General features: G+C 38.6%; 1 protein-coding gene across 1 annotated transcript; it reads right to left on the minus strand.

The window, feature by feature from the left end:
* Window positions 1-13,470: 13,470 nt before the first annotated feature.
* On the minus strand, window positions 13,471-32,984 carry LOC109030176 (uncharacterized). The gene is made up of 3 exons (XM_019041008.2): window positions 32,376-32,984; window positions 28,112-28,489; window positions 13,471-14,573 (listed from the first exon to the last, which is right to left on the minus strand). The coding sequence occupies exons 1-2, from the start codon at window positions 32,839-32,841 to the stop codon at window positions 28,134-28,136; spliced, it is 822 nt and encodes a 273-aa protein (XP_018896553.1). The 5' UTR covers window positions 32,842-32,984; the 3' UTR covers window positions 13,471-14,573; window positions 28,112-28,133.
* Between the last annotated feature and the right edge of the window lie 39,105 nt (window positions 32,985-72,089).

Consider the following 72,089-nt stretch of genomic DNA (forward strand, 5'->3'; position numbering starts at 1 on the left):
ATAAAAATCTTTTCTCGACCGTTCAAATAATGCTTGGCGAGCTTACCTATTTTAATCACTTTATTCTTTACATAAAAGTGATCGTTAGTTCTGGATGTGTAATTCCAATTTAAATATATATTTTTTTAATAAATCGCCCGGAAAAGAATTTAAGCCTTCCAGTATAGACGGTAACTCTATGAATATGTACGTAGAACACAAATCATAGTTAGTCAGTTAGTTATTATAATTTTGAGACATTCAGCGACTCAGGCTATTAACGTCTTTACAGGTAATTTTGAAAATAGGAGTATAAACGAAAATTTAGATTTCTAAATTAAGAGAGGTGAAGAGTTTCAGAATTTTGGTGGCAGTATAAGGTTCATCGCATGTAAGCATGGATATTTAAATATCCGTTTATATATGAGTATTATGGTTTTCTGTGTACTCAAACCTCTTGCTTATATAAATCGAAATTTACTTATGGCAAATTGGTTACTGAATTAATTTTGGTATGCTTTGAGATACTGTATTTTTTTCCAGCGTGCTAAATCTTTCTTGATCATTTCAGAGCTAGGTTTATTAAATGAGACAGGCTATTTACCTTAAACCAATCTTTGGTTAATTACCTGAAGTTTAAAGTTAGTTAGTAACGAGGTAGATTAAAGTCAATGATGGGGTTTTCATTTTCGGAAATATTTAATTAACTGCTTTGCACTGTTAGTTGTAAAAGCTAATTCTTCAGTTAATGAGTTAATTGAAGCAAAGTTAATCTGAAATATTTAACGTGCCTAACGTTTTCTATGGGTGTTCATAGATGACGAAATACGCTGCAGCTACAGTGGCGTGGCGTGCTTTGCGATATATCGATTGATCTGCCATTTAAACCTATGCAAAAGGATCGATGAACAGGGTGCTCGCAGCGAACACCTTAATAATCGATTCTTTGCCATAGATTCAAATGAGGAAATACCGATGATCGATCATTCACTCCTCGCCACTGTGCAGCTAGTGCTTTTTTTGGACCCTGTCGACCAAATGGTATTTATTACGTCTGAGGAAAGCTCCATAACTTTGACAGTGCTACTGTGCATTATTAGTCTGCTCGAGAGAAAGACAATCATAGCAGTCAAATATATTGTCGCCGGTGGAGTGTTTCAAAATGGAGGTGAAGAGTATGGACACCAATCAATTCATTATAATTTGCTCTTTTATTTTGGGATTTATGCAGCTGTATACAAGACAAATTTAAAAGGCAGCTATGGAAGTAAATGACTTGAACAGATAAAGTCGTCGGTTTATTTACTTTTTGCGTCTTTAATTTTCTCAAAGTACAAATTTAGATGTACTTACTTGGATTTTAACCAGTTTTGATTCGAAAAAAAAACCAATTTCAAAAATTAAACCTCTGCACGGCCGGATTCACCTACCGTGGCCGCCTGAGCCGCCTGTATTTTGCCGCCCCCTTCTCATTCGTTTTGAAACTCGATAAAAACCATCAAATGAACGTGTCAGCGGGGTAGAGGCGCATAAGACGCATTTACTCGTGTTGAACACATTTTTTGGAAAAACCCTGTCAACACTACTAGCAAAAGTTCGCGGAACTTTGCGCGAGAGTTAAGTTCCGTAAACCTATCTCTGTGTGGACAAGGCCTTCCATTCATAAGAAATGAACGAATAAATTAAGAAAGAACAAACATAAATGTGGATCAATGATTTCAACTTCCGCCGCCGCGCCGCGCAGACCGCACCTTATTTGGTGCAATGCGTGAAGTATTCCGAAAGTCTTGTAGGCGCTATGCGTTTCTCGCCGATCGCTGCTGAACGCACTGTGTTGGACGCAACGCGTGAAGTATTCACGCAGTCTTGTAGGCGCTATCCGTTTCAAGCATAGAGTACATAGAGTCGTAATGTAATTGGGAGAGCTGACGCCACTTTTAAGCATTTTCCATGTCCCGAATTCCGAGACTCCTGTGTGACGCCGGGTCACTTTTTCGATACATAATCGATTGTTTGCGATACACGGGTACCCGGCCATCCGATGACAGCAACAACAACAACAACAACGGAGATAAGAATTACCACGTATTCCGCACCGCCATTTTGGATCGAAAATGTATCGAAAAAGCGACCCGAACTCGGCGCACACCGGGCTCGGAATTCGTCGAGCAGAACATGGCGCCAGCTCTCCCATTTACATTACGACTCTATGTACTCTATGGTTTCAAGCTGACCGCAATGACCGCACTGTGTTTGATGCAACGCGTTAAGTATTTGTGCAGTCTTGTAGGCGCTAATATGTGTTACATGCCGATCGCCGCGCCGAGGGCTTCTCATTTTCATCTCAAGTCATCGTTATCATTTCTCTCTAAGTCGCGCCGCGCCGTTTCAGGTCAAATTGCGTGTCTGGTCTCTCTCTTAACTCGACTTATCGAAGGTGAGGTCTCTTGTATCACTAAGAGATGACAAAATTAGAAATTACTATACTCTCGGGAAATGAGAGATTTCGTCGCCTTTTCTCGTTTGTAATTTTGTTTTCATAAATCCGATTTTTTTTTATACCTACACTTTTAAAAATTGCAAATTTTTGCCGCCCCTTAGATTTGCCGCCATGGGCCGCGGCCCATGTGGCCACCCTCTTAATCCGGCCCTAAACCTCTGACAGAACAAGGTTGGCAACGCCCGCAGCACGTGGTGACCGTCAGAAGTTGCCAACAACCCTCTACCGTCCAAATTCCTCGCCATTTTTGAAAGTCATTTAGAATCTCCAGGAATCTCCAATTTTACATTTTTATTATAAAAGTTCTCTGGAGGTGGCTATTGATGACATTTCTTTTCGCACCTCAGATGGAACGATGCGAGTTGCTGTTTTTCCATAACCTCTCACATTCTACGGGTGGATTCAATCATCCCGATCCAGAATGATTCTTCAACGCTTCCTCAGGTGATAGAATTTCTCGTTAGTAAAGGCAACACGGATAGAAGCTATTTTGAATTTTAAACCTTTATACAGCATTGATTCTTCAAATCACTAACGGAAGTTGCTGATACTTCCATCAATGGCAATTGTCGATGACATCCTATTGACCCTCGATTCTTTTCAACAAAGCATCTATATATCTAACTCGCTCTCATTTGACCCTTAGATTACGCTATTTTTCCATGAGACTCAACTTTAAGAATCACGATGTGTATTGCAGAGTATTTTTATTAATACGCATTTGTAAAATTGCTCAAAAAATTCATACATATGACAGATAAAGAGTGGGAGAATACTCAGAATACTTGAAATATGTAACATTTGTAGATTCAAAAACATTTTAACAGAATTATTTTTCTGACACCGAGATTTAATTTATTCGGAACAAAGCACCTTAAACGGAGTAAATTACTCGCAGGAACTTTTACTAGATTCCAGTGGCGTGACGTGAATGATCGATTATCGATATTTCCCCTTTGAAACTATGGTGAAGAATCGATTATTCAGGTGTTCGATGCAAATATCTTAAGATTCGCTAGGAAGATGTGCTTTACGTGATTTTTGAGCCACTTGAGGGACCAGAATCCGTCATTCCACCGATACTTCCGGACAATTCGTTTTGTGACATTTAAATCGCACAATACGTTTTGTGACTTTTAAATCGCACAATTCGTTTTGTGACTTTAAAACAACTCTATACTAGGACGATGTGCTTTACGTGATTTTGAAGCTTCCAAAGGGCGCAAAATCGGTCATTCGGCTGATCGTTTCGCACAATTTGTTTTGTGACTTTAAAACGACTCCACGCTAGGAAGATGTGGTTTACGTCATTTTGGAGCATCCTAGGAGCCCAGGATCGGTCATTCGGCAGATCGTTTCGCACAATCCATTATGTTACTTTAAAACGGCTCCACGCTGGGAGGATGTGCTTTACGTGGCTTTGGAGCCTCTTAAGGGCCCAGAATCAGTCATTCCGCCGATCGTTCAGCACAATGCGTAATGTAACTTTTAAATAGCACAACTCGTTTTGTGACTTTTAAATCGCACAATTCGTTTTGTGACTTTAAAATGACTCCATGCTAGGAAGATGCGCTTAAAGTGATTTTGGAGCTTCCAAAGGACGCAGAATCGGTCATTCCGCCGATCGTTCCGCACAATTCGTTTTGTGACTTTTAAATCGCACAATTCGTTTTGTGACTTTAAAACGACTTCATGCTGGAAAAATGTGCTTTACGTGATTTTTGAGCTTCCAAAGGGCGCAGAAATGATCATTCGGCCGATCTTATCGCTCAAATCGTTTTGTTACTTTAAAACGGCTCCACGCTGGGAAGATGTGCTTTACGTGACTTTGGAACCTCCTGAGGGCCCAGAATTCGTCATTCCGCCAATCCTTCCGCACAGTTCGTTTTGTGACTTTTAAATCGCACAACTCGTTTTGTGACTTTAAAATGACTCCACACTAGGAAGATCTGGCTTACGTCATTTTGGAGCATCCTAAGATCCTACAGAATCGTTCATTCGGCCGATCGTTTCGCACAATTCGTTTTGTGACATTAAAACTACTCTACGCTGCGAAGATGTGTTTTACGTCATTTTGGAGCCTAGCTCCTAAGGGCCCAGAATCCGTCATTCCGCCGATCTTTTTGCAGAATTCGTTTTGTGAGTTTAAAACGACTCCATGCCAGGAAAATGTGCATTACGTGATTTTGGAGCTTCTAAGGGCCCAGAATCGTCATTCCGCCGATCCCCGCACATTCGTTTTGTGACTTTAATGCACAATTCGTTTTGTGACTTTCAAACGACTCCATGCTCAGGAAGATGTGCTTTACGTGATTTTGGAGCTTCCAAAGGACGCAGAATCAGTCATTCGGCCGACCGTGCCGCATACAGCGTTTTGTGACTTTTAAATCGCACAACTCGTTTTGTGACTTTAAAACGGCTCCATGCTAGGATGATGTGTATTCCGTGATTTTGGAGCCTAGCTCCTAAGGGCCCAGAATCGTCATTCCGCCGATCTTTTTGCAGAATTCGTTTTGTGAGTTTAAAACGACTCCATGCCAGGAAAATGTGCTATTACGTGATTTTGGAGCCTTCTAAGGGCCCAGAATCAGTCATTCCGCCGATCCCTCCGCACAATTCGTTTTGTGACTTTTAAATTGCACAATTCTTTTTGTGACTTTCAAACGACTCCATGCTAGGAAGATGTGCTTTACGTGATTTTGGAGCTTCCAAAGGACGCAGAAGCGGTCATTCGGCCGACCGTGCCGCATACAGCGTTTTGTGACTTTTAAATCGCACAACTCGTTTGTGACTTTAAAACGGCTCCATGCTAGGATGATGTGTATTCCGTGATTTTGGAGCCTCCTAAGGGCCCAGAATCAGGCATTCCGCCGATCGTTCCGCACAATTCGTTTTGTGACTTTTAAATCACACAGCTCGTTCTGTGACTTTAAAACGACTCCATGCTGGGAGTATGTGCTTAATGTGGTTTTGGAGCTTCGAGAGGACGCAGAATCGGTCATTTGGCCGATCCTTTTGCTCAAATCGTTTTGTTACTTTAAAACGGCTCTACGCTAGGAAGATGTGCATTACATAATTTTGGAGCCTCCTAAGGACCCAGAATCAGTATATTTTACCTCTAATTTTTCAGAGAAGTTTGTTCGTGCGAATTGGTCTCTTAACTAGCTGAAACCTTGAGAGAATAGAAACACGCTACACTTCCCTCAAAAAATTAATTTTTTGAGGAACATTTGGCAACATTCAAGCAACATGCATATCAATTAGTCATAAGGACTAAAATAAACCTAAGGTTATGAAAACTTGAAAGTGACCTTTATGTTTCTAGCTTTGCGTTAAAGTTTCCTTGGAAGGACCCCTTCATTCTGCCCATTTCCACACGCCACACGCAAATCAATGAGGCATGAACTAAAAGAAGCCTAGGGAAATGAAAACTTGAACTAGACCTCTATGTTTCTTATGATTCAAATATTAATATCAAATCCAACGTCTCTTGAAGAAATCGACACAGTTTATGCCCTTTTTCATGACGAATGTTAAATTGCCCTGGAGGAAAATACCTCTGATAAAGGAGCTCCGTTTGACAGGAAAGCTTCAAAGTGTCTGCAATACTTTAAAGAGAATACTCCGGAATAACATAGCAAACGTAGTTAAAAGGCAATAGTAATGCACATAGCGAGATGTTTTGACATAATAGTTTGGTTAGTACTTGAAGTAAAACACAAAAGAACCCTAGCTTTGGGTTGATATTTTCAAGAAAAAATGCCTGCTAGTTTTCTTGAGGAGGTTGAATAAAAACAAGTGGTAAATACCAATGTCGCGATCGGAGGAATGCTTTTTCCCAGTCTCTTCATTGTGTTCTGCACTATATTTACCACAAACTGTACCAAAATCAACACAAACTTTGTGTTGTTTTGATTTCACTTCCTATTTTAAGCAAAAGTAACGTAAGAACACAATTATTTTTATCAGTGTGCTAGGGGTGACGTAACGATCCAAATAAAAAGGGAAAAAACGATTCTTTTGTACGGGGAGGAACAATCATTTTGGCCAAATTAACAAACTCGCTAATCGTCTGTTATACAGAAATTAATGAAATGAGGGTCACTGCTGACAGGGAACAGTTTTACCGCGCCATCAAATCAACCTTGGTTTCATACATTTAATTTAATAAGTCTTTATTTCACTTTACAATTTTACAGAATCTTCCGCGTTTGACAATGAAATCTGGTAAAAAAAATTAATCAATTGTTTAAATATACCGTTTCTATTTTCATCTATGTAGTTTTAAGACTAAGAATTTGCCTTTAAAGATCGTAATACCAACCAAAGCATGCCTTACGTGAATAGGAAGTTGCTGTTCCTTGAATTGAAGGATAATTTTATGCCGCGTTACTGTCCTAACTGTGTAATAGACATATGTTGTGAGTGTTGTATCTCGAAGAATAGCAGGAGAACTAATTCCCTTTTAACATTTGCTATTTTCAAACTTTACAACTTGGAATGTCGTCTGCACACTGATAAAAGGCCGCCGTTAATGGGCGACATTTACGGTAAAATTAATGTTACTTTTTGTCAGAAAAGAAAGAAAAAGAGGTAAATAGGTAAGTGCTACACAGAAATCAAGAGAAATTCTCTTATAATAACGTTCCATTACTTTCAAGAAACTGCATTGTAGCATTGTAATATATTTAGAGGGAGTTGTATAAAGTGTTTCATAATGATCTTGTTCAAGTAAGCACTAAAGCTTTTTAAGATAATGATTATTTTTTCTCCTAATATCTGGCTGTTTTTGGTGTTGAATTAGATATTTTCTACACGCTAAAAAAATACAGGCACAAAATATGTATATAATGCGGCCAAGATCTTAGCACTTCCTTGGAACATCCTTGATTTTAAATATCTTCAAAATTGATAGGTGTGTTGAATTAGTGTACATGAAGATTGTTGTGCAAAAATGAAGCTCTGAAGAGGGTTTTTATGTGAAGTTGGTTTCAATGTGTGTCAGAAGATGCCGGTGTTAATTTTTGTCTGGCCGAAGTATAAAAACTAGTGGGATAAAACTTCTAAATCAACAGATCTGTTGTACACCCAAGGAAAAATTGTTACACACATTAAAATATTGTTAGTAATTCCAATTGATGCAATTGATTGTTGACGATTTCTGTTGTCACTTTTTGATTAACCTCACATTTTATTTCTCACTGCCTTGCCATTCCTTTTAGATTGAATTAATGTTTTACTTGTAAAACCTGCCTAGCTTCCAACTGCTTTCAATAATTGTATTAACACATGTAGCATGCATCTGCAGTTAGATTTCTTTGCTTGTCTGCTTATAAGTAAAGTGCCCTTGAAGATGGTTGTGGGTTGTGCACAGCTGGTTGGTTCAAATAACTTTCAACGTTTTTTAGACTTTTTGTATCCTACCATAGACCCTGAGCAAACACTTAAATTCAAGGAAAATGAAGTTTTAAATTTTCATGACCTTGATGTGCTGTCATAACTCACTAGGCCAAATTATATGCATGATGTATGCAATTTAACCGATTAATGTGAGTGTATTATGTTTATCCACACCGTATAAGATCTCCTTCTTTTATCTTAATATAATCTAATGCTAGCATCCCAGCATCTTCCAAAATTTTAACATTGGATTTTCTTCCTAAATTTGAATGAAATAATATACGAAAAAAAAAATAAATAATGAATACCTTTAATGAACTGACCGTTCAAACATAAATACAACTACAAGGAGAGTAACAACAACCAATTCTCGTTTTGCTTTCCTCCGCTCCGGATACATTTAATGTATAGTCGGCCACTCAAAACGCCTTCAAATATGTTGCATGCAATTTTACTTTACTGATCCAAGAGGAAGCGAAATGGGCCGTATATTGTCGTTCCTTAAGCTGCTTTTTTCCTCAGCGGTTCCCTGGTGAAATTCTCAGAGAGCTAATTTCGGCCAGTGCCGATACAGACTTCCTGTCATATTTCATTCTCCAAATACAGAACTACTCATCTTCAATTCTTAAAAAATTCCGTGATTTTTTTTCTCTTTACGAGGTATTTTCTGAAAAGGAAAACACACATACCGGGTTTAGGAGTTTCATCATGAATTTAGTTTTCCATTGTGATTCGAGGAAGGTAACCTTGTCATAGCAGCATAAAAATGTATCTCAGTGAAATGCGACGGTGTATTCCTTGCGACAAATTATAATAAGTTTCTCACAAAGAACTACTTACTCTCGCAAAAAGTTAAACATTTTAAAGAAAATATATTACCAGCTCTGAACATTTTAAGGTAAATTTGCACCTTCCGTAGAGTCTGCCAAAATCTTAGAATTTTTTATCTCATACAACGCTCTCATTCATTCTTTACAGTGATCTATTTTTGAATTTCTTTCGTTAAATTTTACTCAAGGCTCCTTGAAATTGTCCTAATTATGATGCTAAATTCAGGATTCCCTTCAACTTCCCTTAATCACAATGTTAACCATATCGAAGGTGAAAATACCAGACCACGTATCTCGTTTGCTTAATAATCTCCGCTCATATTATATTAGTTTTTGAGGAGAACAAATTAATAGCATTTCTTGAAATTTTCACAGAGTTTCCTTCACATAAAAAAAAGCACGGACATTTTCAAGAATTGACGTCGAGTAGTTTTCCATTTAAAAAATAATGTATAACAGGAGGTCTTCAATGTCGCAAACTGAGATACGTGGTTCTGTAGTTTCACAGTCGATATGAAACTTTTAAGGTAAGAAGTCAGACTTTAAAGAACGATAATGCATGAGGCTCATTTTGTTCCTTCTTAGTGTTAAATCAACACATTCTGAACGATAACTATTCGTACTTCAAAGTGAGTAAAATTGCGTGCAACCTATTTGAAGGCGATTTGAGTTACCAATTCTACGTCTGAATTAATCCGCCGGACTCGCTAGAGGGACAAAACGAACAAAGCGTTTCCTGTTTTCTAGTCTAAGTCATGTCTTAAAGTCCAATTCTTCATAGTAAGTCATCTACTCTGCATTTCTTTTATGATGATGTGATACTGTGTTAAGCACTGCTAAGCCTCCTTTAGTAATATTGGTAGCAAAATTTGGCCAAGAAAAGAAGCTGTTTAAGGAATACCAACATGCATACGGCCCAATGTCAGTGGCGTTGCGTGCTTTGCGATATATCGATTGATCGGTCATTTAAATCGATGGAAAGTATCGATAAACAGAGTGCTCGTAGCGGACACCTTAATAATCGATTATTTACCACAGCTTCAAATGGGGAAATATCGATGGATCGAAAAGCACGCCACGCTACTGCCCGATGTGAAATGAATCCGACTCGATGTTAGAGAATTGCAGTGTGTTTTTGAAAGTACCATTGTAGAACGGTGATGTATAATTTACATAGATGCAAATACCGAGGGATACCTTCCTGTGGAGAGGAGTAGTTTAATCGTCAAAATTGTTTGGCAAATTCAATACTAATCCATCAGAAGAGCATTTTCCACCGCAAGTCTTAATTTTAATATTTTATTAACAACTGTCTGTTTCTTTTTCGTTGGAAAACTAATCGTTCAGATGTATTGCGAGGCTATTTCCTGTTATGATAAACTTGATTCCTATTTAGAATGTAGTGAAAACTGAACTGACGAGTATTACTTAGGCTTCTAAAAAATTTGGTGATTTTTCTAAATGCAGCGGATTTTATCTATAATACTACGGTACTGGGGATCTTGAAGTGTCACTCAACTTGAGCGGGAAAATCAATTTTTTTCAAAAAGTAAAATAGATTCAAAGCAAAATTCTTGCGTATATACAAGTGACAGAATCAGATTTACTTTGAAAATCGTCGTGCATAATTTCAATGATACCTCGCTCGAGCACCCGAGTTCGATTATATTATGACGCCTGGAGGTAAACAATGTTTATCTCTATTGCAAAAAAAAAAATCCAATTATTTTATATCATTTTTCTTTTTTTCAAAAAAACCAACCAAGATAACTCCTTGGAATTCTTCTGCAAATATTGAAGAAGCAACAACAAAAATGTAAAAACCTTGTAATACTTTTTTTTTTTAAAAAAAAAGCATATAAATACATCTCACATGCGTGGAATTTCGCATTGTTGCAATCGGAGACTTGCGTTTTCTGATTTTCAGGCACAAATATCTTTGTTCTCTTCATCCTGATCTTATCTTGCACCAAGTGCAATGTTAACTACACTGGAAAAAAAAAAAAAAAAAAACACATTGGATCTAGAGTCCAGACTCTTAAAAACATCGACAAGAAAAAATACTCTTGATTCAATCAGATTTAAGCTTAAATCAAGAACCAAGCCTCTTAATTTTAGCGAATTTCCGTTTGATTTAAGCTTAAATCTTATTGAATCAAGAGTCCTTTTTCTTGTCAATGTTTTCAAGAGTCTGGACTCAAGATCCTACGTGTTTTTTTTCCAGTGTAATCACCTTACACACGTTGACGTCATATAAATATTGCTAAAGTCGTGGTGGCGTGGCGGTTAGTTACGGTTTTGGGAAGGATCTTGATTCATAGTACAGGAAGGATCACACGGTAAGAAAGAAACAACTATGTGTAAAAATGCAGTGTATTTGTGCAGAAATAAATAAGTTAGTATTAACACTTAGGTACTCGTATTCGTATATATTTGATCAGCAAGGAACCCTCCGGGAGTTTTCGGATGTGAATTTTCAGACGAAATCCATGGACGATTGCGATTGTACGCAAGCAATTTTTAAAAAAATGAACACAAAAACAAGCCGTGAGAGGAATGTCAACTAAAACTTATTCTAGATGTTTCAAAGTTTCGAGGAATAGTTTGTGACTTATAAACGTCTCATTGTCAGTTTCAGTTTTGTGGCGCATCACTCCGTGTGCACTGAAAGTACTTGAAGTTAAGGTAAAGTCGTTGAGTTCTCACGTAACGTCGTTAATATCATCAGTTCGTAGCCCGTCTGCTCAATTAGTCCTTGCGGGGTTTAGTGCACTCTGGTTTTAAGTCGAGTCGTAAAAAGTCCAAAGTCTACGTAATTTAGTAGAATGTCTAATGAGTAACTCAACTTTACATCATTTAAGATGAATTAAAAACGTAAGATTATGGTCAGTTTGTGGCAAATATGACCCGGGGAGGGGAAAGAGTCTGGCGTTACCTATGCCAATGTCATAGGTATTATGTCAGTGCATTGATCAATACTTGACGATCATTGAATCATGATTGACTCAAAACAAACTCTCTTCGAAATAGTCTCAAAATAAATTCTGGAATTGAAAAAAAAAATTGTTAAAAGTTATTTTTGAAGTTGTGTGTTTACATCTATTTTCCATGTGTTCATCTAAGAGGTCAAGTTAAATAAATAAAGTTACATCAAGTTACGTCAGTCTTGATAGTTAGTGTTCACTCTGTTTTCGTTCATAACTCCCTCAGTTTATTAAATAACTTACAAAATAAGTTCATAATCTCGAAAATGTTGCATAATGTGTAAGTTAGAATTTTGTAACAAGTAGTAGTCCTCATGAGTTGCGTAATGTGGTCTTGTTATTGTCTTTGAGGTCATTTTTCATACCCTGTGTTAAAATAGTATTATTGACCGTCAATTTTCATACTTAGTCCATTGGGAAACAGTGACTCATACATTTTTATCTTCAAAAGTTGTATTAGTTCATTGTAGAATTGTCATTAGTAATAAGTCTGTGAGGATAAACCTGTAATTTATGACAGGTGGTTAGCTAATGTTATCAGTTTGTAGCCAGTAACGAAATAAAAGCAGTTGCGTTATTGCAATATTGAACAAATTATCAAAATATGCTTTTGCATATCCGCTCGAACCTGAACATGCATGCACAAGTCGTGAATGGGTCTCGTCTCATTTGTTAGGTGTACGTAAAATGTTGAAAATCGTTGTAAAGTTCATTGGTAAGTGATAAAACATTTTCTCCTGTGACGGAGGTAAATATTGCAAGTAAGAGAACTCAAAAGACGAGTGGCAGTTAGGAGTTTGTCAATAGTTTCAGAAATATGTGTACATGAAACCTAGTGTCTTGTACGATACATTGTTAAAGTACCATGGAAAGAGCACAGGGCCAGTCAAGAGTTAGGGTTATGTCAAACTCAATTTGAGTGTTTTTTTTTTGGAAGTATTAGCCACAAAAGAAAATTATAATTAATAAAAGAGGTCAGTAATTGGCAACGATAGTATTTGTCAGTGGGGTCAGATGGTACGTCGGATGAACATTTATTCAATTTGTATGTTGGCTGAAACTTTCTCTCAATTCGTCATTTTTTTATTATGAAAAAGTAAAGGGGGCTGTCATCTACGCCCTCAATGTTGCGTCAATTTTATGTTTTTTGGCGACTGTCCCGTCTGTTTTTTGTCTCCCGTAAGTCTCCCGTCTCCTAGTTAAAAATATGTTTTACCTAATATCAGTCATTCTACTCAAATTATGGTGATTCACCGTACAGTAAGATAAATAAATAAATAAATACATACAATGATTAATGTAAATTTAAATGCCTAAGTACGCACAGGAGGCATTGAGCAATGAAAACTAGGAAATAATCAAGAATAAAGACTTGATGAATATCAAGAGGATAAATAAAGACGCATCTTAATAAATTAATAATTCAGATTGCTTGATATGCAAGCTTATGGATTTATATTTTTGGCACTTCTGTAATATCATAAACACACCCACATGGCGTTTCTAAGTTTGATTTAAATTAAGATATTATCGACGACTGATTTTGTTAAAAAATACGCTGGAATCAGTAATGTGGTCATTTGTACTGATGTAGTGTCAATTTAGAGTGAAATAATGTAAGGGTGGCGTTTTGTAAAGTCATGAAGTGAAGTTATTGGCAGATGCGTCGAGTTTGTCGAATTTTTCAAACGTACCTATGCTGGATCGATATCAACTGTCCACGTTTAGTCGTATGGATAGTTCGTCAAAGTAAGTGAGGTAAAATGAGTCAAGTCAGTTTGAGGTAGGTAAATTTTAATTTATTGATCATTGTCAGTCAAACGTATAAGATGTATTCTTCCTTTCTAAGGAGAACAAAATTGTTCATATGAGTCCGGTCATAATAAAAAAGTTGTTCAAGTGGTAGAATCTTAATGAATTAACACAACTTAAATCTAAACAAAATCAAGTATCAACAAAAATGCAGTTTCTATTTTTCGTCGTTTTTTACAAATTACCACAGGATACAAGAAAGGGACATTGACTTTTATCAATGCCCTTTCTTCACTTGAGGGATGTAATTCTTAACATTAATCGAATCAGGAGTGGTTAGTATGTACAAAGTACGTCGTCAAAAGTAAGTCAGTCAGTCAATCGTCAAAGTAACAGTGGACTAGGTTAACAACTTATTTAATAATACTGCAAGTCACTTAGAAAGTAAATCTACATTAATCTATCATTTATTAATTCGTTTATCTTTGGTATGTCTCTTTTTTTAAAAAAAGAATAGAAGAATTCTGATTCATTATTCACAGTTGTGCATGATAAGATTCCTGATTTAGTTCTTGCATAAAATACCACATGGGGTACATAGTTACTAAAAGTATTGCAACAAGTAGGTATGGTTCAATCTCCAATATGAGATCATGTGTTGAAGATTTTCTGAGCAAATTTGAAAAGATAGATTTTCATAACAACTTTAAACATTTGAACTAATTTTATCATTAATTTTCTAATTTATCGATGCTGAAATTTTAGATGAAAGCTTTTCGCTAGCTAAGGAATGACTAATTAAAGTGGTTTTACTTCTACAGGCTGTGAATAATGGCCTCATCGGTTTTATCCAATTTGGCAATTCTATGAGCATTACATCACGAACATTCAGTTTTTTCTTAAAGATATTTACAACCATATAAAAAATTTGAGCTGAAAATTGAACATTGAACTTAATGTGAAATCAATCATAGTAACAATAAATTATTTAATAAATTAGGTAAATTAATAATAAATAGGCAAATGAATAAATAAATAAATTAAAAACGTTATTACTAGTTGTTTGACCGTATGAACATTATGTACAGAGGAGTCGTTTTAAATCAGTTGAATGATGGTGAATGTGATCTGCAACAAAAAAATCGAATACATTTTGTTAGATATTTTCGAAACGAACTATATTAAAGCAGATCATGACGCGCATAGAGAGGACTATTTCAAACGGGTGGAAATCAATGAATTCGTTGAAAGAGAAAGAAAAACAGAAAAAAATCCGATAGTAATATCTTTATTCAAACTTTTGAAGTTTTGCGTTTGCACCTAAGCATAACTTTTCAAAGCAAGGAGAAATTAATTGGAGCAGAAAGATTCCGGAATTTCAAAGATATTCCGGCCGAAAATTCAACAGTTCAACTTTTTTGAACTGTATACTTTTGCTAATGTCCATCCAGAGCATCAGCGTTAAATTCACACGGGCCAGTTTTGCCTTTTAATTTCAACTCATGAATAAAAAAGTGTTTTACAAATATCAGTAAAATCCCCAATGAAAAGGGAAGTGGCGAATGGAGTGTGTTAGCTTGCAAAATGTGGAACGAACTATCCATAAGCGGGGACCGGCGAGATCGCAACCAGGATTCTGGGCATAACATTTGTTCCGAGTGATTAGAAAAGAGAAACTCGATATCAGGAAGTGATGTCGTAAAGCACCACGAAAACTGCTACTTGAAAGTTCGTTGCGGTAGCCAGGACTAAATCAAAGTATTTGCGCGGTCAGAGCGTGGGGCATGGGGGCATATAAAAGACGTCGAGTGTGAAAAGAACTCGTAAAATTTCGAAATTTAATGACCGCGGCCCCTCCTCGGAGTAACTATGATCAACGTGCTGGCATTATTACTAGTGTGCGAGTACACGGGTTTATGGCTGATGGCCGGGCTCTTCGGACGAAAGCGCGTAACTCTTTTCTTCACGTGAGCCTCGCTGGGCAACTAGTGATATGGACGATAGGGCTCATCATAAACAATTAGCCGCTTCCTTTGGCAGCAAAGCAAAGACGTGGCGGACGAATCGAGCGTCCTTTAATCTGTGTGACGCTCTCACCGACGAAATTAGGCCACTTGTGCGCTTTGTGCCTCACTAACCGTGCTATCTGATTTTTCGTCCTGTTTTTCGCAAAGGCAAAACTAAAATTCCGAAATTTTAAAATCTTAAAATCCAAGAAGTGGTCATAAGGGGTCACTATACACTGGAAAAAAAGACACATTGGATCTAGAGTCTAGATTCTTAAAACCATCGACAAGAAAAAATACTCTTGATTCAATCAGATTTAAGCTTAAATCAGCCTCTTAATTTGAGCGGATTTCCTTTTGATTTAAGTTTAAATCTGCTTGAATCAAGAGTCCTTTTTCTTGTTAATGTTTTCAAGAGTCTGAACTCTAGATCCAATGTGGTTTTTTTCCAGCAGTGTAAAATTGTCGAAACGGAAAAATGTTTAACACTATTTTGTATCGTTGGACAATGAAAGGGCTGAAAAAACCTATCCTGATCACCTCCATTTTGCATCATTTCTCTCTCCTGGCAATGTAACGTTACCCTCTTGACATACTTCTAGGACTCATCAAAGTGCAGTGGAGATTCTGCAAGTTGGCAACATTGCTTTTTCTCCATTTAAAGAATCGATTTCGGTTCACCAAGAATCGACTCTTTTACATACTTTTAAATGTATGAAAATCAGTGTTGCTAATTTTCAAGAATCTCCTCTGTCAAAGTGTAGTTATGCTCTTTACTCAGTCGAGCGACAAATCGACGGAATGTTTAAAGTAAGAGGATGGGAAAACAGGACCCGGTGTAAATGTCAAAACTGACATTCAGCCGTTCAAGATGGATAATCCGTATAGCTTTTAAATGCTCGACACAACTCAAGCATCATCTTCAAAGAAAGTTAAATGGTACCGCCTACGATAAATTTTTTAATCGCCTAATATAATATTTGCGTTACCCATTGAAATTACTTAAATGGCAAATGATAAGCTTCGGAAGCGCTTTTTCTGTGGATCAGGTAATAAATTGCCAGGTTCCTATACTGCCGTGGTTAGAAAAAACGCCGTTTGAATACTCAAGAGTTGCCAAATTTCCACGAATAAAACACGTAGTTTTGAGAAATGTTATGCATATTTTTCCTTGAAAATGTCAGATGTTTCAGATTAAATTGCAAACAAAATTAAATGAAAATTTTAAGGAGAAAAATTCACTTTTTTTCAGTAGATTCGCTTTTTATTGAAGGAAATATGGCAAAGCCTAAATACCCATGCGGCTCTCTTCCTAAGCACGACAGTGTATCAGTGATACGTATCTTCTCTATAGGGTTTAAATCCTATTGAGCTTTCTAAAGGTCGCCTCGAAGGTGGAAAATTCAAACAAAAAAGAGACATGGGCGGAGGAGGGGGGAGGGCAGCAAGAAGCCGGTTTTGAATAGCCTTAAAGTCGTATTGAGTGGTATAGAACAATGTCGATTGATTCGAAGATGCTGCCGCGAAGACTATTGTGTGCTAAGCGTCGGCTAGATATCTGATGAAGAGTGAAAGATAGGTGACTAATAACCCCTGGGACCAGACCAGGGAGCGCCAGACGAACTTGACCCGCCTTGACCTACATTGTGCCTCACTCTCGACTTGACGCCGCCGGGCTCAGCTCTGAGTAATTGAAATCGAATTGAGCCAAGAAACAGGTTGCTCGTGAGCCTGTGTGAGTGTTGGCTCCCCAATCAAATGTAAGTGAAACCACTTGCTACGGTACCACGAACCCTCGGAGATAAAGTATTGTCAGGGCCTCGCATGGCCTATTAGAGTGATACTAACGGGTTGGACAAGGAAACTTTGGTGATAAAACCCTAAAAATAGATGTTACATGAAAAACATGCGTAAGTACATTTCATTGAAAAAAAGAGGGATTTCACGTTTTCTTATGAGCAACATTTCTTATTTTCTTATAGTAGTGACTGATAATATTCACAAATGCCGCTTTTTTGGGGATGGCGGGGGTGTCTCACCAAGGGTGGTGTCAAAAATGAGTTCGCTCATCCCCAATCAATCCGAGCCTGAAACCCACCCCACAGCGAGGGAAGAGAGAAACGAATGCCACGCAATTTAATCAAACTGAGTTATTTACTAAACAGATTTTGGCCGAGCAGTCCATGTAGTGGCATTATTTGGCAAAGAAAGGAAATACCCCTAAAAGGATAAAAAGATATTTTTGAGAGTCTCTCAGTGAGGGATTCTGAAGAGGATTGGAAATTTTTCATGAAAATCAACTCCCAAGGGCTCTTAAAAATTACCAAGTCTGGCAATTTACGCAAATTTAAATAGCAAATGCATTTAATTTTAAAACAGGAGTCCGTTCTACAGATCATGGACAATTATTTAAATGAGAAATTAAAGAAGAAAGTATACATAAACTCCTCTCACTCTCGCACTTAACTGGGCGTGCGTGATTGTTGAACATGCGGTATAAACTTTTTAATGAAATAAAAAGTTTCGATGGCTATGACTGTAAGAACGTATGATTTCCAAGGAAAAACTCATGAAACGAATCCAAAACTATTGTTCCTTGCGAGAGGAGTGGCTATTTACTCAGGGAGCGAGTCGTTTGGAACTGATACTTATCAATTAATTAAAAACTTTTCCTACTTTCAATGCAGGCTCAGCCTAATTAATTGTGGTCGTTTGCAATTAGTTCCAAAGTTGGAACACCATTTTACCGTGTTCTGTCTAGTGGACACTGTCACTTTTCCAAGTGGGGATTCCGACTACCGAAACCATCTTCATAATTTTCATGGGTTGTTGAAAATACAGAATTCACGTACTTAAAATCCCAAACTCTGCGTTTAGCTAAATAAAAGATAGCGTTTAGCCTGCATGATTGAACATCGTTTAGTTGAGATGATCGTTGTTGGACCGAGTTCATCAGAAAGGAACCAACCCACATTAAGTTGGAACTGAGAAAAAAGGTTTCAAGTTTTATTCCTGTATAAGGCTCCATGTAAAAAATAAACTTCAACCCCTTTTTTCACAAAAATTTTTTTGTTCTTGGACTTTCAATTTTTGGCAAGAGAAAATATACAGCTAGTGAAACTCAAAACATTCTTAACTCAATTTTTTCGAATATGTGGGTTGGTTGCTTTCTGATTAACGCGGCCCATATGTATCCTGCGCTTTTCTCTTTACAACTGGACACCGTTTATACGGTTGAGTACACTGATTATAATTTCGGAACTGAATAACAATTTTAGAATTTCGAAAAAAATCACGAAAAAACTAGTTTGCCGACAAAGCTTTCACTCGGACAGAGGCCGAAGCTAATCCGCACCCAAGATTGGGAATAAATAAAACTTGACCCCCAGTCCCGAATTTTTTGCTCATCATTGAGCATGCGGTCGCATAAATCAAAATCATTTAAGGAAACACACCGGGCCGCGATCCGAAATCGATGAGAAAAAAAGAGAAAGTACGGGCGAGCGGAATTCAAATTCTCTCTAATTCTCATCTTCGAGTGTGTCCGATTCCGGGACTCGGAGAAGCGGAGATTAATCTATTTCTTCCTAGGGTCCCCGTATTTAAATCGCCGGGTCGAAAAAGGAGGGCAAGCCTTGTTTTCGGAGTGACTCAATTAATAACTCGAGGGGTCGGTCACAGAATTTGGCCGGGGGCCCGATAGAGCCGACCGATTAGACGCATTCGGAAGAGCCAGCGGCCGAACTGGTCAAACCAGTCGCGCCAACCTTAAACTCTCTCGAAAAAGAAAAAAAGAAGCTGACAGCTGCAATTTTATTTCCGAGAGGTTATGGATAACGCCCGGGACCCGAACATACCTCCGTTCCGTATCGATGTCCATTTTGTAGGTCAAGCTGTGCCCATTCATTTTTTTCTCCTTTTTTCAAGGGCCGGGGCATTCCGGATAGCGCGGGCCGCCGCTGCCAAGGTGATTAAAAACCGCCGCGTTTTCGTGCGGGAAATTATGTAAAGGAGCTGAGTTTTGTTGTGGTCCGGCGCGGCCGGCGCACGGTGGATCCAGTCAATACGGACAAAATCTGGAAACTTTTGAAAGCTTATTTTTTCGAAAATATGAGACAAAAAAGGTTAGGAGTCATTCCATTGGTTTTTACGTGAAATTTCCATTAAGAAACACCCTTTGAAACTTAATTTGTGACGGAATAAACCTAAAAACTTGAAATTTTGGCCAAAAATTGAATGTTCGGCCTCTTCTAGTGGGGTCGAGTCAATATGAAAAAAATCTGGAAACTTTTCAAAGCTTTTTTTTCAAAATTGAGAGACATATAAGGTTAAGAGTCGTTCAATTGGTTTTTTTGTGAAATTTCCATTGAGAAACACCCTTTGAAACTGAATTTGCGACAAAGTGAACGTAAAAACTTGAAATTTTAGCCAAAAATTGAATGTCCGAGGCCTCTTCGACTAGTTCGTTCTACTGTGCGGCGGTGGCGGCGGCGGGCGACCGAGACCTTTTCCTTAATCCGGTTCTTTTAAGGCGAACACCGCTCCCGGCGGGATCTCGGGGCCTCTCGCCGAGCGCTGGGCACGGTGCCCCCCGAGCATAACCTCAAATTACCGAGTCTCGAGCTTGACACGCTTTTATTTTTATCATTTTTACGCCCAGTGTCATGTTCCCGGCCCCGGCACTCTCTGGCCGGGGCCCCGTCCCGACTTGACACGATGTTTCGTTCTTTGCCCAAGTCCCTGGATCCGCCTTTGAATTATACTGGCCTCTTTGTCCGCGCCGACCGGCCACAACTTCCAGCACCGTGGGGAGCTACTTGACTCTCCCGTCATATTCCCTCACCTGATTCCCAAGCACATGTAAATACAAGTGCGATATCAAGATAAAAAGCTGGTACCGGACGATACCCAACGAGTAGGTCTCTACTCGTTCCACAAAACCGAAAGGATGCATTTGATGTCAAGCCTTGATTTCACATGTTTCATTGAGAAACACTGGGCACTAAATGGAACGATGGATACATGTGTAGATTTTAACGATTTCTAGAGCTGGTTGCACTGAGTTTTTAAATTTACTGAGATGGAACAGGATTGAGAACAATATTAATTTGAAGCATTGGCCCAAGAATTTAGAGTATAGCGATTTGAAAGACATGTTAAATGGTTATGATAAAATTATTAAAACCAAACGAGTAATATCAAAAGTACAATAGAATACATAAGAGAAATTATAAAATGATTCAATATCGTTAAATTCCATTGGAAGTAATGACAGTGACGAACGACGATGTTGCTTCGTGTATTCTAATGATGTTGAATCATTTCATTATTTCTCAAGTGTATTTCACTGTCCTTTTGATATTACTCGTTAGGTTTTAATATTTGTAATATTTTAGTTTAAGCATGTTCATTTTATTTGCTATCACTAATGATGGGCTTTGCCCGAAAGATGCCTTTGGTGCAAACTAATTAAAATATATTTATAATATGCGAGGTAAGGCTAAGCCGTTTTTCTTGATCAAAAATTAATTGATTACGTACGCTTGTGACGTCACCACCAACGCAGTCTATATCGCATGTGTGAGCTTTCGAGCGGTCGGAGTTTTCTATCGGGAGTTTGGACTGACCGACTGACAAACAGTCGGAGCCGTCGGATTAAGAGGTGTCGTTTACTCACTTCTCGTGAGAGGTAAGTAAGATCGTAAGAGCCGAGCCCGCGCACGCCGAGCATCAGCTGTCGGAGCGAGTGAGAAATGGACAGAGCCGCATTCGCTACGCGCACCATTGTTCGCCATTTACGGCGCCATCCACGTTTGACCGCGCAAAAACTTACTAGCGCCACCCGCTCCATAGCCGTCGCTTACAGTCGGAAATCAAGAGTTTCCCAGGAGGCAGACCACTCCGCTCCAAACAGGTGACCTCCTATCGCTATCGATTGTCTCGACATGTAAATATAAACAAAAGAACTTAATCGGCCCGAAACATTAACAGAGAAACAACTTAAAACGGGACTAAGACCGCAATAATAAAAAGAAACACATAAAATAAAATAAGAAACCCGGGACGTTTCGCAGGGATCACACCCGCATTTTCAACTGCAAAACAAGAGACATTGAAAGAAAGGACACTATGAGCCTCACCGTTGTTATTGTGAGACTGATAGTGCAACCAAAATAAACGAACAAGTGCAGGCTGACAACGGTGAGGCTCATAGTGTCCTTTCTTTTAATTTTCTTGTTTTGCCGGTTGAAAATGCAGGTGTGATCCCTGCGAAACGTCCCAGGTTTCTTATTTTATTCTATGTGCTCCTTTTTATTATTTGCGGTCTTAGTCCCGTTTTAAGTTGTTTCTCATGTAATCATAGCCTCAAAAGTCAATTTAGAAATCTGAAGGAATGGTTCTTTTGTGAAGTGTGATTGATGTGTTCGCTTTTGATTCATGTATTAAAATTATTTAACATTTAAGTAAAATATTAATTGCTGATTTTATTAAGTGTTGAACCAAAACCATATATCCCTTCAGTGTAAAGCGTTATTGACGTAAAATCAGTCAGTACACGAGACAAGCCTAGACGTTAAGAGGGAAACTTGAGAGCCGTTGTTCTTCTTAGCATGGGAATGAGGTTAAACCGGCTGGATCTTGGCGAACGCCCAAAAAGCTTGCACATCAATGGATCTCGAGTGCTCAGACACCTTTAGTTATGTTCGACCACGCAAAAGACAAGCACTCGTAAAAGTCGACAGCGTGGGGTCCAGCGGCGAGGCGCGAGTGATCGATAATCGATATTTCCAAATTAGAAGCTATGGTAAAATATCGATTATTTAGGTGTTCGTTGCAAACACTCTGTTTATCGATCATTTTTCACAGGATCAAATGGCAGATCAATCGATGAATCGTCGCGCCACTGGTGATGTCTACCTGGATCGAGTGGAACAGATGAAGGGAACCGAATTTTTTCGAAAACTAGGGGCCAGCTTATTGTAGGATTTATTATTAACCCTCATCATTCATCATCAGGCAAATTTTATTTGATTTTTTTTTCTCAGCACGTTCCTCTCAAATATCATCAGCTAGAAAATAGGGTTTCATCCGAATTTAAGATTTACCTCACTCGAGTACATTGCTTAGCTTGTTAGTGTGCTAATATTTTCCCTGCGGGCTGGTTGTTGAAATTGATAGACAAAGCTATAGACAAATAAGTCAAAAAAAAATGAAGGAATCCTTTTGGTGGAAGCGAGTGGTTGCAATGGACAAAAGAGGCACGTAATAGACTAACTAACTAACTGCAACTCACGAGAGACCCTTTAGTTAGTCCATCATTTTCTCTTTGAGTCTATAAGAACCACCCAAATTAACCAATACGATCGCTCCATACTCCCTATGCCTTCTTTGTCCATCGTTTTGCCTACTAATTTCAACAATCAGCCCGCTGGACGTTTTTAAATCACTCGAAACTGTCTTAATTGTAAACTGAGCCCTTAGACTACTGTTTTCTAACCGTATGGTTAAACCATCGTTTTCTCCCTTAGTCAACAGGAACCACCCCCATTTCAACCAATAGGATCGCTCCATACTCACTGGAAAAAAAAACACATTGGATCTAGAGTCCAGACTCTTGAAAACATTGACAGGAAAAAGGACTCTTGATTCAAGCAGATTTAAGCTTAAATCAAAAGGAAATCCGCTCAAATTAAGAGGCTGGATTCTTGATTGAAGCTCAAATCCGATTGAATCAAGAGTATTTTTTCTTGTCGATGTTTTTAAGAGTCCGGACTCTAGATCCAATGTGTTTTTTTCCAGTGCTCCCCATGTCTTCTTTCTCTATAGCTTTGTCTGTCAATTTCTACAATCAGCCCGTAGAGGAGACTTGCGGCTGATTGCGGAGGAGAGGCGAAGGAAGCCGACTAACTGCGGAGTGAAAAATCGTCTTGGGCAGAGCCGCCAGCGCGGCAACTCAGGGACTTACGGGCCGCGCTGCTGCTCCGCATCTCCATATCTCCATATAGGGGGAACCTGTCGGCTCCGTTAAAAAACGTTTAAGGAGACTTTAATGCGCGATTAGAAACGTAGCCGTGCTTTCACTCCACTCGCGGTAGGCAAGCCTGTTTTCGCAGACAGAGAGATTTATCTCCGGCCGATGTACTTACGATGTACGAGATCCAGATGCATCTTTACGCGCCCCACCCCTTTCCCCGTTTTGTCTGCCGCGGATCGGAACGTCTGCTAACCATCTGCGTGAACTTGTACCTGTTGTCTGACCGGCATTTCCGATCGCGGATCTCCGAATTGAAAAGGCAACGACAGGCCTCCTGACACTAATGTCCAACTTCGCCACTCGTCACCGACTTATTTACTTTCATCTGCTTTTTCTTTTCGTCTGATTCATTCAGGGGCTGTTTCGTTCGAAGAAAGTGTTTATTGACTTCGAATTCGCAAGGATTTGATTTAAAAACTATTGGCTTCAAATTAAAAGAAGAATATTAAATGCAACACACTTCAAGGAGGAAAATAATGTTTTCTAAGTGTAGCTGTGAGTACAATTTGATTGCGCTATAGATACCGAATAAACCAAACGCAAGGGCGAGTCAGCTAGTATAGAGACGCTATGAGAAGCGGCAATGGCTTCCATTTCTCAAAGGAGGGATTTTCTTGAATTATTTAGGTGAGTGGTCAAATGAAATGAATAAGAGGTTGATTGAAAGTTCATCAAAGTAATGAGCATAGAAAGCCTTAATGTTTGATTGAATTTCATAAGCTCATCAAAATAAGTATTTAAAAAGATGATGAGATTTCCAAAAAGAGTTATATTTTTAGAGTTGATATTGATTTTGATCTCCGCATAATATAATCTGAATACTATACTATGACACTTTTTTCATTGACCAACCCAGTTTAATGACCTCCTTAAATTGATTACTATAAATTACAATTTTCAATACTTTAAAGACTATTCATTTTACGCTGGAACGCTAATGCGTCTCATAAAACACAGCATGAAGCAATTTCAATGATATAATCAGGTCCTTTTTGGATTACGTGTCGAATACTTTAAAAAGTCATTGTGCGAAGTTATTGTAATTTATTATATGTAAATCCGTAAAGTTGTTTACATATATCTAGACGGACGATGCATATTAGTGGAGAAATAGTATACCAGCAGAAATGGCTTCTTCTTTCAGACTTAATTGAACTTAAAAATGCGTGCGGCCGAATTTTATTTTTACAGATTCAACTTGGTCATGAAAAAACAAGGATCTGGAGAAAATGAAATGATCATCAAAAGCAACAAAGTAGGCATGATTTGCCATCATCTCACGTCCGAAAACTATAGAATATTCTTCGGTTAAATTTTGAGTCTTACAACACGGCGAAGTCGGTACATCGGCAACATGCTAGAACTACCCGCGCAGACGCGTAAAATCGGTTGAGTCAACGGGCTAGCCATTGAAAGTTGTTCAGAGCTGAACCAGATTTCTTACTTGTCCTTTTCTCGGGGACAGCGAAGCCCTTTCCCCTCCCCGCTCACGCCTCACTCGCCAACAACTACTCCCGGTTGGCCGGCCGACAATTACCTCTTTCACTTAGACTTAATACAACTTAGCCTGGCTTAATTGCCACCAGGTTTCTTTTGCACGCTTACTTCCGGTATCCGTGTGGTGGCGAGCGTGGAAGAAAGTTATTTTTTTTTCTTTTTTCTCGTTTTTTTCTTAACAACCGGTTGCCCTCGTAAATTTTACCAAACAACCCACCCCGTAGTGTGAACAGAGGTTGCACTTCAGGATCCGCAGTGAAAGGAGAAGAGGCCACTTTTATGAAAGGCTGCGGATGTTCTAAGATTGGCTCAAATAGGAATGCTACTCCGAAAGTGAAAATGATGCATACACCTCTACTATTTTACAAGTTTTATGCGGGGCGAAATTGACTCTCAGTAATACATTAGATAGAAAATCAAGTTTGAGTTGGAACTTTAAACCAACCTTTGAGTAAGAATTGAAATATTCTTTTTCATAAGTGTGATGCCAAATTTCTTTCGGAGAGGATGAAATATCGAGGGAGCGGGGAAGAGTATCGAAAAAAGTTTAAATTAAGTTACTTCAAGCTAAATCTGGAGTTTTTAGTCACGTGACAGCGTAGGAATGTTTAGTAACAAACAAAAATTGCTGCACAATCGATATGAAAAAGTTGATATTTTAGATTTTCATGGTCATTTTTGTTCATTTTTCACTTACGAGAAGCTTTTAATGGAACGCATTAGCATTTTTAAATAATCTAACGATAAGTAATTTTCATTGAGGTCCATTCATCTTTTACATATACGAATGAAATATTTATAGGTTGTTATTAATGTGGCGTATCAGGTAGCGTAATGCAGTTTTTGTACAGGCTCAAGCCGGTGAAAAGGCAAGAGGAGGCCCCTTCAATTTTTGTGCAAGCAACACGGGAAACACAACGGAAAAGCACACATACGAGTTCACTTTTATTTTGACGGATCTTGAGAGTTGGACGAGAGCTCGTTCATTTGGTGTGCCGGGCGAAAAGAGAGCATTATGGGGTAATTATCCTCTGACGGGATACATAGAGGCCACGGTTGTCAGATTGTGTGGGAATATCCGTGCGTTGGGCGCACAAAATAATGGGCGGGAAAAATTTCATTGCACCATATCGCGGGCCTGGCAGAAACGTTTCTCACCTTTCAGACTTCCCAAACCCTCGAGATAGGTCCGGATACGTGGGAAACGGCTCAGCTTTGCCGGAGAAATCACATACAGTACGACGTACGATGTGGGTCAATTGCTTTCTCATAAAAGCAGGAGTCATCAATATTTTTGAAGATTATTGGCTAATAGTGGGAATATAGCTTGCGCGATTTATCCTGATCTTTCTCTGGTTGGTAAATCCTTAGCACAGACCTTTATCTCTTACCAAAACGAGATCAAAGTATGCTAAGTTTTAATGAATCATCATTCTCATGTTAGAAAAACACTTAATGTCAAAAAATGGCAGACGGTGGCCCAAGGTATTATCCCTAAGGGAGCAAACCTGTCAAAAATTTTCACGGAATTTACCGCCGATGACCATCGGTCTCCGTACAATAAATAAGAATACTTGTACTAATAGAAATCTCAGTCAAGCCCATTAATGTTATACATGTTCCAACCGACTTGAAAAACCTAATTCAAAATGAACGAACTGCATTCACGAAATTTTAAAATTTTGCTTATTTTCTTTGATTTCAGTCCAAAAGTCATGGGGCAATAAATACAAAGATTGCCTTCAAAAGCAAATGCATGAGGTTACTGGAAGACGGATGACCAGGAAAAATACTAAAAATACAAAGGGGCTCGAGAGAAAGTTAAGTGCCGGAGGGGCCGTAGGTGAAATTGCGCAATTGATTTTAATTTATGTTCTGCTCGACAAGTTAAAGCTCCCCACAGAACAAGAGCAGAACTGAAAGCAACAATTGCACACGTAGTTGGTAGTAATAATTCTTATGTTGATTAAGCAACGAATGTTGGAAAGTTTTTGCTCAGTTTTTCTTGCAGCAAGTTTCGACTCACGGCTCGTCTAATTAGTCGTGTGATCACAACCATAAAGTCAAAGATTACATCACAGAGTTTTGAACTGGTTTTGAGTGTATGGAATAGTATGATTCTGCACGTACCGCGATTATGGTTATCTTTCTAATAAACACTATTTAAGTGCAGAGAAATTAAGACAGCATTGGGGGAAGCAGGTTAACAAACAAATCAAGAAAAATGAGTTTAACTCATGCATGTGGCAAATGAGAAAACTTCGAAGAAAGTTAATTTTGAAATAAAACTAGATCTAATTCTTTCCTCGCGACTCCTCATTAGTTGTTGGCAATAAGAAATTTTGCCAAATTCCTCTAAGAAAACATCAAATTTTGAAGAAAGTTATCAATACTTTTCCCCGAAATTCTCAGACGCTTTAGATCAAATTTCGGACGAAATGCTCTTGAACAGCGGAGCAGAAATATTCATAAATCTTCCTAAAAATTCGTTGCTATTCGAAGGAAATTTGGCAACACCTGATGGCTCATACGGCCCACAGTGGATCGAGGCAATAAGAGAGGTGGGACAACATTTGGAAACTTTAAACGCTTATAACACTCTTTATACCAAACGTTGAAGTTCTAAAAGTTGTTCTATTGGTTTCCTCGTGGAATTTTCTTTGAGAGGTACCCCTTGAAATTTAAAATGTGATGAAATAAACATTAAATTTTGCAGTCTTAGTCAAATGTTTCATGTCCGACCTCTGTCATTGACTCGATCCACTGTGCGGCGTTCTTTCTTAGAACGGCAGTACTAATCTGCCGTGCTAAGGAAGAACGCCGTACGAACATTTGAGAGTTACCCAATTTCATTTGTTAAAATGTTTATTTCTGAGAAAACGTTATGAGATTACTTTTCACGTTGCAAAATTTATTAGGAACTTTACCGCGAAACGGTTGGCAGGAACAAAATTATGTGAAAAGTGAAAGAGAAAGGAATTTGAGAATGTGCCAGGAAATTCGTGTGTTACAAAGGAAATTTGGCAACGTCTGAAGGTTCATACGGCGTTTGTGTCCATAGCACGGCAGTAATGTTTGGCAGTAAATGGTCGGCTAAGATAAAATATGTTGGCATACTGGGCACTTACGTGGTTTTTATTTGGCGTGCTCTTATCTCCTCCTGACTTGCTTCTGTCCGCTGTAGGCGAGGGTGTGTGCAACGTTATTGGAGTAGGAGCCGTGGGCGTCGCTGTGGGCGCCGTAGCTGTCCCATCCGCCGCTCGAGCTGGGGGCCCAGCCGTGTCCGTGGTGTTCCTCAACGTGGTGGGGCACGTGGTGTTGGGACAGGAGCTTCCTGATGGCGATGAACCCGGAGATGGCCAGCGAGACGAGGGAGGCGAGGATGGCTTTCTTGGCGATCAGGGCAATGACGAAGTAAGCGAGAACAGCGAAAGCTGAAAGCTTCAGTTTCAATCCGATGAGCAGGGGCACCAGAGCTTTCATCAACTTCTTCTTCTTGCCTCGGCCTGCCAACAGAAAACGGAGTGGCTCAGTACCGAGCGCATGGAAGAAAAGTTTTCGATCGGAGCTACCCGAGACAAAGGCTCGATCGAGCATATCAAATGGTTTGGCGAGTCACTGTCACATGACGCGCCGAGCGATGGTTTCAGGTCGCTCAGGTTTTCACTTCAGGTTACTGGAGTGTTTCGTTACTTGTACCAAAGGTAGACTGAGCTTAGTGAAGAATATTCGTGCATGTACATCACAATTTTTTCAATATCGGAAAACTGTCTCTAGTCGTTGAAAGAGCCGACGCTCTTTTCAACTTTTAATGTGTATGAAATGTCTCAGTTGTCAAATTAAAATTAAGCGGTAAGATGAATGATTTAATAGCACTGACGATCATACTTTCTTACAGGAATATATTGCGAAGCACTCATCTAATTTCCGAAAAATACTCAATCTACTTATTGAATATAGTATCAGGCAATTTCAGATTTTACTCTATCAGCGCTCTTGAATACAAATGTATAAGTGTTAAGGACACCAAAACATTCTCATCTTCAGATTTCAAAACAAAACATCATCAGAAATCATTGATGACTTTAATTTCGGCTGGTATTTACCAGAATCAACTTAAGTACTTATATCTTGCCAAATTTCCTCTTATGTTTTATTTTTCACGGAGAAACTAAGCAACATTTAGCTTTAAAATTCAGTTAATTTATTCTTCATAAACTAAATAAAATTCAAAGGAAACATCGAGGCATTATGTGTCTCAATATTTTGTGAAAAAGTAGACACAGGAGAAAATTTCGTGAAGTAAAATGCAGTAAAGCTGATTCTGGTTAACTGTACCAAAATTCAAGGCAAAAAATATTTGAACCTGATTGCCGGAGCCAAATGCTCTGTTGGGTCATAAGAGCAATTATTCAATCTGAATACCCATACCATTCATCTCTTTTATTCAGTCAGAGATTATGAGAAAAAAAGAGACAAAAAATTTGAAATCTTACATACGATAGCCTATCTCACCCCTCAACATGGCGTAAATCTTCTAAGCGACAAATATTTTATGTTTTTTTTTTATATTTTTTATGTTTTTTAAACGGCCACATCATTCGCGTTTAATTGTCTCCACTCAACATAAATCAGCCTTATTAGCCGGCAAAAAAAGCCAGAATCCGAAAGCAATTAATTGATGGAGACAAGGCTCGGCGCGACGCGACGCGACGCGAGGTGTCAAAATAGAAAGCAGGATCATATGCACCATCACAAAACTTGAGTCATCACTTGAGCGAGGCATTTTTATTGAGAGAACGTGAACTCTGTCGGAGTGGCATACATTTTGCCTCTCAATTAATTAAAAAACAAGCAAATTACTCGGACGCGCCAGCGATGCGGCCGGAATCCGTCGAGCATTCGCGCTACCTGCTGAGCCTCCTTTTCATCTCTCCTCTTTCATATGCTTATGAGAGTCTTGCGGCTTGCCGAATCTTCGCCGAGGAATTGTCTCCAACAATCATCGATCGGAATAGCTCCTCGAATGACAATGCGGCCCATCGAAAGCAGAAGTGCTTTCATTCGAATGACGAATCTGAACAGGGAGGGGGGATTGCCTTCCCCTCCGCGCCCGACAGTTAAATAAGTAGGGAATGGCCAGTCATGCAAGAGGACAAAAAAGCATTGAAAATATAGCTCTTTTCGGGCCAATTAAAGCTCTTAAAACAGCTTGTTTCAATTAGGAGTTCACTACTAAGTTTTCGGGAAAAAACAAAGTCCAAGAAACTTTTTCCCAGCTCCGGGATATTGCGCTGGGATCTCGACAAAATTCTTAATGGCAGATCTAGCCATTTGAAAAGTGATAGTGAGCCCAAGTTTGAGGGTCGTCTTCATAGTCCTCCTTTTAAACGACCCTTTTTACGAAAAGGCTTTAACTATATGGTTTACATGGTGACTTTAAGAGGTTTAAGTAATCATGAAAAGGACAACAAATCTCGAGTATTCAACAGCATAACTTCGGAAGCAGATTCTTACAAGGGATTACAATGATTTACCTTAAAAAATTCTAATTACAAAATACACAATTTTGCGCATTTTGAGTAAGTAGGGATCCAAAATTTGTAGAATCTAAAGTAGGTATATTGTCTTTTGAAGTAAATCATCGCAATCCCTTGTAGAGATCTAAATCCAAAGTCGAACTAATAAATGTTACCAAAGTTCCATAAAAAGTGTCCTTTTTATGATGCTGCGTTAAAGGTCTACTTCAATCTTCCTTAATTACAATGTAAACCATGAGGGGCTTCCTTATGAAAATAACTATGAATATGGTTTTAAATGTGCCATTAGTTTCTTTAAACATGTTAGGTGCGTTTGTGGATCATCCCCGAAAAATGGTCCCTTTTCTAAAATGTGGCTCACTTTTTAGCAGAGTGGCTTTCACATGACCCACGATGTTTTTAAAAGCACCTGGAAAAAAATACATATGGATCTAGAGTCCAGACTCTTGAAAAAATTGACAAGAAAAAATACTCTTGATTCAATCAGATATTTGCTTGAATCAAAACGAAATCCGCTTAAATTAAGAGGCTTGGTTCTTGATTTAAGCTAGAATCCGATTGAATCAAGAGTACTTTTTCTTGTCGATGTTTTTAAGAGTCTGGACTCAAGATCCAATGTGTTTTTTTCCAGTGTGAGCCAGGAATTGTGGTTTCTCGTGGAAAAATGAAGTCAAATTGAGACGTTTTGTCAAGGCGGATTGGACGCGAGACTGCGATGCAGAAGAGTTTCAATCGATCGGTTCCTCAGCGTGGATTGTGGGCCAATCAGGCGGCCGGAGATAGCACGCGAGGGAATCGTGACAGCCGAAGAGCGCGAGTAGCCGATCTTCACCAACAACAGTCAAACTTAACGTTGAGGTCTCCTGATTGATTCATCGGTGGCGCAGCTGATTGACAGCTTGATCGACTCGAGACTGCTCTTCCATTTATTAGAGGCAGTCATAGGGTCAAGGTTGAACATTTCAGAACCATGCCTTGTTTCACGCTCGTATATTTTATTTGGAAAGTAAGATGCTGCACTTTTAATTTAAACTGCACCACGATATTTAATTTAAATTGCACCACGATATTTAGTGTAGACCCATCAGTTGCCCCCATAATAAGAGAGGCAAGATATTATAGATGTGAAAATAATAGATTATAGTATTTCGACATTTCAATTTCAGAAATACACATAATTTCAATCGGAAGAATGATATTCAACCTGTTTCACACAACCAAAGGCAAATAAAATCAATGTTTAGGTCAAATATTGCAAGCTAATATGTTTAAAATGTTCAGTCAACTTGATTTAGAGGTAGATAATAGACTTTCTTGATATTGAATAAATGTTTACCTTCCAAAAGGTCTTGCAGGTACAAGGCACCAATTTACCGAATGATAGGTACACAGCATTTCAGATAAACTAATTGTATCCTGGTTGTATTATGGTTTAGTTGAAGAGGCAAATAATAACCTCATTTATCTATTCGAATAACTCACTTATTTTTCAATATTTTTGAAAAGTAATGTTCCGTACAAGACCTGTGTTCAAATCGCTCAACATTCAAATTTAAAAAAAGTTTGTTGAGCTAGTTAAAAGCGCACGTGTCCAGACTTTGAGGAAACGTTTTCATTTTTAAATCGACACTCTGTAAAAACAAGAATCTCTCTACATCGATAGATTGGGAAACACTCATGCGGCTTCTTAAAAAGTTACTTTTCTGGAGAAATGTCTGTGACTTTCGATTGAAAAATAGTCAGGACTTACAGGGTCTTGAGTTGGGTTAAAAACGTAGTTTTTGCATATGAAATGCGTTTACTAGGATGAAAAGGTTGGATGGAGATAAATATGATAATAAGAATGGCTCACCCTCTTCGATGAATTCGGTAACTTTGGTTTTCATTTCAGAAGGTACACTTTCGTAGATGCTTCGGGCGGTTTCACTGACTTGGTTGACGAAGGGGTTGAGGTTCCAGTGGAGGCTTCTCTGCTGCAGGAAGTTAGCCGCGTTGGTAAGGGTGAAAGACTCGAGGGCATTTTCGCGGGCCTCAGAGTCCTTGGCGGAAACGATCTCGCTCTCAGACTCGTCGAAGAGAGCACGCTCCTTCTTAGCCGACTTCTCGTCGACATCATTCTTGATCAAACTTAATCCACCGAACAATTCGATGTTATCTTGACTAAAGAAGGACCTAACGTTTCTGTACAACTTGAACTGGATGCAGGATATCGAATCCTTGTCTAAGCAGTCGTCTATACTGTCGGCTTTGCTGGGGATGGGGTCGGCGCGGCAGCTGACGAAGGCCAGAGCGCCCAAAAGCACTAATTTCGTAAACATTTTGAACTAGAAATAAAATAAACACTCGAGCTGAAGCGGATGAGACGCGTACTATGAACAATCACACATTTATTGGCACTAGATATGTACACCACAAAAAACACGAAATGAATGGCCGATCCTCGGCTGGCCCCTTCTTTTTATAAACTTAAACTACCGGTTTACCCTCTTCTTTTCTTAAATAATCATATCTCTCTCTGGCGCGCCGCCTCTTTCTCTCTTCCCCTCACTTTCTTCGCGGTGGTGGCCGCCGGATCGCATCTCTCTCGGGGGGCCGTAGAAAACTGGTCTTCCGTTTGGAGAGCCCCCCACCACCGGCCCGACACATGCTCACATGCTCGGGTACGCTGCCCCCCGAGTCCCGAGTCGCTCCCCCTGCCGCGGCCACACGCCGGACTCGCCCGCCACCGCGCTGCGCCTGCGCTCTCGACGCATCTCCGCCCCAGCGCGCAGCAGCGGCTCCGGCTACCGGCAGCCTTCGTCGTCCACCTAACCTCCAAGTTCACGGTCTTACTTTTACTTGATTAGCTGCGTTTTGCTCTGGCTCCTGACCTCACTTCCACTGTCCGCCTTCGACGCTCGCCTCTTTTCCGTACGTTTCCTCTATTGCTCTAATCAGCACGAATGATGCTCGAGTTCGATTATCGGCCTAATTCGTCCGTTCGCATCGTTGCCGAGGCTCGCGCAAATGAAAATGCATCAATACGCCCAGTAAACTTTTGACCTTTCATCCATTCTTGCATAAGGAGTCAATATATTTTAGAGAACCTGCTCTGCTTCCTTTCCTGAAGTGTAAGAGTCAAGTTCTGGAGCAAAGAAAAAAAAAGGATGCTGATTTAACATTCTGGATGTAAAAAGTGTGCAACAGCTCGCAAAACGCTGAATTAACCGCTACAGCAGTTACTTTAGCAATATCAAAGTGTAAAACTAACTGAAAGGGCTGTTAATTCAGCGTTTTGTGAGCTTTTGCACACTTTTTTACATCCAAAATTTTAAAGTAGCATCCTTTTTTTCGGCGAGTAAACGCTCAAATTAGTCTGATGATGACCACTGCACTGAACAACTGACTCACCAAACCTAACCTAATTTGCAAAAAAACGCACCTAGCAAAGTCTTGAGCCGACATTCATTTAGCAAATTTTATAATAAATACGTTGCACATCAATCATCAAGCATCATAACCGAGAAATAGCGGTGACCCCTGCATAACTTTTGCTCGACTCTTTTACATAGATTTTATTAGAAGTTCGGAGTCTCCATAGTATATTGTTTTTACAATTGTGTGAAATGAAAAAGGGGTCTTAGACCAGAGAGGTACAATTCTTTTTATGGTGTTAACACCAATTCAAAGTTTTTGTTGACTACGGCTCCTTTTCACTTAGGACTTTCACAGATTCCAATGTCAATGTATATTGTAGTAAATCTCTCAAGAGCAAAGTTGCTCGAGAAAAATTGTAATGACGCACAGTGAACCTGAGCTGCGATCAGAGTTTAGGCAAATAAAGATCTGCTCGTTAGCTCCTTTCATGTTTCCGCACATGGTTCTCCTCAAAATGAGTATATGCATATAATTCAGCCCCCCCCCCTCATTTAGATATAAACGAAACCAATCTTTACTCATACTTATTTGTGATTTCATTTAAAACAGGGCTTAATATTTTAATGAGGCATTTTTTATTTGATCGATGTTTACAGGTTTCGTCGAACTTTAAAACCCCCGATATTAATTAATCACTTGTTTGGTCATTTTTTGATAGGTTTATACTTATACTAGTCAAGTATTTCGTATTAATTTTTGCTTTTGCATCAAATTGAAAAATAAAAACGGGTTTTCCCCCTCTACCTTGAAAAAATTTTCAAATTCGAACATTTTTAGGTTGAAATCTTCGTAGTGGTAGAAAAATTACCGGTTAGTGGTATAAAATATTTTTGATAAAGTGACATTAGCGGTGCTTACAAAATTTTCTGGTTATTGATATGGTAATAACGAATGTCGTTAATTTTTTATACGAGCGGTTCATTGTTCTTTGCTAGTTTTGCCAAAAACCTTAAAGTATTTGAAGAACCACTCCATCAAACTGCAGAAGCAGAAATATTCCGCATTAATCTAAGTATCTACTTCGTCACTGGCACGATATGTGGACAAACATAATTAGACACCTAAGAGGAGAAGATGTTTCTTCCAAATACTGTACTGAGAAACGAGCAATCCCGTTTGAGAGGCATATTTGAAGGTGTCAGCATGAACCCAGCTCGACCAAAACGATGGACGTGTACTAACAAACATATTTACTGAACAAACATATTTGTTGGTAGGTATGAGTGGCGCCTGGGTAAAATTTGGTACAGCTAACAAAGCAGAATGCCGATTTATGTGCACAAGGGCCATTGACTTAAAATGTGTTCAAAGAAATAGCAGCAAGATATCGTGCCCCATATTACACACCTAATTTTAACAATATACAGTAATAAAAGCAGGTGTACATGAATTCGATGAATATTTATCAATTTTTTATTTTATTGCTCGAAGCTTTTTTTATTTCTTTGATGGTGCTGGTTAGCCAAGTGTGTTAGCATGCGTTGTTTTTAAATACTTATGGCTTACATAATAGGCATAAAAAAACCAAATTATCCGTCCTATCGCCAATTTTGGACGTCCAATATGAACTAAGATTGCGATATTACTCTTAAAAATACTGTTTGATTGATGTTTGTCAGGCCCTTGTGCCTCTTTGAGGTGTTATTTCAGGCCATATCAGCGATGAACATGTCTGAACTGGTTTATCTACACCCAGGAATTTAACTACTTACTTTATTTACTCTACCACATATTATTTTCCTTGCTTTACATGGGCCATGGACGAGCCTTTCGTTCTGAGTGATGCAGGTGCCATGTAAAATCGACTGCTAGCCGAAACTATGACTCTTAAGTCCGAAACTTACGGCCCCTGGTAAAAATTGGCGATAAGAGCTGCGTTTCAAAATACCATAGGAATTCTTATAGCCGGCTAAAGAAGGCTACAGAAAATCATATAGCTGGCTGTAGAATACGAAGAAAATCATACGGCCGGGCTATACGAAGCGATAAAAAATTATGCAGCCGGGCCATAGTTCCTATCGCCGGGCTTTACACTTTATCGCCTGGCTGTTGCTTTTTCGCCATCGATTATAAAAGGCTATAAGAAATTGTGTAGAAATTCGTGTGCTTTGGAAATCATTAAGTTTGATAAGGAGCCACCTTAATATTTACAAAACACACATTATATTTTCCTTTAATACATATTTTTTTTCATCAATTAAAATGAGAATAATCCATACAGATGTGCAAACATTTCAAAATCATGAGTTGAATAACGCTGACTCCGCCAGATTAAATATTAGAGCCTAACACAAAGCGGAGCGGCGACGCACTGGCGCCTACAAACCTAACAGAGATACTTCACGCATTGCGCAACGCGTGAAGTATCCCTGTTAGGTTTGTAGGCGCCAATGCGTGTTTCGCGCTGGCTGCCCGCCTGCCACGGCGCTTGAAGCAACTATTTCACACCAGAGGTATTGCACAGTATCATACGAAACTGAAGGCGCTCTAATATATTAGTAATGGCAGGCATCCATCAAAAGTACGGAGCTTTCCTCGCAAAATAAATCAAGATACTACGGCCCAAAAAAGAGAGCAGTATTCCAAAAACTCACTAAGTCCTAGCATCCGTAATTAGTAACGTTTAGCATACACTTTATCGCCTGGCTGTTGCTTAATCGCCATCGGCTATAAAAGGCTATAAGAAATTTTGTAGCCGGCTATAGAAGCTATTGGAAATCTCACAGCCGGCGTAGGTCTATGGTATTTTGGAACACAGATTCTACTGCCAATTTTTACCAGAGGCTCCCGAACCCGGAACGGATGGTTTGCCTGTTGCGGTCCGTATTTACGGTTCTTAGAGTCAAGGTTTTTTGCTCAATGTGAGTAATTAGTGGATATCCTGTTGATTAACCTGTTCAGCCAACTAAACCTTGTTTGACCAATAGATTTTTCAATTTGATCAATCAGACGTTCCTTAGTCATTCCGTGCTCAACCAATCGCTATCAAACTAATCACCATCTGGCAAAAAGTAGAGTTGACCATCAAAGCCAGAAATTGTGGTTCCTAACTGCGAAATTTAGTACAAATCTATGTCCGACAGATTAATAGCTCGCTGCAGTACAGGGTGCCTTTTTGAGTGGGTTGTCACCAGTTGCTTCCGTCAAGTTGGCTGATTCCGTCGTCAAGTTCAAGGTTGAAGGCCGATTGACGATGCCGAGCGTCACGCAGGTGCAGCGACCGTAACTGTACCTGTTGAGTTCATAGCCACTGCTGTTCGAGATCAAAGCCAAGGTTGCTCTTTCACTTGCGCAGCACTGCCGCAGCCTCACAGCGTGGCCCACACGCGACCAGCGATTGGCGAATGGCGCTAGAATGCTCTCCAGGCCCATCAGTGCCCATTTTTCCTCGTCGAACGAGCAGACACGGCACTTATACACTCGCAACGCGCCAAATCGACCGTGGCGTTTGCCTCCGGAAACGTGGATTTGTGTGCAAACTGCGGTTTTGAATTGTTGATCCAGTCCGCGATGTTGCCACTTCTCCCACACTGGAGAAAAAACACATTGGATATAGAGTCCAGACTCTTAAAAACATCGACAAGAAAAAATACTCTTGATTCAATCGGATTTTTGCTTAAATCAAGAACCAAGCCTCATAATTTGAGCGGATTTCCTTTTGATTTGAGCAAAAATCTGATTGGGATAAGAGTATTTTTTCTTGTCAATGTTTTCAAGAGTCTGGACTCTAGATCCAATGTGTTTTTTTTTCCAGTGCACGTTCAAGCTCCTAAACTATAGCATTGCAGACCGTGTATAAAAAGGTGGTAAAATGGAGCCAGGTCCACACTATTTTGCGGAAAAAACAAGGCCGAGAGTTCAAAAATTTCAATTAGAGTGAAAAATTCTGAGCTCTAATCAGTATTAGTACAAGACAGATGGGGAAGGTGCTCAGCTCAAGCAGGTGCATTGGAATATTAAGCTGTCACGCCGAGAGGTTTAGAACGTTTTCGGTCTTTCTTGCCCAAGCCGTAAATCACACTCGATAAATAGATTTTTTATTGCGAAGTTTGTGATGCTGTCTGCGAGAAAGGCATCAGTTCAAAATTTTGAAAATCGAGTTTCGCAACAAAGGAAAGTAATTGATAAATACTCGAAACTCATTTTCGTCAAAATGCGATTTGGGGCGCTCCTGCGAAACTCGGTATGGTGCTAACAGTTTCCATAAAGGTTTATCGACTAAATGCGAAACAATGTAATTCAAAAATATGTTTAAAAAGCGGAGGATTCTGCACGGAAATGTATGATACAATTATTCAAACTCTGGTGTGAGCGGTGAAGTATCGCGCGTAACTGAAGGCGTTTTTGACCGGTGACAGCGTGCGGCGTAAGGGGATAAAAAAAATCATTCTGCGTCATTTCTTTGAAGACGAATTATATATAGGATCATCAAAGATATATTGAATTTGAAAGGGCATATCGACGTTGAAACTGCAAAAGTGCTTATATCACTTGCGGTATTTCAAAATCTCCACTCCTTTTTCATTTTTTCGAAAGAGACCGAACCAACATTATGGGTGGGAATTTCAAAAGAATATTTTTTAGACAAAATAGAAAAAGAGCCGAAGTTTTAGAAAGTGTCATTTAGTAGTTTTCCACGTAGAAAATAAAGTATGAGAGGGAGTCTGTAACGCCGGAAACCGAGGTACGCAATTGTGCAGTTTCATCATCGATTTTCGAGAAATCTCAAATATATGACTAAATTTGCACACACCAGACACGGTATTTCATGTATTCCATTCTTGAACTGTTCCTGCATTTGGTGTAAAAGTTGATTGTGTTCCTGGTCGGTTAAATCAATTAAATTTCACAGTTAACCGTTTGAGTGTTTTGCTAACCTCCGCCATCTCTCAAATTTTAGCCTAAATTATTTTTACCTACATGTTTTCTTACAAAGACGCCACAGATAAAATCCATAAATTCTTTAGTGTTACATTAAAAGAGTATCACGTGCATGCCTCTTAGGAAGTCTTGTTCTTGGCGATTATCTCGCCTCAAGTAGTCATTGCCAAGAGCCCAGGATCGTCGTTCCGCTATTCTAATTTCGGGACGTGAACAAGCATTGAAATAAGCCGCATCGTCCATATCTCTCTATGTTTTCCAAGACTCACCCGAAAATAGAACCACGCCTTTACGTCAGCTGACGGTGTTGGATGCGTGCTTTCGATCTAGTTCCGGCTACATAGCTTTCAACCGACAAACTTTACCTCGGTCGTAGCAAAGATGAATCGAGAGACATTATATCTACGCAGCGCTCCGATGTAGCTCGAGCCATCCTCATGTTCGACATTTAGACAGTTGATCGGGTGACAGGAGTATTCTTGCGTGATTGATCATCTAGGTACCACTCGGTGGATGAACGCTCTCTGAGTTTCGGCGTGAGCCTCAGTAAAGGTAACTTCCATACGTTTGGATGGTCTTACTCAAGTAGAGATAGGTCTGTTTCACTGGATTTATCGTTGGACTTAAAGTAAGCGTACGGGAGATGCACGGTGGTTTGCTTTGGTGGATTCTAAACTCACCGAACTTTCTTCTGACGAGGTGTTTGGAGCGGAAGAGTCCAGTCTATGAACACGATAAGCCAGATTTTTTTTTTTTTTTTTTTTTTTTTTTTTTAACTTCGAGAAACGGAGGTTTATACAGTAGATTCACAACACACAAGAAAAACAAATTAATGGATAGTATGTTTAATATTACACTCGATCTATGTGCTTATCGTAATTTTCTTGCGTTTTTACCTCCAAAAAGACTGTCTGTTAATCATCATCTGTTTATCAATTACAGATCCCTGAAAAAAAGTTCAAAATATGTTGTGATTTTTACCAGTGTTCCTTTTTTTATCACCTACTTGCCTGCTAGCCTGCTCTGAACCCTTCGATTTGTCAGGTGCCTTAAATAAGTGAAGACATTAAAAATAAAACAAATAGTAAACGCAATTTTAAAATCGAGGAAATGCATATAATAGTGAGTCATTCTCGCACTTTTGTGTGAGCACTTGACGAATGGCAAATGTTCAGAAATTCGACCAAAATTGACCTGCCAGTTGAATAACCAAAGACAGTCTTACAGTTTCTGTAAAATTTGAGCAGGTACAGTGTAAACTCGAGGAGGTTTTTTTTTTTTTTTTTTTTTTTTTTTTTTTTTAGCAATGATTAATGAATCATGTGTCACTCATCAAACAAACTGCCGCATTGCCATGAGAGAGCCAAGGAACAGGAATTTACTCCTGTGAACCAAGTAGTGAAGGTTCAAACTGTTGCGAGTAACTATGAAATCTCCAAAGCCGCTCACATTGCCTACCCAGGTAATGGAAGGCGTTCTGGTAAGCGTACACCACAAGTAGTACTCTAAAAGACTTAGAGCACATAAACTGCACATAAATGTGACCAAGCTATCGAAAATTACTCTCATCACTCCTAACCCAACCGCACCGTGTAATCAAGCTATTTAAGGCAAACTGGTTACACCGAAAAAATAGTGATGCTAATTTAACGTTCTGAATGTAAAAAAGTATGCTACACTGAAAAAAAATCTCGGTGTATTTACCAAGAAAAGGGTAAAATTACTAAGAATTCAGGGTTCTATTTGATCCCAGTTTTTTCTCGGTAAAATTATTGACTTTCTCGGTGATTTTACTGGATCCCGGTAAAAACGCCAATATTTTTTATCGACTGTGGTAGAATTACCGAGATAAAATGGCAAAGTTACCGGGAATTGATTATTACCAATAAAAGTGGTATTCATACCTGAAAATAAAACAGTAAACATACCGGTTTTCAGGTAAGCCTACCAGTCTGTCTTGGTAAAATTACCAATAAAAAGTGAAAAAAAAAGTGAGATGGTAAAGGTACCAATGAACCTTGGTAAAAACGCCGAGAATTTTTTTTCAGTGTAGGACTTACAAAATGCTGACTGGACCACTAGACAAGGTACGAATTTAAGCGATCTAATACATGTTTCTTAACCAGAATTTCAGGTAGAACACGGCTCGCGCAACGAAAATTACTGAAACCAACTCCTAACAAAGATATCAACGTTTATATTTCACATTGGTTACGAGGAATTTGAACTGCCCGCTCACAAGAAACTCAAAGCTCTACGTGAGTCAAATCGCGCACTACAACGGTTTCAACAAGCTTCTCAATCGAGTATGTTCATTTCCCACCATGTTTTGTTCAAACTATAAGCAATTTGCTACAGCTGAGCCAAGGCGTCAAGATTGAGGTTGCCTGATTTTTATGTCGCAGAGACTGTCATGATAACGTTTAGCGCGCGATGTGAATCACGTAGAGCATTGAGTTTTCATGAGCGGGTGGTTTGAATTCGCGCATCAAGAATCATTAAATATCTTCGTAAAGAGTTTGTTGCTGTAATTTTTGTTGTGCGCATCGTTTTCAACGTGAATTTTTAGTTACGAAACATGTATCAGAATGCTGAAATTCGTACCTTGTCTGTGGTCCATTAACCACCACAGCAGTTACTTTTTCATCTTGATATTGATAAACTAACTGTTGTAGCGGGTAATTCAGCGTTTTGAAAGCTCTCGCACACTTTTTTACATCCAGACTGTTGAAGCAGCATCCCTTCTTTTTCGGTGTGGATTGAGCATGAACCTCATGAGCGAAGAAGTTAATGTGTGTGTGTTTCATTTATCTGTGCGCCAAGTGAGTGCAAATTACTTACTTGGAGCTCATTCTAACGATTCAAATACTATTCTTTGCAATGTGGCTCCTTGCCACTTTGGAAAACGATTCACGCCTGCTGTGACTTATACAATTGGACTACATTTTGCAATTAGGAGCTATAACTTCTGGCTCAGTTTAGAAACAACGTATGTACCATCAGTTTCTTTATGCACATACGTGTTTTTACATATCAGCCAGAAATTCTAGTTCCAAATTGCAAAATGTAGTCCAATTGACCTACAGCCATAGATATGCTGATTTGGCTGAATTGCCGGCCAATCTGGCCGGCTCATGAAAAATATGTCAGTCCCCCGCCCCTCACCACTCTCTAATGAAATACCTGAAGAAAATTCTGTAACTTCCTCATGGATCATATCTTCAAATTATTCCTCAAGAAAATTCAGTGAAAAAAGTATTAATCTATTCCTTCCGAAAAAACGTATTTGCGATATATGAATATGACAATGAATGAAGATAATCAATGGTTCAATGTCAACGGAAAATTTACACATAAAATCCAATTCATTTGATTTTGAATGCTGTTTCACTTCGTGAATGCTAGATGATTCGCAATAATAACTACTTTGTATACTATGTTGAGCAAGAAACTCAAAAGGCGCTTTTATATTTGATACTGAGAGGGGTTTAACCATATGTTTGGGTACACTGAAAAAAAAACACATTGGATCTAGAGTCCAGACTCTTAAAAACATTGACAAGAAAAAACACTCTCGATTCAATCAGAATCTAGCTTAAATCAAGAACCAAGCCTCTTAATTTAAGCGGATTTCGTTTTGATTCAAGCAAAAATCCGATTGAATCAAGAGTATTTTTTCTTGTCAATGTTTTTAAGAGTCTGGACTCTAGATCCAATGTGTTTTTTTTTTTCCCAGTGCAGAAACACGGCAGATGAGACAAACTGCTGGCAGCATCTCTTACGTTATCCAAAACATATGGTGGCTGAAGGCAAGACCGAGAGGATCGTTTGCATTTAGAAAATCAGGGTTCACGGTTTACCTAAATTGGAAAACTGGCCGTGAGCGTCGCGTCGAAGCCGTTGGCTGACCACATCCGGTCTGGCGGGCTGAAAAAGTAAAAAGTAAAAAGTAAAAAACAACGGAGGGCAATTAGTTACGGCTTGGATTGTTGGCGGTGAGCATTACGTTCCCTTGAAGTTATCCAGCCGGACGCACGTTAACTCTCGCTGATGTCATCAGGACGAACGCGCGCGCTTCTGCCGCACAGTGGACCCCAAATAATAGTTTTAATGACTGGTGCATCGGAGAAATGTGAAGTTGATTTAACATCCTGGATGTAAAAAATTGTTCGAGAACTTACAAAATGCCGAATTAACCGCTACAGCAGTTACTTTAGCAATATCAAGATGTAAAATTAATTGCTGCAGCGTGTAATTAAGCATTCTGTGAGTTCTCGCACATTTTCTTTACATCTAGAATAATACATCAATGTCACTTGTTTTTCAGTGCAAGAGGAATATTTTTATTGCTAAGGCTTGAAAAGTAGCCGGAAGTAACATAAATGGCAGAAATCAAGATTGAAGGGGGTCCCAGACTATCTTTGACCAGGCGTTTTTCTTAATTATTTCAGATCGGCTGAAGTTGAAAACTACGAGGACGAAGAGAGCATCGACCCCCGAGGATCCGAATTTCACAGCCTCAAAGCCTCCCCCCCCCCCGCGGATTCCTCGTGGGATAAAATGGAGACTGTGTCTTCAATGGTTGGGATTCCCTTTAAAATTTTGAAATTATTCCGTATAATCCAGAAAGCACAGAAAATTTTACCCCAACTCGTAACCAACAAATCCAAAATCGGCCCATTCCGGGTATAGGAATATTAAAACAAAACTGTCGTGCAACGAAGAAAACATCGTATGACCCTTTAACCGTTGCGAAATTTCAGACAAGGCGTACAGAGATTTTCCATTTGTACGCAGGCAAAAGAAATGGTCCAAATGTTGCATCCCCGTTGCGGTAAACTCTAGAGATTTTATCCGTTTATCTTCATACCCAAGCGTTAAAGTCTCCGAGTCTATCTCTAACGATGACACTTGATCCTCAATTTGTACGCAGGCAAATGAAATGATCGATATTTTTTATTTTACATGCAGGAAACTCTTGAGATTTCCTCCGTCTATCTTTTTACCCGAGCGTTAAAGTCTTTGAGTCAATCCCCTACGGAGACGCTTGGAAATCCTCCATTTGTACGCTGAAAATGTTGGAAACTTACACTTGCGGATATTAAACATATCTTCATTGACAATAAAACTTCCCATACCATTTCCATCATTGCTCCTCGGCTATTTGCGTACCGTGTTTCAGTCTAAACCCGGAAGAGAGAAAAATAACCCATAAAAATTGACAAATATTAGAATTTCTTTGAAATATTGACCCTTAAAAGTGAGATACAGGACCTCTTTTCCCAAGATGCAATGTCTCTAAATTGACAAGAAGGATCAAGAAAAATATGCTCTTCTAGGTAATCGACTAATCGTCCATAAGGAATCCGAATTTGACAGTCCTAAAGCCTCCCATGCGTTTTCTGATGCGATACACGGGGTCCTCAAGTTTGTACATTTTCCAAGTTTAGAGCTCCTTTGTATAACATAGAAAATATCTTCGGACTTCGGAGCTAGGGTCAAATAATTGTATGTACGATGTTTTGGTTTCTGAGCTCGGAGCAGTCGAAACAATGGCTCCAGCACCAAGAAATGGCCTCTGAGTCCGGAATGGACGAGAGTTCGAAAGCGCCCGTAAGTACGGCCTCCAGGCTTTTCTTTTCAGGGACTACGTATTACTAAAACACAATCCTGGGTTTTTAATGAAGGATTTCCCCAGTCATTTTAATGGTAAGATCTGGAGACAAACATAAATATTCGACTAATATTCAGGCAATAGGGAAAGGCTTATTAAGGAAGGTTCAACATTAACAGGTCATCTGGGGTCATACTAGGGTTTCCCAAAGAAAGGTCAATCCTCAAAAGGTTGCGTTTTCTGGACAATAAATTATTAAATTTAGTTAAAAAAAATTTGGCCGAGTTTCAGAGTTCTAGGTGAGGCTAAATGCTGCCGCATAGCCTATTATTGAAATGTACGGTTCCAAAGATTGACGAATTTCCTCGATTTGATTATTTGTTTTTATTAAATGAAGCAGTTACCACCAAAAGTAGTTGACTTCAAAGAACATAGTTTTGATAAAAAAAAAAGTTTTATTCTCAGAGAAAGAAGTTTTAGATTGCGATAATAGCTTACAGTAAGGATTGAGCATTGATTCTCATAAGGTGATATCGCGCATAATCACGTATTATCGCGTAAATTTCCTCAAGTTTTGATCACGATGCGGTGGTAAATTTCATTAATTATATCAAATGTTGTGATAAGGATTTCCGTGTTCACCTCTTCTTCGCTTTTCGACTTCTCAACGCACTGTGTACAATTATTGAAGTTTGCCACCTAACTAAAAACACTATAGACGAATCTGAGACTATATAACGGTGAGGACTGGACTGCCCTCTGTTCATAAAAAGACGAGGAATAAGAAATGATTTTTCTTTCTCTTTTTATTCTTACTCCTCCTCCACCCATCCTTCCACTCTTTCTTTTCTTTTTTCTCCTACCTGTTATCTTCATTCTTCTCCTTCACGTCCTTTTTTCCCTTCTTATCATACTACTTTGAGTCGGGAAATCCGCGTCTGTGTGACTTTGGTTAAAGCCTTGTGAGGTCAGCCAAGTTAAAGAAATTCTGGGTCCTGACATCACCCACTTTCTATGAAATCAAACATAGCCTCTTTTGAGCGCTCAGCCGATGGGGACGCTTTTTGATTCCTATCGAAGAGGGCTGTCAAGGGCACCTCGTAAAAATAAACTCATACTACTACAACTAATTTCCTCCCTTCTGTCTTCCCTTTTTCTTCCTCCCTTTTTTTTGGCCAACGGAAAGGAGACCTTACTCCCCCTACGCCCACTCTCTTGAATTCACCCATGTCTTCATCTTTCGGTTTGGAAAACGAAGCCTCAGGTTTAAGAAACTCGATTCTCTTAGTCTAAGGTCAACATGAGTGACTCAATGACACTGCAAGTCCACTGCGCGGAGGGAGTCGTCAGTTGGGGTCCTGAGCGGGGCGGCCGGCGCGCGTGGCGCAGAGAACTGAAACCGAAAGTTTTCTAAACCGGTAGGCAACCGCACACCACGCGCTCGAGACTCAGCGGCCGCCGGTTCGGTATTCCATTATCTCGCATAAATCTAACCGTCGAACGGCGAAGCTCCGAGCTTCGAGTCTGATCGCGACTCATTCTTGCCACCGGGCCGCCTCTTTATTACTATTTTTGCCATTCATAAAAGCACCGCAGCTGCTTACGCTCGGGAGAAAGCCAATCAAAGGCGAACATAAGACGACGTTTCAGTCATTCATAAGTGGACGGATATGGCGCAAACCAGTTTCAGCCACGTAAACTCCCATCCTCGTGAGATACCATTGACGAACTTCAACTTCGGATCTCTGTCTCTCTTCACGACACCCAGAACAATTTTATTCGTAAAGGACACAAGGAAAGAACACGTAATTTTTGCCACTCTGCCATTCTTTCTCTTCCTCGTTTTTTCCGTCTTACTAGAGTACCTTCTACAGAGAGAGCACGGTCACTGGGCCCCAGCCCCATGGAGAGCTTAGGGTCAAAAAATGCCGGCGCCTTGTTTTGATTTTTTGAGGATGCGGGGGGGGGAGGTTATCACCGACTTTTGACGGTTATCGCGTGATTATCACCAACCGCACTTGCTGCCAACCATCATCAAATCCAAGATGATTTTTCTCGAAAAGAGCACACAACTATCCGTAAAACTATATAAATACGTCGTAATAACGAATTTGAGTGAAGTTCTAGTCGCGATAAGTGAAAAAACTACAACTTGAGTCATTTTGTATTCACATTTACTCACAGCGTTTGCTACCTTTGGGCCCTTGAGGGCTCCATTCAGCTTAAGATGGCTGCGCCATCTAAGGCAAAAAAGAACGGAGATAAAGCGGGAAATAATGGCCCCTACATTGAAAATATCCGTTCGCATATTTTGAACGGGAAATTCAATTCAGCCCTCACAAGTAACCCCCAGATAAATCAACGATTCTACCTGGAAAACAAGTGTACAAATGCCGAAAACCCTAAACTTCAACCACCACAAAAATATACAAGATGCTCGAAAAGCGTTCATAGAGAGGGCACGCACCTGCAAGAAAGAAATAAGAGTAACTTTCATTCATAACTTCCGAAAAGGAAATTAACAAGGAGAAAAAGTAGGCCAGGGATCCGGGACTTTTTCCCTCAACTCGAGTGAACGTAGATCATTAAATTACTCCAAAATCAGCGTTCTCAGATTTAAAATGAGCCCCGAACCGCACTGACATTCGTGCAGAATAGGGATCAGCTGGCAATCCACATATGCTGCCCCGACAAACTAGAGTCGAAATGAGGCAGCAGTGGGCGTATCACAAATTCGTCGTTTCCTACTGCCATGCCCGGAGAAAACGACACAGTCGCATATGGTTTCAGACGGACTTACGCGTTTCTTGCCGAGGCGCGGAATCGTGCCTGGAAAATTACCCGAAATCGAATCCTGGACCCGGGTATTATGTCGAGCCCAAATTCGGGCAGCGGTATGCACGCCAGAAAGGTATCTCTGGGTCGGCTCCTTCGGATCGGTTCGAAGTGACAGTGATTATTACGGCTGCGAGTGATCGTATCCGAGGCTTGTTTTCTGTTTTCCGTGTGCTTAATTAGACCGGGCACCCGGCATCCCAACTGTGGTTTGAGTGGGAGAGTTGACTCGGCCAACAACGGTTCCGTCTTCACTGGGTCGCCGGTACTACCATTCGTTAGCGGTGCCGCTAGAGTCGACCCCTCCCCTCCCCCCTCCCTCGAAAAAAAAAATCAATTTGATTTTTGAAAAGCACTGGGGAAAAACACACATTGGATCTAGAGTCCAGACTCTTGAAAACATTGACAAGAAAAAGGACTCTTGATTCAATCAGATTTAAGCTTAAATCAAAAGGAAATCCGCTCAAATTAAGAGGCTTGATTCTTGATTTAAGCTTAAATCTGACTGAATCAAGAGTATTTTTTCTTGTCGATGTTTTTAAGAGTGTGGACTCATGATCCAATGTGTTTTTTTTTTTTTCCAGTGAGGGTAAAGTCCCAACCGTAAACCCCAACAATGGGCCTGTTGCAAACTTTTGCTAGAGCAAAAATAAGATTTGTTTCTATCAATAAATGTCTCGAAAATGACAATGAGTGCAATGACAAAGTTTGGAATGCACTCCTAACTTTACAATCTGCGCAAGAACTTTGCATTTTTTCAGGCTACCCGCTTCAAAAACGATACTACGGCACCGGTGAATATTTCATTAGAGGACGCAAATTTCTTACGCAGATTGTGAAGTTACAGGAGTGCATTTCAATCTTTGCCAGTGCGCTCATCGTCATTTCCGAGACATTTACTGGTAGAAACAACTCTTATTTTTGCTCTTGAAAAAGTTTGCAACAGGCCCATTTACGCATCACGCGACATCTCATTGGCAGCACAAAGCGAAGCATTGCAAATTCACGCCTCGCGCCAAAGCGCCTTCAATTTTGCGGATGCAACACGGACATCCATCAAGCACGAATAGTTGTAGCTCTGCGCCGTCATCAACGCGCGTCGTTGCCCTTGCTCTATGTCTGTGTCACGGAATGCTTTGGTTCCGTTTGTTTAATTTGAGATGGTGATTCAAGGACAGCGTGAGTAACATCGCCGAGGATAAGAATGACAAATCGGCCTTGTTTTTTTTTTTTTTTTTAAATTTTTGTACGAATTTAACAGAAACGCATCGCGTCTAACTTTGGATAAAAAAACGAGTTTAGAGTAGTTTTGAATTCAATTAGTCGTTAATTTTTTCCTGCCAAAAATGTAATACCGAGGAAAAAAGAATTCATACATGAGAGTAATCATTTAAAATTTCAAATCACTGTCTCTCAGTTTGAACTGATGCCCATTATGCTTCAATTTTATTTTAAAGCTCGTATCTCCTTGAAATGCTCTATGTCTTTTAGATTATAACTTCCATATTGATTTAAGAAATTGAAATATGAAAAATCTGATGATTATCTATATGGCCTTAGTCTTTTCAGAACAACGACGTGAAGTAAGGTCAAGATAATCCATGGCATGAAGAACTCAAAAAATAGCGATTAATTGCAATACAGAAGCCCGGAACTCAAATAAAATGCTTGTCAGAGCAGATTGAATGTGAGAGTTTCAATCACCAAAATAAACAATTCGAAGATAATGCTAAAAACTGGAACATATCTTGTGGTTAAACACATTCTTGAAAAAACTTTTCAAATTCAAACAGAAACATTAGAAAATTAATAAAAAACACAAGTAACCAAACATGAGAACTAATGATTGACATACTCGTTTTCTGAAATATACACTCACCTCCATCCGAAAATATGCTATTATTTGCATTCGTTTTATTTTTTTTTTTCGCAATGTCATCCATAAAATTTAGGGGTGAGCTTATACGTAAGTTAGTTCTATCATTGGGAACTGACTATATTTACTATTTACATGGTAAAAAGATTGAAATAATCGAGCTACCAGCCAAAAGAATTAAACAAATAATATTTCAAACTACATAGAGATGAGAAATACAAACAACTTACACACCGAAAAAAAAAGTGAAGTTGATCTAACATTCTGGATGTAAGAAAAGTGTGCGAGAACTCACAAAATGCTAAATTACCCGCTGCGGCAGTTAGTTTTACATCTTGACATTGCTAAAGTAACTGCTGTAGCAGTTAATTCTGCATTTTGTAAGTTCTCGCACACATTTTTTACATCCAGAATGTTAGATTAACTTCACTATTTTTCTGTGCAGGAAACAAAACGAAACATACGTTTCGACCGCCAACACTGCGGTCTTCTTCAATGCAACAGGTGGAAACATTTTACAAAAACAAATTTAAAAAAAATATGTAAATAAAAAACTACAAAACTTTTAGCAAACTAAGTAAAGCGAAAATACAAAACTGTTACAACTGCATTTTGGAATAAAATAAAAATAAGGTAAAACTCATCAGGTTTCGATTACTGTAAGTTTTTTGTATTTCTCATCTCTATGTAGTTTGAAATATTATTTGTTCAATTTTTTTGGCTTTGTAGCTCGATCATTTCAATCTTTTTACCATGTTTTGTGAAAGCCAGCCAAATTGGCATTAAAATGTATTTACTATTTACTCGGCATCATTTTAAATTCCTCAATTTGTATCACAAAAAAAAACCACTGAAAGGAGATACGGCATCGCTGCCCTGGAACTAAATCCACAACAGACCGACGAATGGTCGTGGCGCGTCACCTTGACCCACAGAATTGTATCGTCTATCTTATGTTTTTGTTGTTTATTTTTTATTCCCGTTCCTTCCTCAGGACTCTTTCCCGTGTCGATTTCAGACCGCAGTTCCGAAATCATCTTAATTTCACCGGATGGTTTCCCATCTCAGACTCCAACCCTCAACTTTCGATTCTCTCTTTTGATTAACTTTGGATGCTGCCAAATTGTAAAAGGTGTAGTCAAAAATGAGGTTTAAGAAAAAAAAGAAAAAAACAAACCCTACTTTACTGCCGTGCTAAGCAAGAACGCCGTAAAGCCATCAAGATTTTTCCTCGGTTTTTGGAAATTAACACTTTATAACATAAAAACTGTTTTACCCATGCATTTCAAATTTTTAAGTTAAGTTCTTGATAGTATTTGCGAAAGAATTCTGTAAAAATGATGTCTCAAGGAACACAAGTTTTTCTATTACGATACGTTGTTTCTCAAAAATGTAAAATGACGTTTACGGCGTTTTTGCGTTGCACGGCAGTTCAAGGTGATTTGATGGATGCCATATTTTGTGTCAGAACAACATGCGATATAGTGCATTGACTAGTTCCATTTTTTCAGAAGCTCGTTATTTTTCTCGTATTTTGAGATCGCAATTCTGTTTTCAGGAGACCAAAGAATTCACTCGCCAATTCTGACGGACAACTTCAACGTAATATATGCATGGTTTTTTCAGAAGAAAAATATCACATTCGATACTGATATCGCTGCACTCGAATGCTAAATGTTTCCTTTAAAAAGACCACACCTTTATTACGTTGAATTTGTTTGTCAAAATTGGTAAGTGAATTCTCTAGTCCTCTGGCGACAGAATATTGCGATCTCAAAATTCGACAAAAATGACGAGTAGCTCAAAAAATGAAACTAATTGATGCGAAACATCGCGTGCCGTTCTGACACAAAATATGGCGTCCATCGAATCACCTTAACATTCTTCCGTTAATCACTCTATATTTTTATTGAAACATTGATTCTCTGACTGACCACTGATAGGCCATCGTTGATGAAGTAACACAAAGAATGGCAGAAGATAGGTTGCCGAGGATGGTCTTAAGATGAGTTCCCCTGCAAAAAAGGCGTAGAGGGTGTCCACTGCGAGAATAGATGAATGGAATCGAATGCGAAGTATAATAAAGTAACAGCTTCTCAAAGGGTTGTAGTTCCATTAGGAGAAATGATGGTCTCAGGTCACAAAGCGCCAGAAGGTGCAAAAAACTTCGAGCATGTACTCTCTCGGAACGGTTTCAAACTTCAAAATATATTTCCATAAGTTTCAATTTAATATACATCGGTAGATTCAGTCCTGCAAGAAATAGCCCAATGCATGGAGAAAATGCACGCAAAATTTATATTACTTCATCTGAGAGTGCTTAAAGAGCTGATCCAGCAGAATTTCTTATAATTTTTTTCTGATACGGGAAAAAGTATAAACATAGATTCACAGGTGAGAGAATGATCCACCTAGTGATGATAAATCATCCAATTTAAACGCACGTATTTTAGCAGATTAGATCATTTTTTTCATATCTCCTTCAATAATCCTCCATTTTATGAACCAAGGGTTTTCTCACGTTCAGTTCACTCAGTAGCTGTCACTTGAACACGAAATTTCTCAAATTTTAGGTACCTGCAACATTTTCATTCAAGAAAATAAAATTCGTGGTTTCCTCTCTCAAAATGTTTCTCCTAATTTCAATTCCTATCGTTGTCATCGTCGTTTTGTTCTTTTATCAAGCTTGATAATTGAAAATATATTGTAATGAAGAGCCGAAGAACAAAGAGGACTACAAATAATAGACGTATTTCTGCCAGACGGAACTATGTGCATCATGACGTGAGCTCTGTTATGCATGTATTCTTAAGGGTCTCAGGGCTCATGACTTAATGTACAATGTACATGGTTCCGTTTGGCAGAAATAAGTCCATATTATCACCTATTTGAAAAGTCAGGGGAAGATCTTGCGCGACTCCTCCATCGGGTGCAACGCATTTTGCAAATTTGAAAACCCCGCATCGAAAGCCCCCCGCCTCATGTTAGAATATCATAACCAATTTTTTTATGCATATAAATCGCATTCTAATTATGCCGAGAGTGCAAATAACGCGATGTTTCCAAAATGTTTAGTTACGTCGCTACGGTTTTTGACTACAGATATGAATCGATTTTGGAATCGCTAGGGTCATTGGTCTCAAAAGCCCATTTTTCTCGGATAGATTTTATGGTGTTTTTGGTTACACTGAAAAAAAATTCTCGGCGTTTTTACCAAGGTCCGTTGGTACCTTTACCATCTCTCTTTGTTTACCAATTATTGGTAATTTTACCAAGACAGACTGGTAAACTTACCTAAAAACCGGTATTTTTACTGTTTTATTCAGGTAAGAATACCGATTTTATTGGTGATCAATTCCCGGTAACTTTGCCATTTTATCTCGGTAATTCTACCACAGTCGATAAAAAATAGTAGCGTTTTTACCAAGGTCCAGTAAAATTACCGAGAAAGTTCAATAATTTTACCGAGATTTCCCGGTAAAATCACCAATTCCATAAATGGTAATTTAACCAAGAAAAAACTGGGATCAAATAGAACCCTGAATTCTTGGTAATTTTACCCTTTTCTTAGTAAATAAACGTAGATTTTTTTTTTTCAGTGTATGAATCGATTTTGGAATCGCTAGGGTTATTGGTCTCAATAGCCGATTTTTTTCGGATGGATTTTATGGTGTTTTTGGTTAAATTTGCGAAGTTGATCTACATGGCAACGCTGTTCGGGGCTCCTTGCAGGTGGAATCCAAAGGCTTCAAGTGCACGGTGGAACGGCGCTAACCCGGGGCGGGACTCGGATGGGAGAGGCGGGCGGGAGATGGACATCCGGCATACTCCGCGGAGAAAGCACTCCGCGGCTCTGGTGTAATTGTTGCGTTATGAAACGCACACGGAAAAAGGTTCGATCTGGATATCAAAGCTTCTCCCAGTGCGAGCACGTATAGTCGGGAGGTTTCACTTATCTTCAAAAAAAAAAAAGAAAGAAAAGAAAAAAGCAAAAAAACGTATGTGGCCGTGATTGAAACTGCGGTCAAATGAAGGTTGATTCTACTTTCCTACACGTGCGTTTAAATCTCTGGATATATTTTTCAATCTCATTTAATATTTGGCATTTTTGGAATTGCAGGAGGAGCTTTCTTATCTTGGGTTGCGTTATGAAACGCACACGGAAAAAGGTTCCATCAGGATATCAAAGCTTCTCCCAGTGCGAGCACGTATAGTCAGGAGGTTTCACTTATCTTCAAAAAAAAAAAAAAAAAAAAAAAAAAAGCAAAAAAACGTATGTGGCCGTGATTGAAACTGCGGTCAAATGAAGGTTGCTCCTACTTTTCTACACGTGCATTTAAGTCCCTGCTGCCTGGGTATATTTATCAATCGCATTTAATATTTGTCATTTTATTTAATATAGTCAGGAGGTTTCACTTATATTCAAAAAAAAAAAAAAAAGTATGTGTCCGTGACTGAAACTGCGGTCAGATAGCTTCTAGCCTGTCAGAAATACACAAGATCTACGAAAAATATATTCAACCAGAATCAATCTTTTAGAGAGAAATATTGCTTTTAATGTAGCAAGAATAGTTCTGTGTGCCCTCCCCTTTGGGTCAAGATTTTATTCAAAAGAAATTATTATAGAAATGATTATAATCTCCCTTCAGGTTAGCTTCCGTCAGGTTGCTTCTACTTTCCTACGCGTGCATTTAAGTCTCTGGATATGTTTTTCAATCGCATTTAATATTTGTCATTTTATTTAATATATAGTCAGGAGGTTTCACTTATCTTCAAAAAAAAAAAAAAAAAAAAAAAAAAAAAAAAAAAAAAAAAAAAAAGCAAAACAACGTATGTGGCCGTGATTGAAACTGCGGTCAAATGAAGATTGCTTCTACTTTCCTACACGTGCATTTAAGTCTCTGGATATATTTTTCAATCGCATTTAATATTTGTCATTTTATTTAATGTAGTCAGGAGGTTTCTCTTATCTTCGAAAAAAAGAAAAAAGCAAAACATGTATGTGGCCATGATCGAAACTGCGGTCAAATGAAGGTTGCTTCTACTTTCCTACACGTGCGTTCAAGTCTCTGGACTTATTTTTCAATCGCATTTAATATTTGGCATTTGTGGAATTGAGGGAGGAGCTTTTTTATCTTGGGCATACTATCACCGCAATTGAGGGGCTTGAAGGACAAGGCGCACAAGGCCAGTTTTTGCTTTTTCGAGAAATACGTGTTTGAAGTTTCGGGATTATATGGAGCTTTATGCCAGAAAGAAAGTTCAAACTGACTTTTTGATGCTTAAAAATTGGAATTAGGAAGCGAATCTTTTACAGAAAATGCATGAAGGCTACTTTTACTTGAAATTATTAAAATCTCAAGTTTTAAAAAAAAAACTGCACTCATGCGCCTTTTATTCCAAGCCGCTCGTATTATATTCAAGGCATTAGACATGTAGCTGAAATGAATGCTTCACTGCTTCTCCTTAAAAACTAAATTTTTACAAAATTAGCATTTTCAATGACGCGTGTCCATCGCGCCATACCATAACCTTTGCTTCTGATACTTCAAAAGCACTGCCTAGCTCGGCAATCTTGCACATGTCTCTCAGAAATATTGGTTCTCATTTTGCATGCACACGATGTTGCGACGCAGAAGTCCCTAAAAAAGCAAGGAAGCGAAGTGATGTACCACCGCTTTGTAAAAGGTTAATGAACACTCTTCGCAAGTTTAGCCCTGGAGAAAGTGATTTTTTTTCAATTCACGCGGAAAGAAACGGCACAAAAAAACGAGACACAAGCCCGTGAGATGAAATGCGCTCCCTGCGGCATCGTGATTACTGGAACTCAGCATCATTTGCCACTGGAGTCATTTTTAGCGATGATTATATGGATTGTTTGCAGATTCACTTTCTAAAATTCTTCCTGTATGAAAGTGTTACCTGAAGGTAATTTATTTTTATGGGATGTCATGAAATGTTTTCCGGTGCTTTTCAAATTAATGTTGATTAATATGTGAATTTAAAATTTCCGGCATTTATATCAGATAATGATACTATTTGTTGACTTATGTATAGTATGAAAGTCTCTAGAAATGGTAGCCTACGATTCTCACAGCTTGGCACTATGTTTAGACACGCAAGTTATCACACAGCCTTCGCGGTGGAAAATCGTGAATGTATTGCTTATTTATTTATTTATTTTTTTTTATTATTAAATTTTAATTGTAAAACTTCACATAAAATGATATTCGAATTTCGAAGGAAAATTCTTGAAAATTTTAATACAAATATGCATTATAATTTACTCTCTTGAAATAATCGATAAAGTATCGAGATAATTTTGAAACACGACAGAGAAATTACTCGTGTGTTTCTAGTCATACAATCAATATGTAACATTACGACCAATTCCTAGGGTAACTCCTAATCCCTGCTGAAATTCTGCAGGGCTTCGACTTCCTTCCTTCTTTTTTTTTGCCAGAGACTGATGTAAGGAAAAAAATATATTGGCAGTTGGATCGCTGCTTTATGCTGGAATACTATCCACTTGTGAACAATTCCATGTCTTCCTGAGATTGGATATAGATGATGACTGAGAAAATGCAGCTGCGTTCTGGTTCAAAAAAGGAAAGTAAACGCTCACTAGACTGGAATAAAAAAAGGAAAACTCTTGGTAAAGTGTTACTACTAGCGCTGAGACTGGTCCAACTTGGGATCTTCTTTTTAAGAGAATGAGCAGCAGTAACTTTCTAACTGGGTTATGTCTGTGGTGCGGTTATTTCTCGGCTATGTAGAGGCATCGTGCCCTTTTGATTGGGCGAGAAAAATTAGATTGTCATGCGTTGTTTTTGCGATTTATAATTATTGATCTTCGTTCACCGTATCAATCATAAATTTTTCTTTTTTTCAGAGTTTCATGAGGTGACTTAGAAACCAGTGGACGAACTTCTGCGTATTAGAATATTAAAAGAATTAGAGCGAAGTCCAGTGTGCGACAAACAGTCTTAGCCGGAGGGCAAATAATGGGTGTTCAGTCACTCCAACCGGTTATGACGGTGGGGTCCGGCCAAAGAAGGATCCGGAACTACGTCTGAACCTGAAGAATCTGCTCTTCAGCTAACGGTGGATAATATTCTCCATTAAACTGTTTGTAAACATCTGTTCTTTAATGTATTGATGACTGAAGTAGAAAAATTCGTATCTCCAATGTTTTTGGGTATAATTCCGCATATGTTTTATTTGACCCATTTTTGTCCCTCCGCTCCCAATTCAGGTGTTCAACAGTTGTAGATTGAACCTACATTTTTGTTTAGACAGGGATCAATGTCAATAAGAGATAGATTACAGTGAATGACTATAAGTTATCGACAAGTACATGCTTACATTTCTCATGTGACTACCTTTTATTTTCGAGTAACTCTATGTTAGGATCATCAAGAGTTAACTGTAGTATTTGCATATAGGTGATTTGATGCTAATTTGGAAAAATCTTACGGAATAAATTCCTACTTGTTTTCACTTTCATTGTATCAAAGCTTTCCATTTCTTTTGACACTATCATTCTGGAAACATGTAAATACATCCTGTCGGGACATTATTAATTATCTTTCGAGTAACTTTTATTTTTTGCGTCCTCAAATTAAATATTCAGAGGAATACTGTGCAAAAATAAAGATCGAATTCCAATGCTCAAACAATCAAATACTGTAAATATTTTTTCAATATGTGGACGAAATCGAATAATCTTATATTTTATCAAGTGATCAATGAAACTTCAAAAATATGAAAAGTCCGAGCTATATAGATTTATCTCCAGGAATTCACGGATCACCTAATAATTTTCAAAATTATAATTAAATATCCTAGTTTAAATTTTAATAAAGAAGAACAAACTTATAATTAAATTTACAGTTTAACCCTTTTATCAGGCACTTTATTTATTAAGATATGGGTTAATCAATTCTAAAATTGCAGTTTAGTGTTATTTATTTAACTATTAATAATTATGAAAGTTTGAGCTTTTTCGACTAATCACAAAGATATTGGTGTTTTATATTTTATTTTTGGTGTTTGGAGAGGACTAATTGGAACTTATTATTCAGAAGGAGAGATATATTCATCGGGACTCCCTTTTCGAGAAACCAGATCGTAGTTAAACTACTCATAATCCAAGTTAACTCCTCATATTTGGCAAAAACGAAACAGAGGCTTGAGACATTCCGATCTGATGAGACCGTTTAATTTAACTGTAAGCCAACAAGAGCCAATAAAATGAACCGATAGCCACCGTGCTTCTCTTATCCGTTTCCGACGAGAGTTCAATAAATATTTCCGTTTTACTGCCGCCTCGCAGCAATAAAATTTCGACCGCTATGATGCCGTTGGAGGCCTGAAAATTGCAGCAGCCGATACTATCAGCAAACGGGCAATTAAGAGGCACCATCATCGTAAATTAGTTTGATTGAAGCGACGACTCCCTGACGTGCCATTCCCGCCATTACTAACACTCATGTGCAAGCATTTGTGCACTCTAAAGTCGGAATTTTAGGGAGGGCCTGATCGAAGTTAAAAACGCCGTCGTATTTATGCGATTTACAAGTTGACTGTTACTTCTTTTTTTCCATAATTCAAAAAAGAGAAATATAAATTCTGGTCAGTCCAACCTATTCTCGAGAAACAGGCCACGCAATGGTGAGTACTGAATGAGGGAGGAGTTATAGGTAAACGAAACTTAACTTTACGCTATGAGGCCTCCCGCCGCTAAGGCTTTGGCGCGGAATTTGAATTTCTAAAAGTTTAGTATCTTGGCTGAAAACAAAAATGACCGTCTGCTGTTCATAAAAATGAACAATTAGGCTTCTCACTAAGAGCAAATTAATTTTCATTCTTAAATAATTTGCTTGCACTGAGTTTTATCAACAGCAGGCGGTCATGTTTGTTTTCGGCAAAGACTATGGAAAGCTGTTGAATTTCAAATTTTGCGCCACAGCTCTAGCGATACACAGCGGATCGAAACAATCAGAGAAGTTGGACATGATTTAAAAACTCTAAAAGCATATATCTTCATTAATATGAATTTTTTTATTTTGTACAAGTAGTTTCATTGGTTTTGTCGTAAAATTTACTATTAGAAGCACCCCTTGAAATTGAAGTCGTGCCAAGATAAACTTAAAATTTTACGCTTTTGTCTAAAATTTTATATTCGACTTTTTCCAAAGACTCATTCCACTGTGCGGCAAGACAAAAAAGTCGAGTTCTGGCCGAAAGGGCCGGGAAGAACCAGAGACAAGAGACCCTCCACTAGTATCTTGGCCATTGTGGAAGCTTTTACTTTCGGGAATTCAGCACTCCACTGTTGACTTACCCACATGGTTGATGTTCAACAACGTGTTGGCAGTTTCGTTTTGCAAACAAGTCAAAAATGGCCGACGTTTTGGAAACTTGTTTGGCTCATGACGTCATCCGAAGCTCATCATCGACCATGTAGGTAAGTCAACAGCCGAAACTAGGGTGATGACTGTTGCTCCCTAATAATTGTCCAAAAGGAATTGTTGAAACCCCGAAAGTAAAAGCTTCCACCTGTCGCTAGGAGGCCAGTGGAGGGTCTCTTGTATCTGGGAAGAACATACCCACGTTTCACTTATCCTTGGAAGAATTGCGAATGTGCGTACGTCAAAAATAACTATGTACATAGGGTCCACCTGCAACAAAGTTCCTTTCCGCATTGACACGTCTAATGTGCTAATTGGTAAAGAATGGTCGGGAGAAGAGAGCAGGTGACGGTGGTCGGTGGTGGGTCTATCCCTTGAACTTGGCCTCCGGTCGCCCCGACCCCGACCCCGACCGGGCGCAAATCCGATGCTCGATGAAGTGAAAGGGTTAAAGGTGTGCACGTGCCCGTGAGATGCTCAGCCACCGAAAGCGCAAGTGTGCGTCGCGTCGGCTGGAATTTGATGAGTCTCGCGCTAATTAAAAGACCAAAGACCGTCGACGGCGGGGGCTCCGTCAGGCGGGAGGGGGAGGGGGGAATCCAAAGTTCGCAGCGCATGCGCAACGTGGTAACTGTGCTGCGGTCGGCGAGTGTGAGAGGCGGGGCGGGATGCCAGATCGCTCGGTGAAATGCGTTGGATCAAGCCGTAAAGAGAAAAATTGAGGTGGTCGCATTTTGAGAATTTTTTTTCCCCGTGACGTAGGTAGATACAATATGGCGTCGATTTTCCAGCAAAATCCGTAATTCGAAGTATGAAAAACAGTCCATAACGTCCGTTTATTTTTCTAGTACAGCAGCAGACTGATCGTTCAAACTGATAGACAAAGCGATAGACAAAAAGACGTAAGGAGAATGGAGCGATCCTATTGGTTGAAATGGGTGGTTCCTATAGACTAAGGGAGGAAATGACTAACTGTAGGGTCTCTCGTGGGTTGCCGTTAGTTTGTCTATTACCTCCCTCCTTTGTCCATTGCAACCATCCGCTTCCACCAATAGCATCCGCTACAAGCCTTTTATCTTCTTTTTTTATTGATTTGTCTACTAATGTCAACAATCAACCCGCCAGTCTATTTTACACAATACAGCAGTAAGTATAGATATCCCAAGACAAGATGTGGAAACTGCTATTTTGTAGGGAATTTCTGTACAAGGACCATAACGTCCGTCTTTTTTTTTTTTTTTTTTTTTTTTTTTTTTTTTTTTTTTTTTTTTTTTTTTTTTTTAGCTTAAATCAACTCAAAATATTATTTCAAACATAATATTGAATGATTTATTTTCATAAACGACACCATTTTCAAAAAATCGATGATAAAAACCGTCCGAAGCGACCTAAATCACCGACAAAATCTAAGACGCCCGAATTGCGACCACCTTCTTTCTTTTCTGTATGAGCACTTAGGAACAAGAGTAAAATTAGACGTCGACGAACGAAAAGTGTAACGTCTTACACAATTAAGTAAATATAGATCCCTGGCGAGATAATATGTGGATATACAGCTATATTGTCGGGAATTTCTGTAAGCTTACTTACCAACGAAAACCCTCAATTTTGCAAGTTGATTGAATTGTAGTGCGTCACCGGACTTTTTCAGTTCTTTCGTGAAAATTTGAACTAAAAAGTTAGGTAGTTTGCGATCTCATCAGAGACGATCGTCCTCTCAAGGAATCATGTTCGGGTGCTGAAATTTCATAGTTGAGTGAGATCTATCCAAATGTCATGTTTTTGCATCGAGCACCAACGATAAAACTGTCCGTTCTTTAATTTTTATTGACAAGACTGCGTCATGTTATCAAAAAGAGCAGTGACACTCAATTTTTTCAAATTGAGTTTTTTTTTCGAATTTGACTAAACTAATATAAAGTTGACGAATGATTCCTAAAGAACGGCAAAATCGTCTTATTTTTTCAAAATTTGACCTTTGTAAGACACTCCGTAAGTCCGTAAAATTGGAATGAGAGTACAAAAAATAAATATAAAACGAAGAAAAAGAGGGACACAGTAAATTGGACGAGAAAATAATACAACGCCACCGCTTATGTACATCTCAACAAACTTACTTTTTTTTATTTGAAGATAAAAAATCGACAATCTTTCAACAGGACAGGATTTCTTTAAAATTTTTGCGATGACTTCCTTGGCAGGGAGAAAAAAAGGCATTCGCGCACGGAGGAATGCGCACGCTCCTAAAAATTAATGTTTAGCCACAGAATGACAAAAAGAACTTCAAAAAATGTTGTGTTGATCGCTGGGTTTCATACCAAAAGCTTAAGAGAAAAGAAAGTAAAGACAATCAAATTCGAAGGATGGATAGAGATGATTTAAAATAGTTCGACAACGTTGTTGGAGTCGACCAATTTCACTTTCAGCCTCCTCGCAAATCGACCAAGTTCAACGGTGCTGACCCACAAAGCACGAGTGGAGCTTCTCGGTGGGGGGAGTGGTGGAGGCTGCTGATCCTGCTTCACTTAGCTAATTATGAGTTTAAGTGTGAGTGAGCCGGCCGGGTCTTAATTACGGCTAATAAGACGCGCGTGTCTACCGATGGCGCTCGGTTAGCGCTCAGAATCAGGGCAGACCTGAGTCCAGTTTGTATTGGGTGAGGTCACGGCTATGGCCGCGAGTCCGGGAAAATCTAACCCTTTTTTCGTTACTGGAGGGTATGCTCCCTGGCACTTGAGCATCCGAACCTTCAGAAGACTCTACGAAGAGTCGCAGTGTGTTTAAGGGTACGCCCTCAAGGTGATTTGATGGACGCTATATTTTGTGTCAGAACGGCATGCGATATATCGCATCAATTGGTTTAATTTTTTCAGCTACTCGTCATTTTTCTCCAATTTTGAGATCGCAATTCTGTTGTCAGGAGACTTAAGCACTCACGTACCAATTTTAACAAAGAAATTCAACGTAATAAAGGCGTGGTCTTAGAGAGAAAATATCGCATTCGAGAGCAGTTTCGATATTAGTATCGAATGCGATGTTTTCTCTCTAAAAAAACCACGCCTTTATTACGTTGAATTTCTTTGTTAAAATTGGTACGTGAGTGCTTTAGTCTCCTGACAACAGAACTGCGATCTCAAAATTGGAGAAAAATGACGAGTAGCTGAAAAAATTGAACCAATTGATGCGATATATCGCATGCCGTTCTGACACAAAATATGGCGTCCATCGAATCACCTTAAAGGACCACTTCTTGGGTGACATTTCAAAAATGTTAAGTAAACTGGCATATCCGGAAGGCATTTTCTGTCGATAGTTGCAAAAATCGTGAAAATCGACCCTGGAGTTTCCTGTAACGCTCCATGGCAGTCAATGAAAATTTAGGGATTTTAAGAGCTATCGTCACCTTCCAGCCAAAGTACCACAAGCGCCATGCGACGTTTAAAAATTCCCGCCGCCATTATATTTTTTTAGAGAACAATTGTTTAACAAAACTGTCCGAAAATTTCATTGAATTTTTTTTGTGTTGCCGATGGAATTCAGAGACATTTTTAAACGGATTTAACCAACAATTTATCCGTAAAAAATGAAATGGCGCCACAAAATTTTAAAATGTCGCATAGCGCTTGTGATACTTTGGCCGGAAGGTGACGATTTAGACTACATTTTGTAATATTGGACTACTATTTTTTAAAGTTGAAAAAACGTATAGGGAAAGAACCATGGTTGTTCCTCATTGTCAAACGTAGTCTTACTCTTCTACTCGTGCGTTAAAGTCTCTGCCGTTAACCACTCTTGTTCTACAGCTCTGTGCGAAGTTGGGCTTCATTTTGCAATAAGAAACTTCTATATCGGCATACATTTTAGAAACAACGTATGTGTCATTCCTTTCGCTATTCGGATAGGAGATTTTATGGATGAACCAGAAAAGCGGCTCCCAATCGCTAAGGGTATAGTCTAACTTTAGTACGGTTTTAGGTGTTTGTATACACGCTGGGACTATATTTTGCAAGATGGAATTATTCGTCTGTTTTATTTTAGAAACAGCGCATGAGGTGGGGGCAATCACCCCACTCCCTCCTCCCACGATGACGTCATTGCTCGACTTACGCATAGTAACAAAATGCGATGGTAGATATGAATTGAAAAATTATTGAAACGCGCATTAGACTTTGTTTTCCACACGAATATTCTCTGTTTTGCGGTGAGATGTATATTTATCAGCATTGTTGATCATCGTAGTTTAGCATTTGAATGTGGAGATTAGCAGCGAGTTTTTCCAGTGTTTTTCTTATGGGAAGATTGGCTGTTCTAAGAGGTCCTAAGAGACATATAGACATACAGAGATATTTAGACATGTATATAATCTCTCTATATAAATACTCCACATGTTAAATATGCTCTCGGATGTAGTGTAGTATACACCCGGAAGTATTGATGTTGTTTCTTTCAAGATCCCCACTAACTTTCTGGTGGTTTTCCCCAATTTCAATCGCGCATAGGCGAGTTCTGAAGTCGCAGACATAAGGAGAAGACTGCAAATAATTGATCGGCAAATTTTCACATTCACGGAAACGGAATCTAAGAATGCGAGATTGCAAAGAATTAATCGGCAATTTTTCACATTCAATAAGGAAACGGAGTCTAATAATGCACCAACTAAGCAGATCAACGCCCCAATCCTAGAATCAGACAGTCCACTCTGATTCACGCGCCTGAGTCTCATATTCGACGCGCCTCTTTTTCTAAATCATCTCCGTTCCAGACCGCGACTTTCCTAATTTTGGAGCAGAGTCAGATTGTGATCTATGCGCCCAACAAGGGGTCTTAATTAGAGCTGGTAATTATTTACCGGCACTAATTGAATTTTGTATTAACTCTTTTTCCCTCTCGCAAGTTCACTCTCACGCATGGCGAACTACACGGGGATTGAATGTGCATTTTTCAGGTGGCTATTGCCTCCTAGGATGTAGAGCATCAATGAGTAAGGCGCACGCATGTGATGAAATCATTTTCTGTAGTCGATTTCTACAGAAGAGTAGATAATTATTAAGTTAAACGCAACAATTTGGTTTCAATGTTGACATAAATGTGCCGTATCGGAAAGCATAATTATGGACATTATATGTCATTCACCGGCGTAATTCATACCATATACTTTCTGGTGTCCTATAAAAGGGGGTCGGCGGTCATTTTTTTTTCAAAGAAAATTTTTATGTTTTTTTTTTTCTTATCGAATTCCACATATCCATAGCAGCAGCAGCAGCAACAGGGAGAGAAGGTCCAGCCAGTAAGGTATAACATCGATAGTCTGCACCACCAAAGTGTCAAGGATCTCTATAGGAAGCGGTTAAATGAAAAACTTGATGAAAAACAGGATTTCTGTGATGCCGAAGATCAGTATCAATTCATCAAGACTTGCGTCCACGCTGCGGCTAGAGAGGCCCTCCCAGATAAGACATAATATTTTTACAATATTGGGCAAATATTGTCAGTACTGTCGCAATATTTACACAATACTGACAATATTTTGATAATATTATAATCAAAATTATTTTTTTAGAAAATATTTAAAGAATCATCATTTAGTATTTTTAAAAATAATATGTTTACCCAAAACATCATAAAAATATTTTCAAAATATTTGTATTTCAATACTGTAAAAATTTATATCGTGAGAGTATTTTTAAAATATCAGTACATATAATATTTATATTCAAAATATTTATTATATATTTTAAAAACATTTTAAAAGACAGTAATGCATTGGTAAGTATTTTCAAAATATTTTGAAAATATTTTAAACAATAATACTGCTATTCAAAATATTTTTAAAATATTTTCGATATCCTAATCGGTATAAGTCATCATACTAAATGCCTGCCCATAACGAAAAGTATTAAACATAATAAGGCTTAGATTTAAGACGTAGCTCAAATGTGTTCTTTCTGAACAATTATCCATTATTTTCAACCTTATTATTCATAAAGGTTATTGCAGTTGTTGTCAAATTTAATATAATATAATATAATATATATTTTTTTGCCTCCCAAGAAATTGTTGAATTTCCACCTCCTTGAGGTCATTTTCAATGTATTTGCGCGTGATCTCAGTTTATTTCTTTTTTTGTTTCGTTTGTAGTTCATGTACTGTTGTGAATATTATCATTGAATGAGAATGTTATCATTCATTCACATCTGGTTGTTTATTTTTTATTTTTCAAATTTCAAATGAAACATTTAAATTCAACTGAAGAAGAAATTCTTGATCTCGTGTGCTTATTGGTCTCCTGTAGAACTTGCACTTAGTAGCTGTGCAGCTGTGAGATTATGGCAATCGCACCTGCATAGTCTTTATGAGGAAGACATCAAACTGCAATCAAATGCAAAATGCATCTCAGAATGTCGATGAAAAATTTAAAGAGAAAAAAATAAATAAAATAATAGAATGGTGGAAATAATAGAATAACAGAGACAAAAGAAGAGAAATAAAATGAAGTAAATCAAATTAATGATAAAATGAAGTCAAAGACTAAACTGAAGTAAAACATTAGAGGGAGCAAGGAGATGAAGTAAAAAAACTGAGATGAAGAAAAAAATAAAGTATAAGGGAAAAAACTAAATGAGGTTAAAGAATAGAATGAATTTAAAGAATTAACTGAAGTCAAAAAAATTATGATGAAGTATTAAAATAAATTACAGTAAAACAAAACAAAGTAAAGGAATAAGAAGTAAATAATTAAAGAAAAAAAATGAAGTGCTTGAAAAAAAAAAAAAATAGAGTGAAGAAAAAAATAGAGTCAGCAAGGAAATAAAACAAAGTAAAACGATAAAATAAATTTAAAAAATATAGTAAAGTAAAAAGTAAAATAAATACACGGACAAATCCAGGCAGATGGAAAATATCCTAGTTGCCCGTCCAACTCGACGTTAAATACCGGTTTTAAGTCACTAAATACATCGTCTAGTGAAGCTCAATCGGTAGGGTCGTCGGTTAGTGTTAGGTAGGTCCCGGGTTCAATCCCCAAGGTGGATGAAAAATTTCTAATCTGCAAAATCGATTCAATAACATCCCAGTGGTTTCATTATTTTTATTTTTCATGGTTTCTAAAATTATTTCCACAATTAACCCTTTTCCACCATCCCCTAGCTGCGAACCCCTAAATTGATTCAATATTGGTGTAGTATTGTCTCAATATTGATATCCAAATACTTTCCCTTTGAAGTACTGGCACAGTATTCTCAGCCAAAGTATTGGCACAGTATTTATGCCAAAAGGAAAGATGGTGTACGATTTTAACATTGGCTCAATATTTAACCAATATTGGCCCAATGTTTGCATAAATACCAAAACAATATTGTTTAAATATTGGCTAAATATTCCTGTCTTATCTGGGCTTGGAGTGCGCGAAAAGATCACCACTGAATGCAAACCTTACTGGTGGGACAAAGAGATTGAGGAAGAGATCGATGCAAAGAGGCGAAAGTACCACTCCTTCCTTCACTCCAAGAGTGATGAGGACAAAATTTCTTACAAACATGCGCAAGCAAAGGTACGAAGACTCATTACGAAAAAGAAAAACGAGTCCTGGGAAAACAACTGTTCCAGAATTAACACGTACCTGGGAGGAAGGAGGAGTGCGGAAAGCTGGAAATTGATAAAAGGCTTGCGAAGGAACATGAAGAAGGATATTATATCTCCGATTACAATCAACCAACTAGAGGACCATTGTAAAGTATTATTGATGGAAGGGCGACTCGAGTTTCAAGATAGCGCTGCAGAATGTAACGAAGAAACACAGTCCCTTGAGGTTAAACTCGAGGAAATTGTGAAGGCAATCAAGGAATTAAAGAATGTTAAAGCTCCAGGGGCTGGAGATATACCATCACAGTTGATGAAATGCGGAACGGGAAAGTTATTTCAGCTTCTAAGGGACTTGTTTGATCGTTGCATTAAGGGCGAGGAAGTACCGAAGGAGTGGAAAGAATCCTGGATTTCAGCTAAGCACAAAAAAGGAAAGAAGGATGACTGCGAAAACTACAGGGGGCTATCTGTCGTAGGGACAGTTAGTAAAATTTACGGGAAAGTTTTAACAAGCGGGAAAGTTCTAATACGTGGGTATTAGAGAAGCGCTCAGCGGTGAGCGCAATTTTAATGAGTCCCAGATTTAATTTACTACCTATTAACTGAGTATGTTAAAATTTGCAATAATTAAAACATCTAAAATTGTGCTTCCTCCCCCCCCCCCCCGAAAAAAATCCAAGATCCATAAGAAAAATAATGATCCATTACTTAAGTACCGAAATATTAATACATAAAAAATCCTCGATTTCTCATAAAAACAGAGAAAACTATTACGGCTCCAAAAAAATAACTTTTCTAGATCATTTGAAGAAAATGTATCAAAGATGAACGTATCACTTAACGAGGCCAAATTAATTGTTTTAATGATGCCCTAATTGGACACGTAAAAAATATTATAGGTAAATACCCGCCCGGCAAGGGAGCAATGTGTACGTTGCCGCAACGTTGCAAGGCAACATTTTTGATGATATTGCTTTGTAAAGGTAAAGCAGCAACGTTTAAGCAATGTTTCAGCAATGTTGCCTGACATTATATTTTAGACAATATTTTCAAAACGTTTTTAGAAATGTTTCTGGAACATTATTAAAAAACGTTTCAATAAATATTTCTTAGATATATTGTGACAACGTTGTTAAACATTATTAGTCAGGGAGAAACACGATTTGACCCGGAACAAATTGCTGAACAAACTTTTCCTATGTAAACGTCATCAGTAGGTCCTCCTGAAGAACATACCAAAAGTTTACCACGGTCCGACCCCGGAACACCCCCCAAAATGCCGAAATTTCAAAATGGCGGCCATAATAAGGCCTCTGGGATTTCGGTTTTTTAAAATGCGCATATAGTGTCATGTGAGGTATCAATCCCTGTGTAATTTTGGTCGTAGAACTCAGATATGAGGTCAAGCAGATGCTGTGCTGCAAATCGGAGGGGACACTTTTCCACTGTTTCAGGTGTTCTCCTTTCTGTTGTTTCTCAACAGATGATTTTCTCCAATCAATATAAGGGAATGCGCCCTCATACAATGTCGCAAAAATATGTATATGTATATACAAAAATAAACAAAAATTAATTGATAGATAATTCAAAAAATAAAAAAATTAACAATAAAAATATACAAATGAAGATAAAATTTAAAAAAATAAAAAAATAATTTAAAAATAAAAAATAAAATAAAAAAAATAAATATAAATAATTAGAAAATAATTTAATACAAAATAAAAATACCAAATAATTATAATAATAATAAATAATTATAATATAATTAAATAAATAATTAAAATAATAATAATTTTATTTATATAAAATGAATATATTTATTCAATTCTTTTTTAATTTTTTTTTCATACTCCTTTTTTTTAAAAACTTGATCTTCCTAATATTATGTTCAGTATCCTTCGTTGTAGAATTATGCACAGAAATGCAAGAATATCATTGCTTTCTATCATTGAACCAGATCTAGGGGTGTTTATTAATGCTAAATAACCAAACTCTATCACGCGAGCGTCCGTAGCTGAGTGGCAGCGACACACGGGCGATCACTGAAGTTCAGCAACGTCGGGCGTAGTTAGTACTTCGATGGGAGCCCGCTTGGGAACCCGGGCGGAGCGCGGCTACTATCGGACTTAAAGTGAATTTCGGGTGCCTAAGAAACGCTCCTCTGCGGTCCACCTTGAATTCTAGGAGTAAAAATGCAGAGTACTCCTAAAATAAATCACCGAAATTTTTTCACCGTATTTTTGCAACATTCCCATTATGTTGCTAAAACGTATTTTTGCAACATTCCCATTATGTTGCTAAAACACATTGCAGACACATTGCCAATTACGTTCATGCAAGCTGACAAAATTACACGTTGTGGCAACGTTACCACAACGTTGCCCGAATACGTAAATGGCGAAATTGCAACGTTTTGGCAACGTTGCCACAACGTAATTTTGCCGGGCGGGTAAATGAACGAAATATAAATATTAATAGGTAAATGATGAGACAATAAACGAAATCAATCAACTGCAACTGATTGTGAGTACTGAAGGTAACTTTTCGCGAATCGAAGGCACCATGTGTCCGCTAGGTTGCAGCACACTACGCTAAAACCTTCTAATGACTCATGATCAGACACAACCTTTCCTATGTTTATTGTTTATGCTCTATGATACTCTGTCTTCGTGATAACAGGATTACATACAATACAATAATCTAATACGTAATTACGTAAATAGAGAAAGAGAATTCTTGCAATACCAGAATTATAACCAGGGTAAACGGAAATTACATTCATTTTTTCCTCCTCATATTATGTTGAGCCTTAGTGAAAAATCTTTCCCACTTTCCTTCCGCAGTTTTCCTTCTGACAGCAAATTGTTAATCATGTTCTCCTGAAATCCTTGCTTTCATTTAGTAGATTCGGAATTACTCATAAATTTTAGGAATTTAAATGCGTTTACAGAAATTTCTGGCCAACCAAAGGCAGAAGTTGCCTCTACGCCTTAATTTATAAAGGTAACTTACGTTCTGTGTAATTAATAAACCATGCTGGCCCAAATATCTGAAACCCTCTACTGTGATAACATTCGAATCAGTCACTGTTACAGGGACAGTAATATCTTCAATGTAATCTATAGGGATATTGTAGGTATAGGTATATCGTAACAAGTCAACAGTGAAACTAGCAGACCATGTATCTCGTTTGCGGTGCTTAAAAATCTCCGCTCCCATTTTATTCTTTTGACAGAGAACAAATCATTTTTCCTCCTTGGTTTTCACAGAGTTTTCTTTGCACAGAGAAGAAAAATTGCAGAAGTTTTGATAAATTGATGTTGGTTGGTTTTCCGTGTAAAGAAGAAAGTATGAAAGGAAGTCTACAACGTCGCAAACCGAGATACGGGGTCTGGTAATTCCACCGTCCAACTGTATTTTACAGAAATTACATTGTGAGTATGGAGCTGATCACCAGAATTACTATGCATAGATATGTACCTAGGATAAGGGTGGTTGCAACAGTATTTGTCATGAATGGTCCATGACACCTGCAGAAAAGATCGGTGGTTCCTGAGTGATGATAAGAGGACTCGTAGGTTTCGTTGAAACGCATGATTCTCATATGTATCTGTAGAGGTATAGAGTTTTGGCCTGCTGAGGAGTTGAGTAAATTAGGAGCCATTGCTCATAAGCTGACAAAGTTAGGAGGAAACACGATGAAACTGTAGAACTTTTGATACTTTGAGAATGTAAACAAAGACTCAACCTCAAAAATCTTTCACAATAATATTGTGATTTATGAAACTGTCGGTGCCGCAAAAAATCTTAGACTTTGAAAGTACACAATTTTCTGCTACTTCAGATATCTCAGATTTTTTGACACCTAGTTAAACTCAATAATTAGAAGTTGTGAACTGACAGGGATGTGATGACGACATCGCTTTGAGAATAACAGATATTCTATGATCAAGGATACACTCGAGCGGTCCTTTTCATAATTTGCAGCGATGAGGTGGTGACAATTACGAAGGTACAAATCCCTGCGCTTGAGCTGCGCAAAATGCTCCAGTCGTTTATCTATGCTATTCAGCATAAAAATGCAAACCGTGTTGTAATTGGTGCTTGAGAACAACTGTGGTACACTAGTATAATGAAGCATTTTGCATGTATCGCAAATGGCAGATCTCCTACCTGACATACTTTAATTAACCCAAAAACACTAAAACAGTCTCTGAGGTAGCATGATAATTGGTCAAATAATTTCACAGCATTATACTTCAGAAACTTTCACAAACTTCACGAGGTGGGCAGAACGAGTCTGAAGACAAGACACGTCATACTTTGAATAATTCCAAAATATTATGCTTCAAATTTCAGACAATTTCACAATCTTAAATTTCACAACACAATCTTAAACGAGGCGGATGGATTCTGGAATTAATTATGGATGGAGGGAGATGGACGAAATATGAAAACACAAAGGAGTAAGCGAGACGCGAGAAGCAAATACGGGAGAGTAGTGTCATCTGATCTGAATCTGAATCGCGGCTATGTACCTACAGAAAATGAACATTGATCTTATTAAGCCAGAAGAGGGCCAAAGACGCCAAAACTCATGAACCAATTAGAGAAGGGCAAAAGGATGGCAATACTCTCCAGTACCTAGGTCAAAGACACATAACCTAGATGTAGGCGAATTCTACTAAGGTCTCCGAATAAGGTTATCACCGGTGGAAAAGTTTTCGGAAAACAGAACGCGAATCTTGAACTTTCAGAAGTAATTATAGGATAACTATAAACCGCATAGCAAAGAGAGTTTTAGGACTGTTATTTATTTCTTACGCTAATTTGCATTTAATCGTATTCACAGAGGCATAATGAGGTAATCAAAAAAAAAAAAAGTAAAAATGGCGTTTCGTGCATCGATGAGTTGGTGCGCCATTTGATCGCTTGAGCGCCCTACTATACTAGAGCTCTAGTGGCAAATCGAAATCAAAAAGCGCCGCCTATCGGCTGAGCGCTTAAAAGCTAAAATCGAAGAAGAGTGGGCTCCATATGAAGCAGAGGAGCAAGCAGGATTCAGGGCCGGTAGGTCAACTGTCGACCATTTATTCTGTATCACACAACTGGTTGAGAAAAAAATGACCGTAGGACAGGAGCTCCATCTAGTTTTCGTTGATCTTCAGAAAGCATATGATAGCGTTCCACTAGTGAAACTCTGGGAAGCCCTGAAGAAATCGAATTTTAGTGATAGACTTGTGAATGCGATTAAGAAATATTACTGTGGAAGTTTTACTAGAATTAAATGTCAAGGGAGGTTATCTGGTGGTTTTTATGTTTCTAAAGGTTTAAAACAAGGATGTTGTCTGTCACCTACATTATTTAAGATCTTTCTAGAACACGTTTTAAAAGAGTGGAAAAAGAAGTGCTCTGGCATGGGCGTTCCCCTAAATGATACGGACACATTGTATACTCTATGTTTTGCTGATGACCAGGTGGTGATCGCGCAGGATGCGGATGACGTTGAATATATGACTCGGAAATTAGTCCTAGAATATCGAAGGTGGGGCCTAGAGGTCAGTGTCAAGAAAACGGAAAAGTTGACGATTGGAGGGGATCAGCAAGACATAGAGCTGGAAGATGGACAGTGTATTAAAAGCTGCGAGCATTACAAATATTTAGGAGTTCGAGTATCCCAGGATGGAAAGATGGACCAAGCCATAAAAGATCGAAACCTGCAGGGAAGGAAAGCTATTGCTATGTTAAATAGGATTCTTTGGGATCAAAGTATCTCTAAAGAAAAAAAGAGAATGATTTATAACACCATAATCAAAAGCATTCTGACCTACGGCAGTGAAGTGTGGCCCATGAAAGAGCGTACCAAAAAGATTCTTAAGGCAACTGAGATGGATTTCTGGCGAAGATCAGCCGGAATCTCGAGGAGAGATCACGTAAAGAACGAAAGAG

This window comes from Bemisia tabaci, chromosome 4, assembly GCF_918797505.1.
Source record: "Bemisia tabaci chromosome 4, PGI_BMITA_v3".
NCBI lineage: Eukaryota > Metazoa > Arthropoda > Insecta > Hemiptera > Aleyrodidae > Bemisia > Bemisia tabaci.

Coding starts and splice junctions, on each gene's coding strand:
- LOC109030176 (XM_019041008.2), bottom strand. CDS start 32,841: ATGTTTACGAAATTAGTGCTTTTGGGCGCTCTGGCCTTCGTCAGCTGC. Junction 28,490..32,375: donor TACCGAATTCATCGAAGAGG/GTGAGCCATTCT, acceptor TTCTGTTGGCAG/GCCGAGGCAAGAAGAAGAAG.